Source organism: Heptranchias perlo, chromosome 28 (genome assembly GCF_035084215.1).
Source record: "Heptranchias perlo isolate sHepPer1 chromosome 28, sHepPer1.hap1, whole genome shotgun sequence".
NCBI classification, from domain to species: Eukaryota; Metazoa; Chordata; class Chondrichthyes; order Hexanchiformes; family Hexanchidae; genus Heptranchias; species Heptranchias perlo.
The window spans coordinates 23,413,079-23,485,167 of NC_090352.1; positions in this window are offsets into that span (position 1 = coordinate 23,413,079).

Below are 72,089 nucleotides of genomic sequence, written 5' to 3' on the forward strand. Positions count from 1 at the left end.
ACATGTCAGCTCATAATGATTACAGAAATAAACACTTGGAATACAATTTGGTTCACAATGCAGTTTTAGCAAAAATGCTAAATTCTAATATTGGATGTTTTTTGTATAAATTACTGGTTGGTGCAGAACACTGTATTTCACCTCCAGGACCTGATCTAGAACATAGCCTAGACTGATGTCTCTGCTCTCTAATGCTTTTAAGAGTCTTAGGCGGAACGAGATTGGACAACCTCAGTACAGTTCTTGGAGGGGACAAAGCAAAAGCACAGAACTGCACATAATTTGGCACAAACTGGAAATCTTACTCTGAGAAGTCATCAAAGTTACTGGTGTAGAAAATAGGAATGTCACCCTGGTACAGTAGCAGCTAATTCATTGAGTTTGGCGTGTAGGCACATTGTCAGAGTGGAGAGAGTCCTTGCCTTTCTTTTTGTTTTGCAGAGATTATGGGGGTGAAATTCAACCTCGGCAGGGGCACACAATGGGTGGTAGGAGATCAGCTGCCCGTAATACAACCCCACCTAATATTCCTCACTATTAACTTCAATCGAAGGAAAAATCGGGTGAGGTATATAATGTGAGTCCGATCCGCTACCACCCATTTTGCGTCACCATCTAAGTTGAATTTCACCCCTTATGTCACTACAGCCAGTCTTAAGTGAGCCACCGTGCATAAGACTTTAATGGTTTTAATATAATATTTGCCACAACGCACTGTGTTAAATTTAAATGCTCTCACCATCTCTGAAAATGTTCTCCCTAAAGCATTGACTCCTAATAGCATATGGCCATTATTGCCTATTCTACTCAAATGGGGCCCGACCATTAAAATAGTTAATGGTTCATTATGCTTCATGCTTCACTGGGCGACCAGTGGACAATAAGTGATTTACCCCACATCTAACTTGTGTTACATCTCACTGGGAGTGCCTGATGCCAACACTGGGCACCAAATGTATCTTTGCTCATTACTGGCACCTTTCAATTTAATAAATATGAACCAACACCGTTTTGGCACTGAGGGAGGGCTTTAAAGAGCTAAGTTATTTTTATTTGTGTAAATGTTGACCAACCTATTTAAACTGTAAAAAATCGATGTGATGACCAACAGTTAACTGAAGTATTTTGCCAGGTTGTGTTTAAATGATATTCAGTACTGAGTATTGCCAATAGGTGCTAATACACTCATACTTTACAGTGAACGCCAGAAGTGTAACTATGCATAAAGAGTTGGGCGGAAAGAAGAGAGCCAATTCTAAGATTTGGAGTGGGGCTGAAGAGGGGAGCCATTACCCATTTAAGAGATTTAGAGGGAGGGTCCCTCTCCCCTTATTCCTCTGCCTCGCTGGTTGTCTGCATGATGCAGGCTAGTTAGAAGAAAAAACACATTTGAATTTTGATTTTATTATACAATGATAAGTAAGGCTATAAGTGTACTATGTATTTGCTGCAATTGCTGTGTGTCGTCCACAAGAATCCATATTGTGAGGGAGATTGTGTGAAATGTATTATTGCCTCCTAAAAGCAATATAAGATATTACAAAATCCATTAACAAATTTCACAGAGACCTGCTTTCACATGAGCTAATGATAAGCTGTAGATAAGGTCAAATTTACTCCGTGTGAGGGGCCTTCGCTGTGTAGTCTAGCTTAAACAAAAGAATCAGTACATGTCCTCTGAAGATGTTGAAAGCCCTGAGGCTCGTACTTTAGTGAAAATAAACAGGATATTAGTTTTATGGAAGTTTTTAATCAGTGTGACGGGTGAATCAAAGGCTTACTTTTCTCCTCTTATTACTTTTGCAAACAATTTACTTTTCCATTTCTATAACAACAAGAATGAATAAAGGGTAATTGTCCCATGCACCTCATTCAAGCTGAAGTCTATTTTCTGGAATTGGTTTTCAGATAGATTACTCAAACTCCTTCTTGCCCAAGTATCAGAGCTGTTTCCCTCCATTCCCTTACTAATCAGTCATTTGTACAACCCTTTAAAAGATCCCACAGATTGACTGTGCTTGGTGGTGGTTTACTCTATGAAATTCCCAACTTTAAATAAAGGCTATTAATTAAATAAATAAGTCACATCCAGAATGTGTTCCCTGAGCATCTAATTGATACATGAAATTAGAAGAAAGTGGCAAAGAGTAAGAAACTTTTCAACTTCCTCCTCTCCACAATCCCCAGTCTCACCATGAATAAGAACAAACCAAACTCTCTGAGCCTCTCCTTATTTAAGCCCCAGTACGATCCCAGTTCCTCTGTTTCATCCTTATAAACCACCAGAGTAAAATGATGTCAAGTAAAGTAATTAACCCAACATGATAAGAATTCCTAGTGTTCACTTTGAGAATCACCAGATAATTTTGCTCTTTTGGGTGCCAAATTTGCCACTGATAGAATAAAATTCTCTGTCTGTTGGAATGAAGGATCTCATAAGAAATGAGTTTGTCAGCCTTAATCTAGCTCCAACAGCAAAAAAGTGCCCCTAACTCGACACTAATTGGTAATCTCACTCAGGAAAGCAACAGGATGACTAATGTGTGAAACCGAAATATGGAACAGTTGTTCAAAAAGAGGTGTAATTCTAAGATTCTATCTAAGATACAATGTTGGGACAGGCTAGAGAGAGCTTTATTTAATTTCTTACTGTGCTATGCTACATTACAACATTGACCACACTTCAAAAATTAATTAGTTGGCTATAAAGCACTTTGAGATGTCCTGGATGTCCATGGTGTCACCATGGAGATGTCCATGAAAGGCACTATATAAGTGCAATTTTTTTCTTTCTATCCATTATCTGGGAGTGCTCAATGCTAACACTGGATGACCAAAATGGAATGTGTTTCAATTCCCAGAACATCCCTCAAATTGATGAGTCAAAAGTTCATCCATTGCTTTCTAACATTCCTTGCCAATAATAAATTAACCCCAAAAATCGGCAGGGGTTCCGCTGGTCTTCTGCTGTAACTCCAGCAAGGGACTGGTAGAACGCATTGGAAAATGGGAGGGACTCAGTTGCATTCAGTTTCTGCCATATCTGGGATTTTCCATCATACCTTGTAAGGGGTGGAAAAACCATCCGCCCCTTACAAAGCAGACATCGTCGGAGGGGTGGAGCCCCTGAATCCACCTGAATCCAATTAAAACTAATTGATATAAATCACATGGATACAATTAACAGATTCCCTTCTCTCTATTAAACTTTATATATACAATGCAAACAAAAATTTCAAAAATCAAAAACTTCCATACTCTGCACAACTTATACTATTCAAAGCATTACATTGTAAGGTGACCCTTCTCCAGGACCCCATATAATTTCTTCGAACATGTACTTCTTTTAGTAAAACAATCTGACAGTTGATGGCTTGAATCCACCCATTTAATTTTAGAGATTCCTTTCTCTCCAGTGTTTGTTGCAAGCCATCAAGGTCAATCTGTAATCTTATCTCACTCACAGTTTTCGTAGAGTGTACATTATCCCATGATGAACAACTGTCTACATAGCATTCAATGGGTATTCTATCTTCAGTACTCCCATTGTACAGGACGTCACTCAAAATATTTGCCAAATAGAATCCCAAATCCACTGCGTCAACAAGAGCCAGTGTTTCAGCAGCCAGAGTACTTTTAACAACCCTTTTTATTTTCTTAGCTTCCCAAGCTAAAAGGACAACATTTCCCACTCTCACCCATAAGAAACACCATAAAACCAGCTGCACTAGAATACCCATCAGGAAGATTAGCATATTAAGCAATGCTAAAGATAACTAGTTTCATTTTCTTTGTTTCATCCAAGGATGGGAACTTAAGTACGCATTTATCTATTTTTTTTTCCCTTAATACATTCTCTACTATGGGGTGTTTTGTTGAAGTACTTAACTCCAACACAGCATCTGGTCTAGTCTGAGTGCACAGCCAGTTCAACTGACCAATCAAACTTCGTAATTGCTCTGTCTCTTCTTTTAAATATATATATCACCTTTCTGTGATGATCTAGTACGATTCACTGGGACGGGAGTAACACTCGCATGAATATGTTGCCATAAAAGCCAAAAAGATTTTTAAGATTACCTTTCCAGCAGTGGGAGAATCCACTCGAACATCTGTATCACCCAGTTTCTTTTCAAAATCCTTACCTAGCAATCTCTCTTTAGCCTTATAAGTCCCATCTGCAAGGATTTTTTCAGTACAAACCCATCTATGTGACGAAGCTGGTTGACCCTTAGCTGCTACCTCAAAATAAACTCCAATTTCTTTCCAACTATCTAACTCCCTTTGTTTTGCCCCTCTTACTTGTTTATCCTCAAGTTTATTGGCAGCCACCAAAACTTCACGATCATGAGGACTTCGACTCCTAGTTCTGTTACGTGACTGCTCTGTGGTCTTTGTTTCATTGTCTGACCTAGTCAAGCCACGTCTTCTACTTCCACTTCCATGTCTGTAGGGATTACTATTGCAAAATCTCCCTCTTTCATTCCTAGTTTGATCATTTTCTGACATGAGATTCACTTCTGGACACACTGGGCTCGATGTTTCCAGGCCTGCGGGTTTCCGGCGGGTTGGGTTTCGGGAGCGTGGTCAACACGCTCGGTGAAATTAGTGGGTTGCCCGCGCGATCGTAGCAGGCAACACACTAATAGGAATCAATTACCTGCTCCTCCGGGGTCCACGCTGCTGGTCTGCGCGTCGGGCGGGCTGCGCATGCACAGTACGATCTGTCAGCTGGAGGCTCTCCAGTTAAAGGGGCAGTCCTCCACTGACAGATGCTGCAACCAATGGAACAAATTTCAGCATGGAGCAGCCCAGGGGGAAGGCTGCTCCCAGTTTAATGATGCCTCACCCCAGGTATCATCAGATGGGGTGAGGAGGAGGGCAAAGACAGTGATCTTCCACCCAGCGGACGGGATGAAGCGGCCAGCCTCTGCCACCAAGAAGGCCTGGCTCGAGGTGGCAGAGGGGGTCACCTGCGCAACCAACATATCGCCCACCTGCATACAGTGCAGGAGGCGCTGCAATGACCTCAGTAGGTCAGCCACAGTGAGAACACGAAGTCTTTCCCCTACACTCCATCTTCCACAACACTGCCCCAACCCCACATCTCCTTCGGCACCGCCAACACTACTCTGTCACATCACCCCTCATACCCACTCAAACCCCATCCTCATCTTACCTCCACCTACTCACCTCGCCAGTACTCATCCTGCCACTAACACGCGACCCAATCCTCATACAATCTCATGGCTCTATCCCATACTCACCCTCTCGTGCATCTCCCTCACGGCCAGCCTCACTCAAACTGCCACCACCTGTGCTGCAGCCACAGGGCATGCATCACATATGTGCAGTAGGCAGCGTAAGGCAAATGTTTCGTGAGCATGAAGGGGGTGCACAAGGGTGTCGGAGGGTTTGCCATGGGTGTTACCTATATTGAATTTCAGAGCAACAAACAGCACACATTATATTGGCACCACCACTGCCATGTCTCCGCGAATCCTGTCTGTTGTGTCCAATAATGCCCGCTCCTGGGTATCACTATGAGGACCCACCACTGATGCCACCCATCGTGTTACTGCAGAGTAGGTGCAGGTGTATTTGCAGGGCTCTTCCGCGCAGACCACTGAGAGACATCGGCGGTGTAGCCGGCTGCACCCTGGAAGGATGCGGAGGAGAAGGTGTGGAGGACAGTGGTGACTTTGACAGCGACAGGTAAGCACTTGGTGCTGGGGCCAGCCAGGAGCAGCTCGGCATGAAAGAGGCTGCAGATCTCCACGACTACATGTCGAGCGAATCTGCGCCTCCCTGTGCACTGCTGCTCGGAGAGGTCCGGGGAGCTTCGCCTCGGTTGTGGACCATGTGGCGAGGGTAGTGCCCTCTGCAACGCGTCTCTCTCTGCGGTAGCCCTCCCTCCTGCTGTGCAGGTGGGCGTGCAACAACACCGTGTTCGGGGGCTCCACATCTCTGCGGCGGACGGCGTGGACTGCGAGGCTGCTGGGGCTGGTCATGCTGTTCGTCCTCCGAGGGTGTCCACGCACCACCCATCTGGCAGGTGTTGGTCTGAGGGGTTGTGCAGGGTAGGTGGGTGGTTCCTCAGACTGGGGCTGCGGTTTCGTGTCGGTCTGTCCTCTGGCTTGGCGGGGGGTGGTGGGGGGCAGGGGTTTCCCTATGTGATGCAGTGGCCTCCTGCGTGGGTGAGGGCTGTCCCCCGTGGAGTGCACCTTGGCAGCTGCCACAGGCGGCTGGCTGCAACAGGCCTGGTTGGAGAGAGACTGTTTCCCCCAATGTGTGAAACAGTCTGCGATGCAGGTAAAATCCCACACTTCCTCTTTTGACAGCTGATTCAGCTCATTAACTGACCTCAACAAGCAAGGTAAGTACTCTCAAGTGGAACCCCGCTGGCTTTAATTGCCTGCGGGATTCCCACCAGCGGGGGCCACGCACGCAACGGTTGGGATCGCGGCGCGATCCGGTCACGTGACCTCATATCAGGATTTTCGGGGCCCCCCCGCTGGAAACCCGCAGGAAACCCGACCCTAAAATCGAGCCCACTATCACTACTTGTACTCCACTTTTGTACTCTCCACTCTTTTACCCCTTTCTGTCAGTCTATGGACCTTGCTGCATGGCTAACATCCTGAACATTCAACCAAATTTTAAACCTACCAGTAGCTGTGCCTGCACGTCCCAAAATTGTCACATCATATGTCCATTCATATGTCACCAGTGTATCCACTTTGGGCAATTGTTCTGTGGATGTGATAGCTCTGCCATGTGTTTCTTAATCGCTGACATTACCACTGTCCAGTCCTTGGTCTACCTCAGTCTGTACCTCAGGAACCTTATCAAAAGAATTATGAACATCTGAGGCACAAGTTGCCTCATTTACTTCTATCAACTGCTCAGAGTATGAGATTTTATAATTAATTCTAATTAATCATGAGGAATGAACCGTAACAGTTTGATTGCCATGTTGGACAATTACTGTCTTACCATCATGATCTATTAACTTACCAGGGCCTTTCCATTCCCTGTGAACCTCTCTTTTATAGAATACCAAATCTCCTGGATTGAACTCTGTCTCATATGGTCTAATACGATGCCTCAGTGCTCTATGAATTTTCTGTAATACCTCAGCCTCAATAAAAGCCTGTCTCCCTGCATACATAACATTTAAATACTCAGAAAAAATAGCACTAATTGTCGTACCTTCTAGAGCAGGATTATCATCAAAATGAACAGAAGGTAATTTGGGACTGTGCTATAGACTAGTTGGTAAGGTCTATATCCTCCAACCATCTGAAGAGAATTCTTTGCATGAACTGCCTATGCAGTTGACAATTTACACTCTGGTCAATCATCCAAAATTTTATGCAGTATGCTATCAATCACAGCATGATTCCTTTCACAAAGGCCATTGCTAAAATGGCTCTCAGCTGCTGTATTCATAACAATTATATTCATATTCTCACACATATCTCTGAACTCTGCATTAGTGAATTCACCTCCAAAAACTTTGCTGGTGTTCCAAGTCCAGTCCCTATTCATTTTTCCATAATTTTATCTATAAAAACCTTCTTCTCCTTACTAAATACGAAATCTCATAGCCAGGTCAATAAAATGCAAGATGGAAATATTTCTGCCTTTAGATCCAGGGCAACTACCTCATTAAAGTCACATGCTAACGGAACACTTACAATAGGACGTGGGGGCGGCCATCTTTACTTCTTACAGATTTCACAGTTCTCACTAATCTCTTCTATTAGCCTTGTATACTCCTCATCAGCTACACCTGCATCTTTTAGCAGAATCTTTAAACGTTGACAAGTAGGGTGGGCAAATTGTCTATGTAACTTTAAGACAATATTTTTTCTTCTCTCTTATCCTTATCACCTGATGTCATTAATATTTGCCTAACAATGCTGATGAGAAACATCAGGTTTTATTAAGGGGATGCAAAAATGATTGCCTCATCTTGTTCCATGTCAAATTTCATTTTTGCCTTTTTCGTGGAAGGTTTACCCAAAAGCATAGGTGTCTCACTAGAGACTATATCCGTACTTATAAAATGGCTTACTCCAGCTATCTTACATTGAATTACCACACTCGAGTGACCTCAAGGTGTTGTCATCTCCAAACCTAAAACATGTAGAACTTTTATGCTCCTTAACTTTGCATCGATCCTCGCTACTTACTGAATCAAGATAACATTTTAACCAATCAACCCCGCATGCAGTTGAAGTATATGCACTAAATCCGCACAATTAAAGGAAACCATGACAAATACATTCATCACAGGATTAAAACTCCTTGTGACCAGTATAATCTGTTCACTTTAATCATTATCTTCATCTTTATCCTCTTCCTTAGAACTACTTTCTTCATGCATCGTTTTAAGGACCCTGTGTCTTCACTCTGGGCAATTTGCCTCATAATGATACTTAGAATCACATCTAAAGCATCTACTGATTTTTCTTTGGGCATTCCTGGGATTCATTTGCCTGTTATTACTGTCCCAATTTTGTCTCCTGTTGATATAACTGGATTTGCTGTACCTGCTTTGATCGCCAATTTGGTTGTCTTTAATCCTTCCCTCATAACGACACCTACATCCGGTCTCTTGAAAATTTTGAAACTGGGACTGGCGCCTGCGTTTAGTATCTGGAACATTTCAAAACTTGGTAACCATCAAATCTTTCATTCTTTGTGTCACAGCGGAAGGCTTCCATGAAGGCTAAAGGGAATGACTGTTACTCCAGGAATTTTTTTTAAGGCAGCAGAAATTTGATCCAACAGAGTCTCCTTTTCTGAGAACTGGACGCCAGTTAGGACCAGTTGCCTGTCCATTAGCACAACCTAGTAATTTAAACTCTAGTACCAATCCAGGGATTCCCAATTGGAACTTTGTCAACCTTTTGTACAATTTGTTAAAGTCCATAATATATTGTTGCATTGAATGACCGTCCATTTTCTGAAATCCAAATGCTGACCAGGCCTCTGGCACTTAACAGGTAGATTTGATCCAAAAATTCTATTAGAAAGGTAAAACCTTCATCATTATCCAAAAGATCTGCATCTATCTCAGAAAATACCTTACTTCTGATCTTACTTCGTTCAGGAAGCGACAACGCCAAGGCCATGCCTTGTTTTCTCTTTGGTAGAGTAGTAACCCGTGTCCACATATCAACCTCATTCTTCCACTGGTTATAAGGTTCAAACTCCGAGAACATCAAAGGGAAATCGTACCAACGATTTAAACATGCTTTCTGCCATTTTCCACAGTGACCATTAGGCTTTCAAGTTTTGTTTTTAAGTCCAAAAAAATTGTAGTTTCCAACCTTCACCTTTAGGCAACCATTCCTTGCTACCATGTTATAAATTGAATTGCCAGATGGTGAAGGATAGAATAATAGAGCCTGATCTTCAGTTGCTTCCAAGCCTTTATTCACAGAAATCCACATTACACCCCCCATACACCCTAGATCAGCTCTCTTATAAATAGATACAAGAGTTCTCAATTGATATGCGCCACCTGAATCCAATTAACACTAATTGATATAAATCACATGGATACAATTAACATACTGGAGGCCGTTATGCCAAGTAAGATGAGACATTCTGGTCTCCTGCAATGGAAGGCCCCCACCGGAGCATGGGTGAGCAACGTCATGGAAGCAGCCTTGACCCCCCCAAAGAAATTCCCGAATCCTTTCTTTTAAATTGAGATTGTCTCCTTACAGAGGAAGCCGATGGAAATCTGCATGGGGTCTGGGGAGGGTGCCCTGGGTAACCCACCCCCATCAAAGGCAGCCAGGCATTGGATTTTCCAATTGCATGGGGCAGACAGTCACTGGATGTGCCCACAGTGCAGCTAGTGCCCACTTGCTCTGGGCAAATTAGGTGCCCTCCCACTGACCCTGAAAACCGCAGTGGGGCCAGTTTTGGAGGGCAATGACCAAGCATGATCCTGGCGTAACCGTTGATGTAACCACCAGATTTCCAGGGCCAATATTCTTTATCTAAGTGAAGATTTTTCATAAGAACATAAGAAATAGGAGCAGGAGTAGGCCACACGGCCTCTCACGCCTGTTCTGTCATTCGATAAGATCATGGCTGATCGTCTACCTCAACTCCACTTTCCTGCCCTATCCCCATATCCCTTGATTCCCTTAGTGTCCAAATATCCATCGATCTCAGTCTTGAATATACTCAACGACTGAGCATCCACAGCCCTCTGGGGTAGAGAATTCCAAAGATTCACAACCCTCTGAATGATGACATTTTTCCTCATCTCGGTCCTAAATGGCTGACCCCTTATCTTGAGACTATGCCCCCTAGTTCTAGACTCTCCAGCCTTTCGAGTTTAGAGAGGAGGATTTTATCTGTTATTTGTAGCAAAATTAGAAACGTGAATAGAACACGTTTATGATATTGCTACAAAAAGCAGAGAGGATATCTTTCCCTGTAGTATTATTTTTGTGACAAAAATTGCAATTTCTTGTATTTATTCAGGAAATTAAGAATCACTATATTTTTGTACTGTTCCATTATGCTACTTCATAAGACAGACAATATTTGCAGAAGTTGATTGATGGAAACAATATTTGCAGTTAGAAAGTAGACAGTCTTTTAGTACTGAAAGTAATAAACATTCTTTTGCTGTTTTGAGATTTATTTCAATTGCAGAATTCATTTGGCTTGATATTTATTTTTTCCAATCGCAAACGCTATTTTGGAAAATGACATCCACTGATTGCTCATTTGAGGCTGTTGACCTGACAACTAGCGACAAACCAAACTCAGCCATTTGTTGTCAATATACTGGTGCCAGGTTTCACGAAAAACAAAAATTATTCCACAACCCCATCAGCAAATAAACTTTAAGGCTTCAGACGTTATGTCATCCATAATTTTCTTGTGTTCAAAATTGTCTGGAAAGAATGGAGCCAGATAATTAGTGCAATGCTCTATACTCATTCAGGAGTAGATGAAAGAAAGAACTTGTCTTTCATGACCTCAGGATGCCCCAAAGCACTTTACAGCCAATGAAGTACTTTTTGAAGTGTAGTCACTGCTGTAATGTAGGAAACACAGCGGCCAATTTGCACACATCAAGCTCCTACAAACAGCAATGTGATAATGACCAGATAATCTGTTTTAGTGATGTTGATTGAGGGACGAATATTGGGCAGGACGCCATGGATAAGTCCCCTGCTCTTCTTTCAAATAATGCCATGGGGTCTTTTGCGTCCACCTGAGAGGGCAAACAGTGCGTCGGTTTAACATCTCATCCAAAAGACAGCACCTCCAGACTGTGCAGCACTCCCTCAGTACTGCACTGGAGTGTCAGCCTAGATTTTTGCACTCAAGTCTCTGGAGTGGCAACTTTCCACAACCTTCTGACTCAGAGGCAGCTGACATACCTTTCTCTATTCTCTTTTGTCTGCTATCCCATGTAGGTAACGATTGCTATCGCTTTGGTATTCATAGTGATTAAGAAAAGTGTGCTTCTAGTTGCAATTTATAGTGCTTTGAAGTGATGAGATCATTGGTTTAAATACAGTAGTGATTTAATGCTGGAACAAGAAAGGAAAATTGCATGTGTATGATAATTTTCTCCATTATCCTGTCTCTAATTCAGGTATTAATCTAGTCACAGTTAACATGGTAAATACTTTTAACAACTGGATTTTGATTTACTTGGGGAAATTTGATTGCAAATCTCCTATTGGCACAAAACTGTCAGAAGTCAAGCACAAAGATATAGCCTGGGAACTGCTGTTTGTATACTATTGAGTGGAGGTGCCGGTGATGGACTGGGGTTGACAATTGTAAACAATTTTACAACACCAAGTTATAGTCTAGCAATTTTATTTTAAATTCACAAGCTTTCGGAGGCTTCCTCCTTCCTCAGGTGAACATTGAGGAAGCCTCCGAAAGCTTGTGAATTTAAAATAAAATTGCTGGACTATAACTTGGTGTTGTAAAATTGTTTACAATTATACTATTGAGGATTAACTTTGACTTTATTTGGGGGTTTTATGGGTTACAAAGACAATTTTACACACAATTTTGCTGTTTTCACTCTGTGGCCTATAACTCTCACGTGGCAGGCAAACATGAGAAAGAAACATCACTAATCCTCCTAATCAGCTGTGAACTGCGATTAGGAGGCATTTGGATTGCTGACCTCGTAATGGAAATGTAAAGCCAGATGTTTACTGAACAAAATTGCTGTAGAATAGGACATTACAGAGTGAAGGGAAACAGGTTTACTGGAAGCCTCACTGCAAGAAGTCAAAGAGAGGAGGTACACATCTTAATGGCCACTCCTTTTTGACCAGGTTTTTGGTCACCCCTTCCAATTTCTCCTTCTTTGTCTTGGTGTCTATTTTTGTCCGATTACACCTCTGTGAAGCTCCTTGGTACATTTTTCTACATTAAAGGTGCTATTTAAATGCAAGTTGTTGTTGTAGCTACAGTGTTCTCTGCAGGTAAGATTTTTTTCTCTTTTAATTTTAATTAAAAATTTCTTGGCCTATCTTAGTTTTATATAATTTTAAATTTGTTTGTCCAGACCTGCCTTCTTTGCCCAATCGATGTTGGGCAGTTTGGGCCTTTCCTCTTCTTCACCCATCTGTGGGCTCTGCCTCCCTCTTCTTCATTTAATCGGAGCTCTGCTCCCCCATTGTTGACATACTTGGGGTCTTCCTCTTCTTTGCCAGCTCAGAGGATCTGCTCAGATGCTGTTGGTGAGTCTCTGGCTTTGCTCATGCCCCTGCCAATTCCTGCTTCCTATTTATTAAAGCTCCTAAAAGAGCTAAATTTTATTTATACCTTGAGAAGTGCTTTGGGGTCAGCTGATGGAGTTATTGGGGGCCCAGTCAAAGAGGAGTGATCAAGGGGTCAACCACAGAGGGGGAATGGTAGGCTGTTACATAGGTGAATTCAAGGTGGAAAGTTTAGGAAATGAGAAGTAAGCCAGTGTAGGAACATTAAACTGTGTAATTGAACACTAGAGGGCCCACTGATGGGACTGATTACACTCCAGGGTGTCCTCTCCTGAATGTTATATCCAGAGAGAATGTTCCAGAGGGTCTGAAATAAATGCAGCTATTACATTACCACACTAACTTGAGTGTTTATCTGACATAACAGAAGGAAGCCATTCAAGGATGCAAGGGTGACAAAACATAATATAAATTAGGCGCATTCTGTGCCTTCGACATTGCCTGGGACCCAACTTTTCCTTAGGCCGGAGGCATGGAATACCAATTATTCTTTTCTATGATTTGATAATGAAAAGCGGAGGTGCATTGTCCCTTTGAATAAGGTGTCGTTGAAGACTTGCAAAAACCCTTGTGGCGGGCAAAGTGAGTTGCTAGAATGGTTGTTACTTTAGATGTTTTTTGAATAGTTTCTCTTTGCATTTGAGTTTCTTTGACACCCAGGTGCTGAGGGGGACAGAGTATGATAGGTAGGGAAGTGCGAACCCATATGGAGTACTGTGCTCGGTCTTGTGCATCAAACCTCAGGAAGGATGTATTGGCCTTGGAGGGGATAGAGCCCTAATTCACCAGAATGATACCGGGGATTAAAGAGTTCAATTATGAGGACAGGTTGCAAAAATTTAGCTTGTATTCCCTTGAGTTTAGAAGATTGAGGGGTGATCTAATTGAGGTGTTTAAAATGATAAAGGGATTTGATTGTTTCAACTTCACAGATCTACCCAATGTTATCTCATGTGGTACTTGCATTCGAGGAAAGCCTGACACCCAATGTAAGCTTTCGATGGAAACTCCATAATGCTTGTGTGATGATTTTATTGATACGGAATAAGTAAAATAAATACAATCACTTTAGCAATAATACAGAGGAATAAGCAAAACAGTATTACCTGCTCCTCTGGGTATAGATGCAACCCCTGCCTCTTCATGGTCTTCTGCCTTCAATTCACTACAATGAGTTCTATCTTTTTCCCTGTTTATATCCTGTCTCCAATGCTCTACTGGCTGACCTCCCATCTTCCACCCTCCATAAACTTGAGCTCATCCAAAACTCTGCAGCCCATATCCTAACTTGCGCCAAGTCCCCTTCACCTGTGCTCGTTGACCTACATTGGCTCCCGGTCTGGCAATGCCTCAATTTTAAAATTCTTATCCTTGTTTCCAAGTCTCTCCATGGCCACGCCCCTCCCTATCTCTTTAACCTCCTCCAGCCCCACAACCCTCCAAGATCTCTGCGCTCCTCCAGTTCTGGCCTCTTGCGCAACCCCCATTTTAATCGCTCCACCATTGGCGGCTGTGCCTTCAGCTGCCTAGGCCATAAAGTCTGGAATTCCCTCCCTAAACCTCTCTGCCTCTCTTTCCTCCTTTAGACACTCCTCAAAACCTACCTCTTGTCACCTGTCCTAATATCTCCTTATGTGAGTCGGTATCAAATTTTGTTTGATAATCGCTCCTGTGAAGTGCCTTGGGATGTTTTACTACATTAAAGGCATTATATAAATTCAAGTTGTTGTTGTAGTAGTAGTAGTAGTAGATACACAGAAACTATTTCCTCTGGCAGAGGAATCCAGTACAAGGCCATTTAGGAATGAAATCAAGAAGCACTTTTTAACTCAAAGGATAGTGGAAATCTTTAGCTCTCATCCAAAAGGCTGTGAATACTGGGTCAATTGAAATTTTCAAGACTGAGATCGATAGATTTTTGTTAGGTAAGGGTATCAAGGGGTATGGAGCGAAGGCAGGTAAATAAACAGGCTCGAGGAATGTAATGGCCTTGACTCAGGGAGCTGACCTGCAAAACTTATGTAATATTGAAGCATATTTAGAAATTTCTTATACCGAATTTCTAACAAATCGGTCAAAATCACCATTTATATATATGCACAAGTATAGATCAAGTTGGCAACAGTGGATATGATTTATCATTAAATTTAATTATGATAATAGGAATTCAGTTAGTGGAATCAAACATTCACTAATTTCCATTTCTTATCCAATTTTGTATTTCCAGTTTTTTGTGTTCTTTGGCCTAATGTATTTGCCAGCTTGCATCCCTTCTGCCGCACGGTCGCACTGGGAATAGTTGGAAGGGATGTGCACTCATCCTATTTTAATTCTTAATTCGGTACATCTTCCTATGTTTTCACCAATTAAGATCCTTTATGGCTTGTCATTGTTTCTTCATTTGTTATTAGTCTAATTAGTGTAGCTGGAGGCTCCTTTCTTGTGATCAGTAGGAACTAAGAAACTTCTGCCAGTTGTAATTTGGTTTGCCAGCTGGCTTAGTGACAGGATGATCAGTTGATCATTTTATTTTCCATCAATTCAAATTTGCCACCATGAGTCAATCCATCAATTGACAAACGTCTGGCAACACTGGTCCTGTAGTTAATTGAAGATAGCAGAGAACTCAAGAGATAGGATGTGCAGCAAATAAGCTTAAGAGCAAAGGGACTGTCTCCATCAAAAAGTTACTAGCTTGGCTTACCAATTGTGATTGGCAACATGCAACACCATGGTATCATGCTCATTACAAAGGCATGATGAAAATGGCATTGTGTCACTGACTAAAGATGCAGGACACACATACTTTAGAATAGTTCAATTGTATTGCTCAAGGAAACAACACTGCATGGCTTGTACATCACTGGTTCCTGCAGGGCTCCCTAAATGATTATTTTATTTTCCCATCAATTCAAATTTGCCACAATCAGTCACTCCATCAATCGAGAAACGTCTGGCAACATGGCCCTTGTAGTTAATTGAAGATGGCAGAGAACTCAAAAGATATGATTTGTAGCAAAAGACCTTGTTTTTGGGTTCCAGGTTGCTTGCTTGGCTTGGAGCCAACACTGGGGGGGGGGGGGGGGGGGGCGAGCACGTCCTCCTGTGTGAAGGCCAATATGTCTCATCTCACTCACCATGCCAGCCTCTGCACAAACACCAAGTCCCAGTCCAGCCTGAGGAGTGGGAACTCCCAACCTAGGGTGACCCCGCTCCTGGTTCTGTCCCCTTGCTGTCGTTTGCCAAGGGGCTGATGGAAGTTTCATTCTTTACAAGGCAACCAGGAAACTCCTGGAACTGGTCGATACCTGATGCAACCAGACTTTTCCAAGAGATTCTGCTGATCTCCCATTGCAGTTAAAATGACAGACCAGCAGAACGCCAGAGGAATTTTGGCCTCTGTATATTCAACATAAAATTGCATGTAATTGTAAATGTAGACAACATTGCTTGGGAGTCATGGTAACCAATGAAATTCTTAAAAATCTCTCGCCAGGAATTTCCTCTGGGTTCTCCCTGTTATCTGCCAAAACTTTGACGGAAACCTCAGTTTTGAGCGTAAACAGTGTTTCTGGTGAAGTTACGACGGTCAATCGGGAAAACCCCTGGCAAAATTCCTGGCATCTATTTTATGCTGTTTACACTGTTCACAATTGGGGGGTTATATTGAATAACCCCCAAAATGGGCACTGGGATCGCGGTGCATGATTAACCCGCGCCTGTTGGTTGCGATGCAGGCAGCAAGTAACATTCGTGCTGCCTGATGATTTCTAAGATTGCTGCGTGCAGCCAGCGCTACCTGCGCTGTTGAGTGGCTGCATGCAACAGCAGAGGGCCCCGATATCGGGAGTGGTTCGTACCACTTAAAGGCAGCCTGCACCGCTTAAAGGGGATGTGCACCATGGCTACAGGAAGTGCTTGAAGTCCATTGGGAAGTAAATCTGTGCTGGACTATAGTGAAGAATGGTGACGATGGGAACTCTGGAATTTTTAATTAGCAACAACTTGGCAGCTCAAAGTTTGCAGGACTCATATTTTCAAACTGAACAGAGTCTGAATGGAGATCAGAAATCGCACAAGTAAAACACAGATGCAGGTCTCGTACTTACATTTAAAATCTGTTGTTTTATTTTAAAATATTGAATAAAGGTTTCATAAAACTACATCCCACATCCTCCAATCGATATGCCAGACCTCATCAATCTGCCGATCTGAGTTTGTACCGGGCCTGCAAGAGAGCGTGCACCAAGGTTCTCGGATAATGCACTAGAGGCCTTGGTGCAAGAGGGGGACAGAAGGAGGGGCATCCTATATCCACAAGGGGGCAAGAGGCCCTCCAGAAACACTCTGAGGAGGCAGTGGGAGGCAGCAGCGGACGAGGTCAATGCCAGGAGCTTAGCACCATGAACATGCATGCAGTGCAGGAAGAATGATTTAACACGAGTTGTCGAGGTGAGTGAGGTCAAGTTTCAATTGGGACAGCCTACCAACTGCACCACTAGCCGCATCCATTGCTCCACACGTTACACCGCCATCATCCACCTACCAACAAACTCTTTCAATCAGATACTTCATCTCACCCTCACACATTACCACTGTTGCAAGCACACACCCACAACTAACAGGTCAAACAGACTAGCAGCTATTCAACCATGACAGCCACATCACCCAAAGATCTTGCAGGACACTCACCGACACACGTCCCGCCTTCTTGCAGGAGGCAGCAACTGGCAGTGGCTCCATGGAACATGAACTGGCTATTCTCTCTCAGGATGACAGCATTCCTGCCCCACCCCTGCCACTCCGCCAGTGCCCTTGTTGTTGCCTGTCAACGAGTCAGTCTACTCCTTGTAGAGTATTGAAACTTTATTATAGGAACATAGGAACAGGAGTAGGTCATTTAGCCACTCGAGCCTGTTCCGCCATTCAGTGAGATCATGGCTGATCTGTGAATAACTCCATATACCATGAGCCTTAGACTCATATCCCTTAATACCTTTGGTTAACAAAAATCTATCAATCTCAGATTTAAAATTAAAAATTGAGCTAGAATCAACTGCCATTTGCGGAAGAGAGTTCCAAACTACTACCACCCTTTGTGTGTCGAAGTGTTTTCTAACTTCACTCCTGAAAGTCCTGGCTCTAATTTTTAGTCTCTTAGTCCTAGTATTCAAGTATAGGAGACCTCCAAAAACAGGTACAAATGCATCAGCAGCCAGAAGCAATAATCCAGCAACTAACCTGTAACTCCTGCACGATCCCTTTAAATAGCACTGGTGGGGGGTCCTCCATGCCGTTTAAGACCTGTTCAGTTGTGCAAGGTTAAAACAGTGCGTTGGGTGGAGCGTGGAGTTCTAAAATAGTAGCAGTCCCTTTAAATCAGAGTTGCGCACTGATTTACACCATAATCTCCCTACTCTACATGCTGTTGGCATTCGTTAGGTGCGGCTACCTTTACCAAGATGGCATCCTGCGCACATCACGCTGGAAGTGGCTTAGGTGTCGGGGATTAGGTGTCCGCATAGCGCCTACAGAACGGGCACTACGCAGCCCAATTTAGCCTCCTTGATATTGAGGCTGTTTCTTCTAACAATTTGATTGAGGGCATTCAAACTGCCCGGGCAAATTAAATGGACAGATTAAGGGATGGCAGATGAATTTTAACATGGATAAATTACAGTAATGGACAGTACGACAAGAAATAAGCATAAACATGCCATGGTTCCTTTTTTTGTGGTAGGCTAGTGGACTGGGATTAGCCACTCTCAACCCCACCGAGATATGCCATCAATTGCTTTCCTTTATGGGGAGTGCACTACTAAACAGTCAAGGCAGCGGTTGGTGCCAAGCTGATATTCATAAAACAAACTAACAATAAAAAAAAAACTGTGAAATCAGGGGAACAAACACAGTGGGTCGTATTCTCAAGTAGATCAGTGGAAATGTAGGACTGAGCAAAGGCCAATACCACTAGAGTAGAATAACTGTTTCTTTTTAAAGGGAGAGCATCACTAATCATTTAGGGACAGTGGCCCACCTAAATTGATTTTCAACTAAACCAGTGAAGTAAAGTAACTAAATTAACAAGGATACTATGTGGTGCCCACCAGTCAGGGAGGATGTCCAGAGAGTCAGCAGGCACTGCATGTTGGTATTCAAGGGTCAGAACTCAAAACCTAGACCTGCGGTTGGAGGAATCGTATCCCCAAGCTGCACAGAATTGATCCTATTTTGAAATTGGCCAGTAGGATTGTGGAATTGTGCAGAGGCATTGCTGGAATGGACCCCAACCGATTCCTACAGGGAAAGAACATAGGCTCAAGTCGCCCACTCAGTAGCAAAACTGCGGCAGCTAGCAGTAGGCTCATTGCAGGCCTCAGCTGCCATGAGCCAAAAGCTACCTTCGTCCCAAGAAGCCCTTATTGACACCCAACAGCCAGCTTGGCTGAAACCAAGGCCTTCAGTAGATAAGTGCTGGGATTGAGATGGAGGGAAAGCAGGCCGCTACGAGGCCCCGCCTTTATTAGAAGGCTTCAGTGCTTTCCAACCAAGATATAAGTAAGTTCCTTTCAAAGGCCCAACACCATTAAAAGAAGATGGGTATGAATACCAATCATTCACTGCAAATGAAGCTGCAGTCTGAAAGGTTAACTAAAAGCATTCAACAAGTCAAAACCGGTTATATTAATCATTTATGGCTGTGAATTTCCTTGGATCTTCTCCCAATCCGCCACTGTAACTCATTTATATGTGTGCGGGGTTTCTGACACACTCTCCATGAAGTTACGGTGACAGAACAGGAGCAGCTCAGAGGAAAGTCCCAGGCTATGACTCACTGATAAGGTCATATTACGTACAACTTTGGCATCCTACCTTTAAAAGGAGATTGTTAGATTTGAGAGAATTCAGGAGAAGAGAGAGCAGAATGGCCCTGGGACCCAACACTATATAGAATGAAAAGAGCTCCGAATGAAGCCTCTTTTTATTGGAGAAGAGGAGATTGAAAGAGATTTTAGCTCTTTAAAGTGTTGAAAGATGTTATTTAACTTCAACTGTGATCACAGAAATATCGTGCATGAGTAAAATTAACAAGTCTCAAGTGGGACTCGAGATTAGAAGGTTTTTTTTCCCACGCAGTAGTGGATATGTGGACTTAAGTCTTGCAAAAGCACTTAATGCAATGTTAATGAATTCCTTGATCTGAGATGAACTGAATAATGAATAGAGGAATTAGGCAGCTGGCTGGCTAAGAATGGGATTGAAACTTATAACAATCATTTGTAGACAGATGATAAAATATTTAGAACCTTTGGAGGTTAAAAAAAATTTATCGCTAATAAAGATTAAATAAATTGTCTGTCATGAGGTGTATGCTTAATTTGGAGAAACAAAGTCTATCGTCCAAGTAAAACTTCTCACAATCTTTCCACATATCGGGGCTATGGGGAAAGAACTGAGGAGTGTGACTAATTGGATAGCTCTTTCAAAGAGCCGGCATTGGCATGATGGGCCGAACGGCCTCCTTCTATGTTGTAAGATTCTATGATTCTGTGTTTTCTCATGTTCCTGTTTATATTTCTACTTGTGACTTCACACCTCCATCTTTCAGCAATGGCCAAACAACCGACCGGAGGAATATTTTGTGGTCTATACAGGTATGCTAACCACCTCAAGGGAGCCCCTTTAGAGTCTGGTGTTTTATATGTGTATTTATAGGTTTGTTTGTGTAGTCCTGAACTTGTTAATACAATAGCAAGAAAGAAAGAAGAAAGAACTTGCATTTATATAGCAGCTTCTATGAGTTCAGGACAACCCAAAACACTTTACAGCCAATTAAGTATTTTTTAGTCACTATTGTAATGTAAGGAAGCACAGCAGCTGATTCGCACACAGTAAGAAATAGGAGCAGGAGTAGGCCATGCAGCCCCTCGAGCCTGCTCCGCCATTCAATAAAATCATGGCTGATCTTTGGCCTCAACTCCACTTTCCCGCCTGATCCCCATATCCCTTGATTCCTTTAGAGTCCAAAGATCTATCGATCTCAGTCTTGAATATACTCAATGACTGAGCATCCACAGCCCCCGGGTACAGAATTCCAAAGATTCACAACCCTCTGAGTGAAGAAATTTTTCCTCATCTCAGACCTAAATGTCTGACCCGTTATTCTGAGACTATGCCCCCTAGTTCTAGACACTCCAGCCAGGGGAAACAGCTTCCCAGCATCTACCCTATCAAGCCATCTCAGAATTTTATATGTTTCAATGAGATCACCTCTCATACTTCTAAACTCCAGCGAGTATAGGCCTATTCTACTCAACATCTCCTCATAGGACAACACTCTCAACCCAGGAATCAATCTAGTGAATCTTCGTTGCCCTGCCTCTAAGGCAAGTATATTCTTCCTTAGGTAAGGAGACCAAAACTGTACACAATACTCCAGGTGGGGTCTCACCAAAGCCCTGTACAATTGCAGCAAGACTTCCTTACTCTTGTACTCCAACCCCCTTGCAACAAAGGACAAGATGCTATCTGCCTTCCTAATTTCTTGCTGTACCTGCATGTTAACTTTCTGCGTTTCTTGTACAAGGACACCTAAATTCCTCTGAACGCCATCATTTAATAGTTTCTCACCATTTAAAAAATATTCAGTTTTTCTATTTTCCTTCCAAAGTGAATAACTTCACATTATACTCCATCTGCCACCTTCTTGCCCACTCACTCAAATTGTCTATATCCCTTTGCAGAGTCTTTGTGTCCACCTCACAACTTACCTTCCCACCTAGCTTTGTATCATCAGTAAACTTGGATACATTACTCTCGGTTCCTTCATCATAAGGACCCAGAAACAGCAAAGATAAATTACCACATAATCTGTTTTTCAGGAGTGGATTGAAGAATAAATATCAGCCAGGAGAACTCCCCTCCTCTTCTTCAAATAATGCTATGGGATCTTTTACATCCACCTGAGAGGGAAGAGGGGGCTTCGCACTTCCAACGATGGTACAGCGGTGGAGCACGAGCAGCTCCAAGGAAATTCCCAGCCTAGGTCTTTTCACTCAGGTGTCTGCAGGCATTCCCTTGTGAACATGCCATCAGGTGCAGGCAATGCAGCCGCCTCTTCCTTTCTCACTCAAACGATGCAGGAAGTGTGATAGGGGACTGTGAAATGGTAGAGAAGGAGGTGTACCTGTGAGGGGGGATAGTAAGGATGCCTTGAGCCTACTAAGGGTCTCAATAGAACAAATTTTGCTGTCGCACAGGATCTAACGTCGTCTGCCATTAGTCAGACTTGCCCTTGCATGTTTAGGTTTTTAAATTTTTTGCGTGGCAAGTTGCTGAAAGTGTGAGCTGATAACGTCGCAGTTAGGAAAACAGGGCATCAGGGACCTGAGTGAACAGGACAAGCAAATGTGTATCTCCTTAACTATTCAGATTGAAGGATTGTGAAATAGACAACGCAAGGATGAAGAAGGAAGTGTAAATATCAAATCAGGCACAGAAAGAGAAATAAAGAGACGGACAGAAAGATTGGATTAAGAAAGAGAGAAAAAAGAGACAGAAAGGAAAAGTAAAAAAAAATATTAAATTTAAAATTTTACATTTTTAAAATCTCTAATAATTAATACCTGAAGGAAGGAGACGCCACACTTGTAATAGTTAATTTTCAGTACCAGAGAGGCTGATTGATTATAATGAACAGTTATCATGGATACTAACGCTTGAACTGATAAGACTTAACTTTCTGTGGCGAGTTTAGTTTGTATCTACAGCGCAAACACAGCCATTCAATGCATTTCAATGGTGAGGCAGACAGCGAGATGCTGTTTTCGCAAAGCTAACGGCTGAGTAGCACAACTCAGATACCAACTTTTGGATATTCGCATTTAACCGTACATCTGCCCCTTGCCTGAAGTTGCTGTATCATTTGCGCATAAATAACAGCGAGCGCCATGAGCCTCATCGTTATTTTGACAGCAAAATCTGGCCCATTGATTTCTTTAGTTACACTACATGCTCTTGGATGGTTTGGAGGTGAGTTGTGCTTTCAGCAGCATCTGCTTGGGTACCCGTGCCTTCATTTACCTTGATGTGGAGATGCCGGTGATGGACTGGGGTTGACAAATGTAAACAATCTTACAACACCAAGTTATAGTCAAACAATTTTATTTGAAAATCACAAGCTTTCGGAGGCTTCCTCCTTCGTCAGATGAATGTCAGGAAATCCTTAAACGTTTCGCATTTATATTCAGACAACAATACCTGGTGATTACAGATAATCTTTCCAACTGCTCGTTGTCAAGGCAATCAAAGTGTTCAGACAGAGAGGTGTTACCTACAGGACCACCGAATATACAAACGGCCAGAACACAAAACAGAGAGCGAGAGGGAGAAACATCCGAAAGGAAGAGAAAGACAGAAAATGACCCGTTGAATTAAAAACAGATAACTTTTATTCGCTGGTGGGGTTACGTGTAGCGTGACATGAACCCAAGATCCCGGTTGAGGCCGTCCTCATGGGTGTGGAACTTGGCGATCAATTTCTGCTCGACGATTTTGCGTTGTCGTGTGTTTCGAAGGCCGTCTTGGAGTACGCTTACCCGAAGATCGGTGGCTGAATGTCCTTGACAGCTGAAGTGTTCCCCGACTGGGAGGGAACCCTCCTGTCTGGCGATTGTTGCGCGGTGTCCGTTCATCCCTTGTCGCAGTGTCTGCATGGTCTCACCAATGTACCATGCTCCGGGGCATCCTTTCCTGCAACGTATGAGGTAGACAACGTTGGCCGAGTCACAGGAGTATGAACCATGTACCTGGTGGGTAGTGTCCTCTCGTGTGATGGTGGTATCTGTGTCGATGATCTGGCATGTCTTGCAGAGGTTACCGTGGCAGGGTTGTGTGGTGTCGTGGACGCTGTTCTCCTGAAAGCTGGGTAATTTGCTGCGAACGATGGTCTATTTGAGGTTGGGTGGCTGTTTGAAGGCGAGTAGTGGAGGCGTGGGGATGGCCTTAGCGAGGTGTTCGTTGTCATCGATGACATGTTGAAGGCTGCGGAGAACATGGCGTAGTTTCTCCGCTCCGGAGAAGTACTGGACGACGAAGTCACCTCTCCTCCAAACCAAGTCGTCCAGTACTTCCCCGGAGCGGAGAAACTACGCCATGTTCTCCGCAGCCTTCAACATGTCATCGATGACAACGAACACCTCGCTAAGGCCATCCCCACGCCTCCACTACTCGCCTTCAAACAGCCACCCAACCTCAAACAGACCATCGTTCGCAGCAAATTACCCAGCTTTCAGGAGAACAGCGTCCAAGACACCACACAACCCTGCCACGGCAACCTCTGCAAGACATGCCAGATCATCGACACAGATACCACCATCACACGAGAGGACACCACCCACCAGGTACATGGTTCATACTCCTGTGACTCGGCCAATTTTGTCTACCTCATACGTTGCAGGAAAGGATGCCCCGGAGCATGGTACATTGGCGAGATCATGCAGACACTGCGACAACGGATGAACGGACACCGCGCAACAATCGCCAGACAGGAGGGTTCCCTCCCAGTCGGGGAACACTTCAGCAGTCAAGGACATTCAGCCACCGATCTTCGGGTAAGCGTACTCCAAGGCAGCCTTCGAGACACACGACAACGCAAAATCGTCGAGCAGAAATTGATAGCCAAGTTCCACACCCATGAGGACGGCCTCAACCGGGATCAACCAGCGAATAAAAGTTATCTGTTTTTAATTCAACGGGTCATTTTCTGTCTTTCTCTTCCTTTTGGATGTTTCTCCCTCTCTCTCTCTGTTTTGTGTTCTGGCCGTTTGTATATTCGGTGGTCCTGTAGGTAACACCTCTCTGTCTGAACACTTTGATTGCCTTGACAACGGGCAGTTGGAAAGATTATCTGTAATCACCAGGTATTGTTGTCTGAATATAAATGCGAAACGTTTAAGGATTTCCTGACATTCACCTGACGAAGGAGGAAGCCTCCGAAAGCTTGTGATTTTCAAATAAAATTGTTGGACTATAGCTTGGTGTTGTAAGATTGTTTACATTCATTTACCTTGGCCAGCTTAGTGAGGTCATTAAAACATTTCTGACACTGAATAACAATTTGCACTGACCACCTCCTTCCAGACTGCCTGCACCCCGTTTTTCTGGGGAATAACTCCCTGGGTGCCATGGACCCTTAGTCTTGTGGCCTTTATTTCTGCCACCGTAGCTTCTGAGAATCTTGGGGCCTTGCTCAATAAAGACCCCAGCATTGCATTGAATTGAATGTTTAAATGCAACTCCTGCTTACTCTGTTTCTCTCGTTCTCTTTCTCTCTTACCCTTCTGAGTGATCTGCTGTGCTTCTGGCCATTTCAGCTGCACCAGCCTTTTAGCTGATGCAGCCTGCCCTGATTTCCGGGCCCTCTCAGAGGGGGATATCCCATCAGGAACGGGATTCTCACTGAAATCTCACCCTGCATATTAAATGTGGCTTCCCCCCCCCCACCACAAGGAAAACATGGTATGGTGCAGGCAGGATCACGAGGATCGGCGGAATATATTACCCCACCATTTTACCGAGGATATCAGGAAAACCCAGGCCAAAATGTGGGAAGACATTTTTAAGCCATATTGCTGTTGACAATGAAATCGCACTGTGCAATATTAGTAATGGCCATGTTAACATAGTTGCAATAAATTCCTTTGTCCATTACTTTAACTCATTTACTATGAATAAGTTAAAGATATAAACACATTAACTTGCCCATTGCTAAGATCGCATGGTGTGATTTCAACTCCATTATTTTTTAATTTATTCCTGCAAAACCTCATGGGTAATTTGTGAGATCAGAGTGTTGGTATTACAAAACAATCCCTAATAATTTTGAAGGCAGAACCTGAAACATGCCAGTCCTTGGTAATTATAGGTTTCATACTCCTAAACTATTATTGATGTCTTCGAGCAATGCAAGCAATTTCCTCCAAGGCTTTGGCAATCAAACTGTCATGTGAAGGGACAATCTGATCAGGTATAGGCAGAAATACTCTTGTTAACATGATAGTCTACTTGGCAGAAAGCACAATTGCATGAAGAGCAAGATATTGAGATCCATATGGTGTGATTAAAGTGTGACATGAATCATGCAAGTTGTTTTTGGCTCAGATTATCATTTTGGCAGTAGATGTACCACTCATTTATTGAATAAGTTTTACCTGGCAGCCAAACTGATTACCAGATAAAACCATTTTCCACTGCCACTAAAGTCTTATCTCCAGAAGGGGTAGAATAGGGTAATTAGGGATAAAACAGTAGACAATTTAACATCCAATTAAATAGCATATTATTTTGGGCTAAATGGTTTGCTGCATTTCAGTCAACGGAGCTAATTAAAAAGAGATTGAAAACTTATTACTTTATTAAACAAAACAACAAATGTTTCCAACAAGCTATGTTTCCTTTCTTACCCTTTGGGACAAATTCCTCGGAGGCCAGGAAGAGTGCTCCTCTGGGGACCGGATTGAATCATTGGGTCCTCCCCTGCCCACGTCTTCCCTCTCTGTCCCCACAACGACATATGTCTGGGATATCTCCCCCCACCACTTACCTTATAACTGCGTCCATACCCTTGCAGCATTCTGACTCCCACCCCGATTTCTGACCTTACTAATATGGTGTCTCCCTAAGAGAAGGAGAACGTACAAGCAGCTGCCAATCGACAGAAATTTCCCTCAGCAATTAGCCACAATTAAACTAGTTTCTCGCAAGAAAGTATCTGAGCCAATGGCCCTGAAGGGACTGACCCGCTCCATTTTAACAGTTAAACAACACAACCGTGCTCTAAATCCAAGACTATCCCCTAGCAAAGCTAATCTTTTACAATAATAGATACCAGTATTATTTAACATTTATATGTTATTTAGCACATTATTATTCAATGATTATATTTGTGATGTCAGGATTGCTGGATTTTTGGGGAAATTATACTGCCTATATATTATAACAATAATGGCTGATTGAGCAATTGAGGAATGCTGCTTCGCCAACGATAAGGATATTTTTTGCAATTGTTTGATTTTTTTCTCCCCACTATATTAACTGTATCCTTCTTCTTACTAAGGCTGTCTTTCTAAAAATAGCCGACATTTCAACTATTCTATGATTTGTATGGTTCAGAATATGGAGAGTGTTGATGTAAAACCCACCACTGTCTGAAAAAAACCTTTCAGCTGCTGATGTACAAAAACATCTTTCACTAAACTTGCAAATTCATAACACTTACTGGTTTTCCTATGAATTCATAGACAAAATATATTAATTATGTTGCAAAGAGCCTGGATCAATTTTACATTACAGGTCTGAAATAAACGCATTTGAAACCATTACTGGGTTATTTTTGTAACCTCTGTAAATGACCACGGCTGACAGGTAATCTTTATATTAATTAATACCCGAGGCTTTTAGTATTGTGGAAGTTGGTCTAGCTTTTCCCCAGTGAATTTCTTATCACAGACATAATCACTAGCATTGATTAGAGTGTTAAATCCAATTACCACAGGAAGCATTCGTTAACATGCTGATGCTTCATGATCCTGCTCACTGTGGCATTCAATTGCCACTGTCACGAGTCCGCCATGTCGCAGTAACACGTTTAAAGCATCATGGAGGCTCCTAATAAAATGTTCAGAATACAGGAATTAGACAATGAACATATATTATTATATAATAATCATAGAATCATCGAAAATTTACAGCACAGAAGGAGGCCATTCGGCCCATCGTGTCCGCGACGGCTGAGAAACGAGCCACCCAGCCTAATCCCACTTTCCCGCATTTGGTCCCTAGCCCTGCGGACTCTTCAGATCTCGGATCATGGCTCTTCAGGTGCACATCCAGGTATTTTTTAAATGAGTTGAGGGTTTCTGCCTCTACCACCCTCTCAGGCAGTGAGTTCCAGACCCCTCCCACCCTCTGGATGGAAACATTTTTCCTCATTTCCTAATCCTTCTACCAATCACTTTAAATCTATGCCCCCTGGTTATTGACCCCTCCACTAAGAGAAATAGGTCCTTCCTAAACACTCTATCTAGGGCCCTCATAATTTTTGCACACCTCAATCAAATCACCCCTCAACCTCTTCTGTTCCAAGGAAAACAACCCCAGCCTATCCAATCTGTCATCATAGTTAAAATTCTCCAGTCCTGGCAACATCTTCATAAATCTCCTGTGCACCCTCTCTGGTGCAATTACATCCTTCCTGTAACACGGTGCCCAGAACTGTGCGCAGTTCTCAAGCTGTGGCCTAACTAGTGTTTTATACAGTTCCAGCATAACATCCCTGCTGTTATATTCTATGCCTCAGATAATAAAGGAAAGCATTCCTTATGCCTTTTTAACCTCCTTATCTATGTGTCCTGCTGCCTTCAGGGATCTGAGGACATGCACTCCAAGGTCCCTCACTTCCTCTACACCTCTCAGTATCCTCCCATTTATTGTGTATTCCCTTGCCTTGTTTGTTCTCACCAAATGCATTACCTCACACTTCTCTGGGTTGAACTCCATTTGCCACTTTTCTGCCCATCTGACCAGTCCATTAATACCTTCCTGCAGTCTACAGTTTTCCTCCTAGCTATCAACCACACGGCCTATCTTTGTGTTTTCCACAAATTTCTTAATCATGCCCCCTACGTTTAAGTCCAAATCATTAATGTATACCACAAAAAGTAAAGGACCTTGTACCAAGCCCTGCGGCACCCCACTGGAAACAGCCTTCCAGTCACACAAACACCCATCGACCATTACCCTTTGCTTCCTGCCACTCAGCCAATTTTGGATCCAATTTGCCACATTCCCTTGGATCCCATGGGCCTTTACTTTTATGACCAATCTGCCATGTATAATGTCAAATAATTGTACCTTGGAGTGATTATAAAGCTATAATCTAAGCAAGGTGTTGGGCGGGGGGGGTCAGATGATGTCACAAACAAAGACAGCAAATTATGAGAAATGTATAAGTGATACCTGAACCCATTGGTTGAATTGCTGCTGTGAAATCACATTATGACTTTTTCTTCAATACGTTTTCATAGTATTGGGTAATTTTAATGTATTTTGGAGCTACTTTTGTTCTGGCCTTGGCAGTCAGTGCAGATGTCCATTCTGTAGCAATTATGTGATATGTTCACACCACAGACACGATTATTGATCGTGACATTATAATTGTGAAAAGATTGACAACTGATCATTGAATTCTACGATTCTATGACCAGTATTTATTCCCAGTATGACCACTAATGTCTCCAGAACCAGAAATAAGATGAGTTATGCTGGTGACCATGTGGCTCATAAGGAATAGAAGTTTATGCTACACAGCCAAAACTGTTGAATTAAGCCACAGAAAGTTATGATCAAACTACACAGTGCTATGGTCAGACCACACCTTGAGTACTGTGTCTAGTTCTAGTCACTGAGACACAAAGATGACTTTCAAGTGCTGGAGGCAGTACAAGAGACAGATCCTTATAGTGTCAGGGGTCTGTGTTGTGAGGAAAGATGGAGAAACTCGAGCTTTTCAACCTGGAAAGAAGGCATCTGAAAAGTGACCTTATGTCAGGTAGTAAATGATGTGGAAATGGTAAATCTGGAATATTGGTTTAAAATTAAATTGTGAGAGAAGAACAAGGGGACACAGGCTCGAACTAGTAAAAGAAAACCATAGGACTGGTATCAGGAGGTCCAGAGTAATCAGCACTTGGAATGGACACCATGACAGACTGGTGGAGGCGGAAACCGTAAATGCATTTAAGAAACAACTGGATGCTGCACTGGGGAGGAGGCAACAGTAGGGTGCTTCTGGATTGATTAACTAGTATGGGCTGAATGCTCTTCCTTATCTGTAATTATCTTGTGAGTTCCTTGTACATGTTGTCAGCCCATTGAGGGCCAGACCCCGCTTGCCAGGTGTCTAATGATTAACTGGTATCTCTCCCCCTTTGGTTCAACTGCAAGGGTCCAGCTTCCAGCCTCCATCCACCATCACCACTCTGGGCTCTTACATATACTTCTACTTCTTTGCTTACAAATCAAACACTGTTGCATGATGAACAAAAGCCTACATTAAATAATAAAATAAACTTTATTCACACCCGGGACCGAAGAAGAGGAGTGGGAATTCCTGATCTTGTGATAGCTTTGTGAGATGAGGAACTCCCGCCTACAGCATGTAGCAGATGGAAGAGTGCTGACATGAAATAGGAGGAGGGGGAAGAAATACCACACGAACCAGGGGAGGTAACGCGTGCCAGTGTGAACTAGAAGGAGGGATGTGAGTGGAGTGCAAGTCTGAACTGGGGAGATTGGGGCAGGAAAAGATTGCTAGTGTGAACTGAGGTAGAAGGATGAGAATAGTTTCACATGGAGATCACATGGTGTTGGGTGGGGAGTGTATATATTGTGATACACGATTCTGTGGGACAGGCTGGATGGACCAGAGGATCTTTTCCTGTCCATCATTGTTTGTAAATTTGTTGTTTGTTTCAGTGATTTTGTGCTGTCAACTTTTTTTTCAAACTGCTCATCGGCTTTTGCTCGATATTTCTAGGTTGGCATGTATGTGCTTTGGGAGTAATCTGGCATTCATTCTCAGTATACGATCATGGAATTACCATTTCGTATAAGGATTTATTTTTATGTTCAATATTTGCACAAAAGTACAAGAAGTTAGATCTCCAGTTACAAAAGAACAACATCCTGTAACAACTTATCCAGGTAGCACCAAACCTTTCATTTAGATTCAAAATACCCAATCAGAGAACTAGATATTTGGACGTGCAAATCTAAACCATCCAATTGGAAGTTCATACACTTGCCAACCATGTTACCCTTTTACAAGATATGCTACAATGAAGGCTCCATTTTTCTCTGGTGGGCAATGAGTAAATCTATTTTGCTACATTCACAAGCACAAATGTATGTCACAGATGTTTGATTACACCCCTTGGGTATAACCAGCTGCTATCACCACCATGTAGAACTTCCTGCCTAGATTTCATAATCAAATTGTAGATGCAAATAAATAGCCAACCTGCAAAATTTTGGCCAATTCAGCAGATTTGTTTTTTGTGCCACCTGTGGGAAAGTTTAATGAAATTGTTACCTAATTGTTCCATACTTTGTTAATTCTGGTCAACAAAACTATATCATGTCTTGAAACCAATCCTTATTCATCCCATCAAACACCTCTAAAACTAATCTAATGCATCTGTGGTCCAGATGTTTTTGACTATTATTTTATGAATTGTGGCACACTTTTTTGCTGACTCAACTTCACAGGCTGATTAGCAAACTAACAATCTTCACGACATTGTGGGCATCCCTTTGATTGAAATGGCCATTTTGCGAGGTCAAAACTAATGTAATGTTTTCTAAGCTAATGTGAGGAACTAATTGATATGCAACAATAGCTTAAAAACACTAAGAAAGAAAGAATTTTCATTTGCAGAGGACCTTTCACAACCTTAGAACATCCCAAAACGCTTCATAGCCAAAAAGTTACTTTTGATATCTCATCGCTGTTGTTTTCTAGGCAAACGTGGCAGCCAATTTAAGCAAAGTAAGGTCCCTCAATCAGCATTGAGATGAATGAATGGCTGATCTGTATTGTTGGTATTGGCTGAGGCTGTATGTCGACCAGGACACTGGGAGGACTCCCTGCATTTCTTCAAAAAAGTTCCAATATTAACAACAACTAGGGCCTAGACAGCTGAAGGCAAGGCCACCAATGGTGGGGCGAAGGAAATCAGGCTTGCAGAAGAGGCCAGAATTGGAGGACCACAGAGTTCTTGGAGGGTTGTAGGGCTGGAGGAGGTTAAAGAGATAAGGAGGGGCGAGGAAATGGAGCGATTTGAACACAAGGATTTTGAGTTTTAAATTTGAGGTGTTACTGGACCGGGAGCCAATGTAGGTCAATAAGTACAGGGCTGGTGGGTGAACGAGATTTGGTGCGAGTTAGGATATGGGCAGCAGAGTTTTAGTTGAGCTCAAGTTTACGGAGGGTGAAAGGTGGGAGGCTGGCCAGGAGAGCATTGGAATAGTCGAGTTTCAGGTAACAAAAGCATAGATGAGGGTATCAGCAGCAGATCAGCTGAGGCAGGGGTGGAGACGGGCGATGCTATGAAGGTGAATGTAGGCGGTCTTAGTGATGAAGAGGATATGGGGTCAGAAGCTCAGCTAAAGGTCAAATGGGTGGCCGAGGTTGCAAACAGACTGGTTCAGCCTCAGGTGGTGGCCAGGAGGGGGATGGAATCAGTGCCTGTCCCAACTTCTGCAAGAGTACATCACTGGCGCCCAGCTCAATCAGCCCTTGTAAGGCAAAGCAACCCCACAGCTATTCTGCCTGAGAATCTCCAGGGCCCATCGGGGACAAATATAAAACCTATTTTTGTAGTCTACAGCTCCAAAATAAGACTTTCTGCCTCCAGATCCCCTCTGGGATCAATTATCTAGTAAAGGTTTGGGGACTTTCAGAAGGCATCAAAATGACTCACACCACGGGCCCGATTTTACCAGGGGTGCGGGTTCTCGGCAGGTGGTCATTCGGGCGCTTGAAAAACGCGCCGTCCGAATTGAGTGCGTCCCGCGCGCGATCGCGGGATAATTGAGGCAATTAGCCGGCAGTTACGGGTTCTCCGCTTCTCAGCTGCGTGCCGGCGGGCTGCGCATGCGCAGTGACGTCTGAGCGATGGTGGAGCTCTATTTAAAGGGGCAGTCCACCAAAGCCCCTCCAGCCACAACCAAGAGTCCAGGCAACATGGAGGAAGGCAGGGGTAAGGCTGCTCCCCGATTTACGGACCACGCCCTCCAGGTGCTGCTGGACGGGGTAAGGAGGAGGAGGGAGACACTGTTCCCGAGTGATGGAAGGAGGTGCCCTGGCTCCGCCACCAAGAAGGCATGGGAGGAAGTGGCATCGGAGGTCACCAGCAGGGGCAACACCACCCGAACCTGGATGCAGTGTCGGAAGAGATTCAATGACTTCACCAGGTCCGGGAAAGTGAGTACACTAACGCACTCTGCCTCACTCCGTCTTCCACATCACCTCAAACACCTCACAACCCCATCTCCACTGACAGCACAGCGCTCCCGCACCAATCCTCACAGCCACCCAACTATCATCCTCACAGTGCCTGCACGTACCCACCGTCCCTGTCCCCACTCGACCACTACCACACACCCCAATCCCCATACAATGGGATGGCCATGTGGCACACGCATCCTCCCATCCATCTGCCACACGCTCAACCCACTCACACCAATGCTTGAAGCGTCTCACAATGCAATCATCACTCAATAACGTTTTTGTGTTTTGCCCTCACAGGAGAAGAGTTGCAAGAACGCCCGGGAAAGGGCCCGCACCGGAGGGGGCCCGCCACACGAGGTGGCTCTGACAGACGCCGAGGTGGAGGCGTTGGAGATCAGCCACACGCTACATTGCCTGTCCGTGGCAGATGGCGAGGCTGGGTCTGGCGAAACGGCCGGTAAGGGAAAGCTGACATTCAGCACTCATGATCGCGAATGATCTTAGCATCACATGGCATATGCCGCACCGCCACATTTGGTCACATGCCCGATGTTGCCCTCTGTTCTCTTGCAGGGCCGTCTGCGAGCGCCGTATCCGTTGAGGGCGATTCCTCAGAGGACATGCCGGTCTCTGAGGGTGCATCGTCACACATGAGCCAAGCATGCACCAGCGCAGATACACACACCTCGGTGGGTCCCCCCCCCTCAGTTAGTTGGGATTGCACATGGTGAGTCACCGCGCACACGTGAGCATGAGCAGACCCTGGTGGCAGGGTCAGCCGCGGAGGGTCCGCGTCGGTGGGAGCACTCTTCTCCAGGCTCTGCTCAGCCGGACCCAGATGCTGAACCCAGGGGGCCACCAGTCAAAAGGAGAGTCGTCGAGGGGCACCAGCACATTGCCGAGGTACTGGGAGAGGTGCCACGCGCACTCTCCACAATCGCACGGAGGATGGGGGAGTCCAACTCCTGCATGAGGGGAATGGTGGCACAGGTGCAGGAGGGTATCGCCGAGATAGTGTCGCAGGGACGTGAAGGCATCTCTGAGATAGTGTCGCGGGTAGGTGCGGGAATGTCTGCGGTGGAGGACAGGCTAGCCTCCCTCGAGCGTCACGCACAGCTCAACAATGAGTCCATCCAGGCCCTCACAACGGCTGTTCGGATTCAGGGTGAGCAACATTCTGCCGCCATAAACAGGTTGACAGATACATTGGAGGTGGCCTTGCAAGGTCTCACACACGTCATCCAAACGGCCGTTCAGCAGGGTGGAAGGGGTGATGTGGGCCTAGGCCATGAGAGGGAAGATGGTGAACGGGGACATGGAAGTGTGGACGCTACTCAAGGTGCCCCCACGTCTCACCTGTTGCCCCCCTCGCAACCAGTGCCCGCAATAGTCCCTCCTCTCCAGGTGGCCGAGTCTGCCTCTGCACAAGTGCAGGAGGAGCAGTCTGTGGAGGTGCCCTCACGGGCACCGAAACCCAGGGGGCGTCGGCCCAAAGCATCTACCCGGTCAGGGCACGAACAGGAGCAACCTGCCACCACCTCTGCTGGAGCCACAGGGGTAGCACCACGTAGGGGTTCCAGAAAAAGAAAACCCAAGGTTCTGTGAACACACAGGGATTGCACCAGGGTGTTTGACGATTTGTTATCTTTTTATTTCTAGTCCTTGATTGGCACCACACAATAAACGCAATTTTTCTCACCAATGCTGCCACCTCTTGTCCATTATTCTGCGGCTTGTGCAATAGGTCCCTTCCGTGCGCCTCATCATGACGACGAACACCCGGTCCCACCCATTGGGCATAATACAATGGGTGCAGGAGTACAGGCACCACTCTTCTGTGGAGGGAGCCTGTATGGACCCTCGTCTGTGCACGTGATGATATGTGAACGCCTCACACAGTGTGATGTTAGGAGAACCGTTGGCATATGAGTGCCTCCCTGGCCTGACGAGCACGCAGGTGAGCCGGTGTTCGGCCCATGGATCGTTCCTCCTCCTCTCGCTCATACTCCTCCTCTTCCTCCTCCTCCTCCTCCTCCTCATCGTCGTCCTCAATGTGGGTGGCGGGTGTGCATGGGGCCTCCTCCAGCGGCACCCCTCTCTGTTGTGCCATGTTGTGCAGGGCACAGCAGACAACTATAATGCGTCCCACCTGAAGCGCATCCTGAGCAGCCCTATAGCCTGCTCAATTGTAGACCTGGTAGCAATGTGGCTGTCATTATATCGACGCTGCGGCTCGGTAATGGGGTTCCTCAGAGGTGTCATAAGCCACGTGTGCAGGGGATATCCCTTGTCGCCGAGGAGCCAGCCGTTGCCGGTGTTGGGTGCGTGGAATAGGGGCGGGACGGTGGACTCCCTGAGGACGAAGGCATCGTGGCAGCTGCCAGGGTATCTGGCGCACACGTGTAGGAATCTCTGGCGGTGGTCACAAATGAGCTAGACGTTCATGGAGTGATACCCCTTCCTGTTGATGAACAGCCCTGGCTCATGTGGAGGTGCCCGTATTGCTATGTGGGTGCAATCGATTACACCCTGCACCCGTGGGAAGCCAGCCACAGCATGGAATCCAACCGCCCTCTCCGTCTGGCTGCGCTCATCCATGGCGAAGTTGATGTAGTTCGAGGCCCTGCGGAACAACCCATCGAAGACCTGCCTTATGCACTTGTGTGCAGACGACTGAGAGACCCCGGTGATGTCCCCTGTGGCACCCTGGAAGGATCCGGAGACGAAGAAGTTGAGGGCAGTGGTAACTTTGACGGCAATGGGTAAGAAGATGCTGCTTGGTGCATCCGGGAGCAGCTCGTCATTAAGGAGGCTGCAGATGTCGGCGACTACCTGGCGAGTGACTCTGAGCCTACGTATGCACTGCTGCTCAGAGAGGTCCATGAAGCTGAGCCTCAGTCTGTAGACCCTTTGCGGAGCGTAGTGCCTCCTGCGACGCATCTCTCTCTGCGGTTGCCCTCCATCCTGCTGTGCAGGTGGATGTGCCACAGCACCGTGTTGTGGGGATCCACGTCTCTGAGGCGGACGGCGTGGACTGCGAGGCTGCTGAGGCTGGTCATGCTGTTCATCCTCCGAGGATGTCAACGCAGCACCCATCTGGCAGGTGTAGGTCTGAGGGGTTGTGCACGGTAGAAAAGTGTGTCCTCGCACAGGGGTTGCGGTTCCACGCCGGTGAATCTTCTTTCTTGGAGGAGGGTGGTGGAGGGCAAGTGTTGCCCAATGTTACGGAGTGTCCTCCTGCGTTGGTGAAGGCTCTCCCCCCCACAACTGTGGAATGCACCTTGGCAGCTGCCACAGGCTGCTGGCTGCAACACGTCCGTTGGGAGAGAGAGTGTTTCCCCCAGTATGGGAAACAGTCTCAGTTCAACGTAAAATCCCACACTTGGTAAAAAAACAGCTCAATCAGGTCAGTTAATGACCTGAAATAGCTACATAAATACTCTCAAGTGGAACCCCGCTGGCTTTAAGTGCCTGCGGGATTCCCACCTGCGGGGTCTGCGCGCGCACGCTGGCGCGTCGGCGTGGAACCCGGAAGTGGGCGGGATCGAGGCGGGATCCGGTCGGGGTCGTCCGTTTGCCGATTTTTGAGGCCCCCCCGCCGAGAACGCACCCGAGAGCGGGTGCTAAAATCGGGCCCCACATCTCAGCTTGTGTGAGTTCTGATGAGGGTTTTCAAGGGTTTAATGGGTGGTATGTCCCAGAGAAGCCTGGAAACTCCCCCCAACATGACCCCTTGACGTGGAGGTGTGGTGTGGGCAGAAGGTCCACCCAAGGCCCCACACCTGAATTTAAAGGGGCAGAATTCAATGGGCAGAATGCCAATGTAATTGGGTTCCATCCCAAATTCTGCCTCCCCCCCTCCCCAGAGCAGAAATCAAGTTTTCAACCCTGTTCAGCCCCAGGAATTTCAGGGCCAATATGTTCTAACATGACTAGTAACAAACTTAAAATCATGTTTTTCTCTTTCGAGACCAAAATCTTGATTTTACTGCTACGTCCTTTTGGACAGAGATTTCAATGAGATGCATTGTGCCATAAGGAACATCATGGAAACATTCTCAAGATGCAGTTTGGTTTTCATTACAGATAAGAGATTCCTATACAATATACTCCTTGGAAAATACTTTTTCATGGGGCACTGTATGAGATTACTATGGATCTCGTTCAAATGTAATTCTCTTTCCTGAGGAATAGCTACATGTTTTCAAAGATCAGGGGAACAGAACCAAACTGGTGCTAATGCTGCTTCTGGTCTTGGTCCAGAGAGAAAGATCTGGCCATGCCAGAGTAAGGGAGAATTTGCTTAATTTTGTAAATTTAACAGGCTACTACAACTGGCTTGAGTGCACCTTCAGAAATATGGCAGATTGTATTTCAACTCTGTACCTCAATTAAACCTCTCAGGAGCTTTGAAAGTCTAAATTAGTCTATGCCTGCCTGTTGAATACTATGCAGATTGCTGTGATTTTTGTCAATATTCTCAGTTTATGGAAACCATCAAGGAGATTAGTAAACACCTCTTTAGGGATGTCCAGAGACTTTGGAGCCTGTATAGGTTTACACTGAGTAGCTCCTCTACTGAATGGGTCAAAAACACTTGTACTGAAATCAAACAAACCACCATCACAGCCTTCCTCTGCCACTGCCCACCTCTGTAATCTGAAGAACCTCTATCATCATGCTGGAGTCCAGCTCGTCCTCCTCAGAACAGCTTTCCCCTAGGCCCCTACTCTACAGGATCTGTGTCCAGAGTGAACAGCAGCTGCACAGTCTCACCAACCTGCACCCTGATCCAATTTTCTAGGCAGTGTGTAGTTCAGTGTAAGTCGCTGCAGCCGATTTGGAGGGATGTACAATAGACTGAGTTAGGCAAACAAATTTCAAATTAAATGTATAAAGAAAGATTAATTGCACCCTCACAAAGAACAAGAGTGCATTAAATTTACATTTAAATTGTTGATTTTAAAAAGAAAAACACATACATCTCTTTGGCAAGAAACCCAATAGAAATGCTCTTTCAGGTGGGATTAAAAAAAAAGACGAAACTACCAATCCTTGAATGCACAGCAGGTCTGTAAGCAGCTGAATAAAAGACAGATTAATGTTTCTGGTCGAGGCCCTCCATCAGAACAGAGAAAATAAAACCTTCACAGTTCTGGCAAAGGGTTTCTACCTGAAACATGAATCTGTCTTTTCTCTTTTCAGATGTTGACAGGCCCGCTGTGCATTTCTACTTTTATTCTGCCATTTTAAGTACACTTTACAAAAGTATTGCAGAGTTGCCTCAACAGCCATCTTAAAAACTTTAATAATTGAAAGGCAGCTGAAAGAATCTGTGTGCTGGAAAACTCTGGGCAGGTTATGATTATGTAATATTCATAAATATAGAAATTATATCAAATTTAAGAAAATAGTAAACTTTATATCATACAGTAGTCAGCAAGTAAGAATTTGACTATGAAACATAAGTACCTATGGCTCCAATAGTTTGGCTTTTACTGATTATTACTAGTGCAATAAAGATGTTAAAGTGTTACCTTGGTAGCAGCTTCAATTCACAAGCCCAAATTATCAGAAGGTAGAATTCTGTATCGATTCAAAACTAGTGTTTTTATACACATCACCCTCCCAATACACCATTGTTAGATTATAAACCAGCACTAAAGGATGCATGGGCCATGAGTCCCACTTGCAATATGAAAAACAAACATCGATGGCAGGAGTTCACAGGACATATATCACTGAAACAAGCTGCCAGTCTGTGAGGAAGCTTGCATGTGTCCTAGTTCCATCATTTCCAACAGCTGAATGGAATTTACATACCTCTACATGGCTGTGTGCTCTCATTATTCCTTCAATACTTATTTATGTTCTGATCCTTGGAGCCAAACAATAGCACCTGTTGGATAGGGATTTTTTTTAACAGCATGCCCTTCAGTCTAAATATGGAAACCGGTGCTGCAAAACACATTAAATCCTCCTGAAACATTCACCCACGACTCCCGAGATGCATTTAAACCCAGCCACCCACACTGAGCAATTTTCCACAGCACGACCATGGGTACACATTAACCAATCAATTAAAGCATTAAATAAAAGGCACAACCCCATTGTGAGAGTCTAGACCACTACATTAACCACACAAAACACCTGGATAAAAAAAAACCAGACAGGCAGTGAAACAAATGCACAATTTTACCTTGATGTTCAACACAAATCACCTCAGATTGATCCTGCTCCATCTGCAAAAAAGGTTCTTGCCGCATTTAAATGTTCTGCTTTCCACAAAACCCAGTAACTGGTACGATCTCTGTTCATTGAACTCAAGCCATTGGGATTACTTGAACGTAAGGACTTCTTTTGCCCATTAACTAGTGGAGTTATTCAACCTTGATTCCAACCTCACCATGTAACTTATGACTTTCAGTAGCATTGTCACTATTTAAACATTTGGAATGATTGGAGCAGTGACTTTGCCATTGAATGTCACAGTTTTACTTTGAATTTACAAAGTGCATGTCTGTTCACTTGACTTTATCTGGAAGACTTAGTTCCTTCCCTTGCTGCATAACCTAAACCTACAAAAGTCACACTCAGATTCAAGGAAGGAACAGCAGGAAAAAAAGGGTTAGTATGTTAGCTATGTATTAACTGTGAGGTTTTTTTGTCTTCTAAGTTTTTATAATTTCTTTTTCAAACCTGCATTGATACTCCTGAATTTATGCCATTTGTTCTTAAACTGCATCAGAGAATCATAGAGATTTTTTGATTCAGAGAGAGGCTGTTCAGCGCACAGTACTTGTGATGGTGCGAGCTCCACCAACTTTCACACATTCATTCATTTCTCACATTGCACTTTTAAAACGCAGAAGGCAGTATTAGAAAGACATTATCGCCTCAGTGGGGAACTGCTGTTTTGCCACACTGGCAGCGAGGGCAAGTTTATGCTGCAGCGTATGTTACATATACTGCAGCATCAACCTTTTCATGTATGATATTTCTTCTTAAAACTAAGATATTGATTGCAGCAGATAAGACCTGAGATACAATGATGTCATGGCTTTGCTGCCCCCTCTTGCAGTTATAAATCAAGTAAAATATCTTGGTAATACTGACCCTTTAAAACCTAAGTTTAATTTATTGAACTTTGACTTTGTTTTTAAATTGAGATGTTATTAGGAGTAGAAATTTAAAGGTGCTGTTACATTGTTCTTTTAAGGCAATGCAAGAAAGTGGCAGAATAACTTAGGAACCAGGTCAACAATCTGACTTCTGAGTGCACTAAAGAAATGAGACGATCTCACATCAGTTTGACATTGCAACAGGTGTAATATAATTCCAGTCCAATGCAAAACAGCATATTAAAAGTGGTCTCTTCAACCTTGTGTGAGCCTTACAACTTTATTTCTCAATGCTTTTAATGGTAATGGGGAATTATGGTCCCAGACATGGGCTCATAAAATTCAAAATGAGCTGTCCTGGGGTTTCAGCTGTTCAACGTGTCCAAGCATGACCCGTAGTGCACTTTTGTCACTGTCTTCAGTGCGCTCCGTAGCTAAGTGTTCCTGGTAGTATAACTCCTGTCTGCCTTGCAGAGGGTCATACTCTACAGCTACTTGTCTGAGACCATGGGGTGAATTCCTGCTGCAGTTCTGCCACTCGTTCACTGAAACTTCAGCGGATGAGCCGCGGAAACCCTGAAAAAATGGCGTAAATAATTTGGCTGCCAAATTACAACAGTCAAATGGAAGCAACCACGTGGAAATTCATGCCCCGTATCTGTGGTATTATCTGCAGCTTAAGTAAGAGTATTAGATGGGTGAAAATCTTGGCTCAGTTGTGGCACTCTCACCTCTCAGTCACAAGTCCCACTCCAGCAACTTGAGCAGATAGTCTAGGCTGACACTTCAGTGCAGTACTGAGGGAGTGCTGCAGTGTTGGTGGTGCTCTCTTTCAGATGACATATTAAACCAAGGTCCAATCTGCTCTCTGAGGTGGACATAAAACATTCATGGCATTATTTGCAGAAAAGTGGGGGTGTTTACCTGGTGTCCTGGCTAAAATTTATATCTCACCCAACACCACTAAACAGATTAGTTGGTCAGTTATCTCATTGCTACTTGTGGGCAAATTAACAGCTGCCTTTATTACAACAATGAGTATACTTCAAAACTACTTCATTGGCTGTGAAGTGCCTTGGTGCATCCTGAGGGTATGAAAAGTGCTATATAAATGCAGGATCTTTCTTTATTCCCCTTTGTGGGAAAGACCTGGTTTTGAGACCAGTGGCATATTTAAGTGGGGAAAATCCACCCCCAAAGAGTTTAAAAACATACCATACGATTTCTTTCTGGGACACAATGTAAACTATATAATATTCTGTATGTCGTATACATGTATCTGAATGTGTTTTACAGAGGGATAAAGAACTAAAAAAAAACTATAAAGCATTATGTTTTTAGTATTGTATAAATGTACTTAAATCATTACTACCTTGTGACAAGTACAATATGGTTCGTGAGGTGAGAAAGTGTGAAATATTTTGCTTAGTTCTTGTATTTCAAGCTTTATTGAAATTGTAAATTTTTATCTGGAGATAGGCCAAACGCATCATTACAATCCTTGATATTACTGTTAGTATTAGTTTTATTGCCAGCTGTGAATTATAAGGATATGGTTGTGCCCTGAAAACATGTCCATTGAGAACTGAGTTGATGTCTAAACTTAGTGTACTTAAGAACCTTTAATACACATTGGCAATGGGAAACTTCAAGTATTCAGACTGCTTTTGAACTCAGGTCTCAAAGATGAATAGTATTCCAGCTCACAGCTTTGTTAAATATGATTCAAGAGAACAATCTTCACTGTTCATTGTAATTAAAGATAATTTTCTCACAATCTTCATTTAATTGTATCACTGCAGGCATATTTAATACATTTAAACTAATTAGCATATGTAATTGTTGTATATGACAGGTGCTAATTTACTTCACCATTGTAATCAAGTAACAATAGGCCTTTGGCAAAGGTCCTGAATTTATTGGGAATTGTACAACTGGCGGAGGGAGCTTGGCTATGAGATAAAGTTGAAATATCGCATGGAGGAAAGATTTTTTTTTATTCGTTCGCGGGATGTGGGCGTCGCTGGTGAGGCCAGCATTTATTGCCCATCCCTAATTGCCCTCGAGAAGGTGGTGGTGAGCCGCCTTCTTGAACCGCTGCAGTCCGTGTGGTGACGGTTCTCCCACAGTGTTGTTAGGAAGGGAGTTCCAGGATTTTGACCCAGCGACGATGAAGGAACGGCGATATATTTCCAAGTCGGGATGGTGTGTGACTTGGAGGGGAACATGCAGGTGGTGTTGTTCCCATGCGCCTGCTGCTCTTGTCCTTCTAGGTGGTAGAGGTCGCGGGTTTGGGAGGTGCTGTCGAAGAAGCCTTGGCGAGTTGCTGCAGTGCATCCTGTGGATGGTACACACTGCAGCCACAGTGCGCCGGTGGTGAAGGGAGTGAATGTTTAGGGTGGTGGATGGGGTGCCAATCAAGCGGGCTGCTTTACCTTGGATGGTGTCGAGCTTCTTGAGTGTTGTTGGAGCTGCACTCATCCAGGCAAGTGGAGAGTATTCCATCACACTCCTGACTTGTGCCTTGTAGATGGTGGAAAGGCTTTGGGGAGTCAGGAGGTGAGTCACTCGCTGCAGAACACCCAACCTCTGACCTGCTCTCGTAGCCACAGTATTTATATGGCTGGTCCAGTTCAGTTTCTGGTCAATGTTGACCCCCAGGATGTTGATGGTGGGGGATTCGGCGATGGTAATGCCGTTGAATGTCAAGGGGAGGTGGTTAGACTTTCTCTTGTTGGAGATGGTCATTGCCTGGCACTTATCTGGCGCGAATGTTACTTGCCACTTATGAGCCCAAGCCTGGATGTTGTCCAGGTCTTGCTGCATGCGGGCTCGGACTGCTTCATTATCTGAGGGGTTGCGAATGGAACTGAACACTGTGCAGTCATCAGCGAACATCCCCATTTCTGACCTTATGATGGAGGGAAGGTCATTGATGAAGCAGCTGAAGATGGTTGGGCCTCTGTGCGTTAGGTTTTGGTGAAATCGTAAAGTGTGTCCAGGGGAAATCATCCCCTGTAGTATGGTAACACCACATTGGGAGCTGCCTTTGACTTCTCATTTCAGGACGGTGTGGTATCACTGCAATTCATGCCACCAGCCCATATGGTACAACACTTACACCCATCCTGCTGCACCCTTACTGTAGTTTCACTCTGTTACCACAATAAGAGCCATCTGCTTTCTTCCACAACACTAGTATACTTTTCCGTCCACAACTTTGAATAAGAGCTTGCATTTATATAACTTACGCTCAGGATGTCGCAAAGCGCTTCATAGCCAATTAATTAATTTAGTTGATTGTAGGCAAACGCAGCAGCCAATTTGTGCACAGCAAGGTCCCATAAACAGCGATGAGATAAACCAATCTGCTTCTTGGTGGTGTTGGTCAAAGAACAATGTTATCTGGGATACGAGGAGAACTCTTCTTTGAACAGTGGCATGGGGTCTTTTCCGTCCGCCTGGGCCTTGGATTAATGTCTCATCCAAAAAGCTGGACCTCTGATAAAGCAGAATTTCTTTAGTACTGCACTGAAGTGCCAGCATAGATTAAGTGCTCAAGTAAACACTATGGGCATCATTTTAGCACCCACTATCGGGTGCGTTCCTGGCGGGGGGGCTCCGAAAATCAGAGAATCCCGGAGCGGGTCGGGAGCCCGGCTCCAACCCGCCCACTTCCAGGTTCCCCACTGATGCGCCGGCGTGCGCGCGCAGCCCCCGCATGTGGGAATCCCGCAGGCAATTAAAGCCAGCGGGGTTCCACTTGAAGGTATTTATTTTGCTTGTTCAGGTCATTAACTGACCTGATCAAGGGAATATTTCAGGAGGGGTGGGATTTTATAGCAAACTGGGACTGTTTCCCATACTGGGGGAAACACTCCCAGTTCAAATGGACCTGTTGCAGCCATCAGCCTGTGGCAGCTGCAAAGGTCCATTTGACAGGTGTGGGGGGAGACCCTCACTCATTGCAGGAGGCCACTCTGTCACTTTGGACAAAGTTTGGCCTCCACCACCCTCCTCCTAACAATCAAAGTCACCAACTTGCACACTTACCCCGGGGTCCAGAGACATGTACCTACCTTGCAGACCCCCTCAAACGTACATCTTCCGGATGGGGACCGCCGTAGCTGCAGTCATGACCTCCTCGGAGGGAGACCAGCATCACCAGCCTCGCCATCCACGCCGTCCACCTCTGACACGTGGAGCTCCACAACACAGTGCTGTGACACATCCACCTGTACAGCAGGAGGGAGAGCTACCACAGAGAGAGATGCGTCGCAGAGGGCACTAACCTTGCCACAGGGTCCACAGACCGAGGCTCAGCTTCTTGGACCTCTCTGAGCAGCAGTGCACACGGAGGCTCAGAGTCACTCAAAATGTAGTCGTGGACATCTGCAGCCTCCTTCATGCCGAGCTGCTCCTGGCTGGCCCGAGCACCATCTTCTTACCTGTCGCTGTCAAAGTCACCACTGCCCTCAACAACTTCTCCTTCGCATCCTTCCAGGGTGCCACCAGGGACATCGCCGATGTCTCTCAGTCGTCTGCGCAAAAGAGCCCTGCAAATACACCTACACCCACTCTGCAGTGACACAATGGGTGGCATCAGTTGTGGGTCTTCATAGTGATTCTCAGGAAAGGGCATTATTGCACAAACCAGACAGGATTCGCAAAGACGTGGCAGTAGTGGTGCCAATATAATATGTTATGTGAGTTGGTCAGAAATTCAATATAAGTAACAACCATGACAAACCCTCAAATACTCTTGTGCATCCCCTTCATACTCACGACACGTTTGCCTTACGCTGCCTACTGCACGTATGTGATGCATGCCCTGTGGCTGCAGCACAGGTAGTGGCAGGTTGAGTGAGGCTGACTGTGAAAGAGATGCATGGGAGGGTGAGTATGAGATCGAGCCATGAGATTGTATGAGGATTGGGTTGAGTGGTAGTGGCGGGATGAGTACTGGCGAGGTGAGTAAGTGCAGGTAAGATGAGGATGAGCTTTGAGTGGGTATGAGGGGTGATGTGACAGAGTAGTGTTGCCAGTGCAGAAGGAGATGTGGGGTGGGGGCAGTGATGTGGTAGACGGAGTGTAGGGGAATGAGTAAGTGTACTCACTTTGGCTGACCTACTGAGGTCATTGGAGCGCCTCCTGCATTGTATGCATGTGGGCGATATGTTGGTGGTGCAGGTGACCTCCTCTGCCACCTCGAGCCAGGCCTTCCTGGTGGCAGAGGCAGGCCGCTTCCTCCCGCCCGCCGGAGGGAAGATCTCTGTCCTCCCCCTCCTCCTCACCCCGTGTATTGATACCTGGAGTGAGGCATCATTAAACTGGGAGCAGCCTTCCCCCTGGGCTGCTCCATGCTGTAATATTTTCTATTTGTTGCAGCATCTGTCAGTGGAGGACTGCCCCTTTAAATAGAGCTCCTCCAGCTGATAGATCTTACTGCGCATGCGCAGCCCGCCCGACACGCAGATCAGCAGTGGGGAACCCGGAAGACAAGGTAAGTAGATCCAATTGGGCTGCGATCGCGCGGGTGGCAGACTAATTTCACCGGGCGCGTTACCCACGCGCCCGATAGCCCCCCCAATGCGAACCCGCAGCCCTGGTAACATCGAGCCCTTGAACTCACAGCTATCTAACTCAAGACTGCTACCACTGGCCCAAGCTGACTCTTGGATAAAAAAGTTTTTATCCAGTCAGTAACTCCAACATAACCTACATATAATGTTCAAATCTTTATTTGAAACATTATGAGGTCGCTTTTAACTGTTCGCGCCAGGCAAGAGATGGGCAGCAGCGGGTTGGTTGCTCGTTTATGCCCGACCCAATTTCAATGGAAAGGAAAATCGGGTGGGGGGTTGGGTAGGGTGTAAAACCCACCGCCGCCCATTTCCTGCCCGGTGGGAACAATTAAAATGGACCCTTATGATTCTGCACTTTCATTTTTTTTTAAAACGCAAGGCTGCCAAATTCCGTGCTACCATACAAGCTGGTGACTCCTTCTGCCCCTCGAAACCCTGGACATTCACATTCAAATACTAGCTGAAGAAAGCGTCCTCTCCCCACCCCGTCCCCTCCCGCAAAACTAAAAGAAAGATAAACCACCAAAGCTATTTTAAATCAGACCTGCATGATGTGCTGCCTGTGGTCGCAAATAAGCTGGACATTCATGGAGTGGAATCCTTATCTATTGAGAAAGATACCAGGCTGGAGCTGGAGAGCACGCAAGACAATGTGGGCGCAGTCAATGGCACCTTGGACCCTGGAGAAGCCTGCAATGCGGGCAAAGCCTAGTGCTCTCTCACCCTGCTTTGCTCTGTCTAGTGGGAATGTGATGTAGGTGTTCCTCCTGATGTAGAGGGCCTTGGTGACCTACCTTATATGGCGGTGCAAAGCAAACTGCGATATGTCACTTGTTTCAGCCTGGAACGAGCCTGTGAGGTAAAAGTTAAGGGCCACGCGACCTTGACAGCCACAGGCAGTGCTGTCCGTGCTCTGGTTTGAAGCTCCAGTTGTGGCTGCAGTAGGTGACATGGCTCTTTGACATGGCCTCCTTTGTGAAGTGCAGGGGCATGACACATTGCTTCTCGGTGAAGTTATGAGAAGTCCTCTCTCTAAAGACCCAGTGTGGGTATGGTCTCCTGCACAGTACCCTCCTCCACCCTCTTCTCTCAGCTGCTCCTGTTCCCTCCTGTTTTCTTCAACGCTCCTCCTCGTCCTCCAGCCCCAAAGATAGACGTACAAGACCACTCATGACTGCAATAAAACTGTTTCCAAATCCAAAGCAGAAAAAAGCAGTCCAGCACTTTCACAAAGTTGTTCCCAGAATTAACTGTGGAACGGATGCTTTTGTTGGTTTAGAGTGGCTTCTGATAAAATGCCCATGGATGTTAAATAATTGGGGCAGGAGTTTCCGCGCCCAAAAGTTGTACAGGCTCAATTTACACTGAGAATCGCTGTGCTTCCGCTGAAATGCATTAACATAATCACGTTCGTAAAATCTGCCATGGATCAGTGTAATTCGGCAGCTCAATATAATGTAATCGTTTATTTATTTTTCAATAAAAAATATTCATTGATGTATTTAAGAGATGTATTTAAGTGGTAACCTGGTGAAGTTTTATTAATACAGCTGGAAATAGGTTCATCGTTAAAAATAAGGATTTTTAATAAGGTTGTCCAGTCCTCCACCTGTGAGTAACCTGATTTAAAATCACTGAATATGACAAAAAAACAGTACTGAAGCTTTTCCTACTTTCATTGATGGGGGTGGGGGGCATGGCCAGTTTTGTGGACGGGGCTAGTTTCAGCTTTTTTTTTAGCCAGTGCAAAACCTCGCGGAAACTCGACTTACGCCAGGCACAAATTACACCCGGCGGGATTCAAAATTCCTCTATTTCTGCGCTGATTCGGCCGGATTGCGCTGGAAAAGCCAACACAATCAAACGGAAACTCTGGGCCTTGAAGCTTAATTTTCAAAGCTGCCATCTATGATGGATTATTTAATGGTTCTTTCTTGCTGGTAGCTATTTCTGCAAGCTGTGGAGGATTATAAAATCTGATCTGGGATACTAAAGGCACCAGTTTCCAGTTGTTTACCTTCTTCCTGTGGTTATTGGAGGCTAATAAGGGTTGATTGAATTTCTCCTGCAACTTTGAGGTGGCTATTGTCCTTGGATGGAACCCATCTCACAGATCACTCAAAGAGCTCGATTTTATAATGGTGACGGGTTGGCAGCAATGGGGGGGTGAAGGTGCGTGTGGCAAACCCGCATGAACAAAACTTACCGTTTCCGATGCGATTGCATGTTGATTGATGATGATTAACTTCCTCTCCGGGTTTCGTGCTCGGCAGCCAGCCTGATTGACAGGCTGCCTGCCGTCAGGAGCTGTAACGCGAGGTGGGGGAGGGGCGAGAAAGAGAGAGAGCCAGACGTCATCCGGCGCTGGAACAGAAGACCGGGGGTGGGGAGAATGGAAGATCCGGCACTGGACTGGAAGACTGGGGGGAGAGGGGAAGTTCGGGGGAGGAGAGGGGAAGATCAGAGTGGGGGAGAGGGGAAGATCGAGGGAAGATAGCGGGGGTGAAGAGGGGGACATCGGGGGAAGATCAGGGGGGTGAAGAGGGGGACAACGGGGGGGTGAAGAGTTGGACATCAGGGGGGAGACATCGGACATCGGAGCAGGGTGCAAAGGTAGGTTCATTTAGTGTTTTCAATTCCTTCCATGGTTTTTAATTTAATTTATTTAGTTTCTTGTTCCCTGATCCGGCCCTTTACATCTGGTTTCACCAGGCGTGATTCAGAGGCGGTGGGCAAGCCACCCAGGTAAGTTAAAAATCATTCTAATCACTTACTCTGTCACGGGGAAAGTGCCTTAAGCACCTCAATGAGATACATTTGGCTCTTCAACTGTCATCCTGCCGGCTTTAATTGCCGGAGGGACTTCCGTTTTCGGATTGCCCGCATGCACACAGGTGGGTCCCTGGGAAACTCGGAAGTCGGGTTGGAACTGGCTTCCGAACCCGAACGGGATTTCCGCGATTTTCTGAGCCCCCCCCGGCCCCGATGCACCTGCAATTGCCTCCTAAAATCACCCCCAAAGTGTTTGGAACAGATCAGTGAATTTCCCAAGAAGGAGTCAAGCCATTCTATTCAATTACAAGTATCTTGTGGAGGGTTTTACAGTACGTGTTTGTTTGGCAGCTGTAATTGTATGGGCAAGTGCTGTTATAGAAATCATAGAAAGCTACATACGGAAGGAGGCCATTCGGCCCATTATGTATTCAATCTTGTGAATATCTGCCTAAATGTAGTTATGAGAAATTTTGTTTTTAGTGTCCTTTGTTCAAAGGAATTAGAAGCTATATCTTAGGCAGTATTGCAGTAAGACTATGGTCATTATCAAGCTACCATGAGTACAAGAATAGTCAGAGGAGGTCATAGTAGCACAAACCCACTTAGAAAATAACGGATCCCATTTCTCCAGGGGTAGTTTTGTACTGCGAGTTAGCGCAAGGGAAGCGCCTTTGTTATTTTTGACATTTTGCAGAGATTACTAAAGTCTGCAATTGTTGTAAGTATACTATTTGTATCAGTGTAATGTTCAATAGATTTGTCAGGTGGATTATAGCTGAGCCATGGTCTGAGGGTATATTCTTTTGCCTATCAAAGAAAAGGAGATCACCCGGCAGCACATTATAGATTTTTGTAAATTGGAGTTTGGAGTTAAGGGATCTCTGTTTGACCCCTGGGCCTCACGACATCTACCCAGACATTAGGCAGATAAAGGCATTCTCTGGTTTGTAGGGGGATGTGAGGTTCACTTACAAGCATGACCAATGGTACAGAACCTAAGAAAAATATTCACTGTAAAACCCCAAAATATAAAACTGTTTTAGAAGAAGAATATTGCAATGGTAGGTGTACTCAGTGGATTATATTGGTTTTGGGAACTTAGTGGCTTGTTCTACCACTGACATTCAAAACAAACTTGTATCTATATAGCATCTTTCAGGTCCTCACGATGTTCTACAGTACTTTACAAGCATTGGATTACTTTTTAAGTGCAGTCACAGCGAATTTACATACAGCAAAGACCCACAAATAGCAAATGAATGAATGACCAGATAATCTGCTTCTTGCTGTTGGTTGAGGATGGAATGTTGATTCAGACAACAGAAAAGCTCTCTGCTCTTTTCCCAACAGTGCTATAGGATCTTTTACATACACCTGAGCAAGCAAACAGAATCTCTGTTTGCTATCTCATTTGAAAGATGACATCTCTGACAATGTAGCCCTCCCTCAGTACTACATAATAGGATGTGAACCTACAACCTTTTGACACAAAAGTGAGAGTATTATCAAGTCAGCCAAGCTGATAAAGCCCATCCCCCTTCAGCTATTGGCACATAGTATTGCAAAATAAGTAGATGTAGGCAGATGTAGGCAGTACAAAGTAGCTTAATAACAGTGGTGACAACCTGGAACAATTTATAACTGAATGGTACTATCTGGTCGTTATCACATTGCTGTTGTGGGATTGTGCTGCGTGCAATATGGCCGCTGCGATTCCTACATTACAACAATGACTACACTTCAGAAGTACTTCATTAGCTGTAACGTACTTTGGGATGTCCTGAGGTTATGAAAGATGCTATTTAAATGCAAGTCTTTCTTTCTTTACTTCAAACACTAGCTCATGCCTAGTTCAGATAAATTCTTTCAGTTGTTTATAGGCTTTGCATTTTGGAGTTTCAATGGTAGATATTTACCTTGGGTTCAGTGTCATATTCTACTTCAATAAATAGACCTCACATGCCCCACGAATCGAAGTGTGCCTTTACCTGCCCAATATCCTGCCCAATATCCAGCTAAATGGAATGAGATCTCAGGATTGAGCACAAAGCCCTTCATTGGAGGAAAAATTGAGTAATTGAGTTTTCTGAGCTTAATTTCTGATCTGTGCTCTCAGTAATTGAGGCTCCCAACCATTAACACAAAAGTCAGTAAATTAGTCCTTTTAGCTTTTCTCTCCCTCATTTTCTGCTTCAATTTTTCTCTTCTTACCTTGTCTTGTTTGTTCGACCTTCAGGTGCTTCTTGACTCTCCACTGCACCATACCCTGTGTGGCATTCATGACTGATCTGGTTGCCCTCTGGGCTAGTTGGCAGATGATGCTAACACCAACTCAGGCAATCAGATGCATAACATAGAGTGGCCGCTGGCTGCTAGTCACAGGGATGCCTATTATAGCAATGGCAAATTAATGGAGAAACTGTTTCACCTACCAGGGAAACTGCAGGGTAAAGTATACCTCGTAATTTTTTCCAGCCCATATTGGAAGCTGGATAAATAAATTGCATTTAAAACTATACCACCCCACAATTATACTTTCTAGTTTTAAGGTTTAATATCTACATGTGAGCCCCGAGATTTTGTGAGTCGGTGGGATGCATCTTTTTTGCATCAGGTCACAGGAGCCTGCCCCACCACGGACGCAAAGAGGGTGCCCACTTATCCCATACGGTTGGAAACTCTGGTGCTTGGCCACCATTGTGGGGGTGGAGGTGGGGAGGGGGAGTGGTGCCTAGATCCCCCTCCCCCTCTGGAGAACCCTACAGCCCCCGCCTCAGTTTGCTGTGTAAGGGAGACGATAGTAACATTTTTGAAATAAATTTTTTAAAATTCATCTTCGGGGGTCCAGGCTGCTTCCCTGGCGGGCACAACCCCCAGTGGGGTCCACTTCTGCCCTTTTGGAGACCAGTGCGCCTCAACTCACTAGGTGCACCTGCCTCCAGTGTTACGTTGGGTTACCTGTGGGCCAAGTAAGTGGGAGCTCCCACTGCCTCTAACCCTCGGATGTTGGGCCTGCTCTGCTCAGGTTTTACAGCGTAACCAGCGGCCGCCAACTAACAGATTTTTTTCCCTAATTTTATGCTCATGTGGAGCTAGGAGGAGCAGGAGTGCTCCCCCCAGCCCCACAGCACTCCTAAGGGATGCTGCCAGCCCACACTTATTCCCCTCCCATTCTCCTCTCTGAGGGGCAGCTGCCGGCGAGGCAGCTGGCCCAAATTGGAAATATTCAAACCGGCAAGCTGACTCTGGAGGTGCGACAGGTAGGGCAGCTTGCCGGTAATATTGAAATGAGGCCCGCAGACCAATTTCAGGAGATCCTCGGGTTGGCCTCTACGCCTGTTTTGAGCCTATTCTCGGGGGCTAACCAATTTCTCGCCCATAGCCTTTTGGATGAAACGGTAAATAGTGGCCCCGTCTACCTGCTTAGATGGATGGAAAAGGAGAGCAAAGTGCTCTTCTGGTGTCCTGACCAATATTTCTCTATCAATCAACACTATACCACTATCACAAAAATCTGGCTATTCATTCATTTATTGCCTTTGGGACCTTGCTGTGTGCAAATTGGTTAATATATTTGCTTACATAACAACAATGATGGCACTTTTAAAGTAATCCTTTAGTTGTAAAGCAATTTCGGACTCCCTGAGGAAGTGATAAGGCTTTTCACAACTTAAGGTTTCTCTTACTGATTTTTTTAACAAATATTTTATTTTGGAGTCCCAAGTTTTCAATTATTTTCCAAAGCCAAAAATTGTCTGTGTGCATCTGTGTGTCTATGTTTGTATGTCTGAGTGTAGCCATAGGTACTTAACATTCTGCTCACTGAAATTAAATTAATATTTCATTGCTACTCTGCATCAATCCATTTGGAATTCAGAACATTGTGGTTTTTAAAAAAAATTATCATTGCAGTCCTGAATTTTCCCACACACAAAAGATTATGGTTTGATTCAGTCAATACAAATCCTATAATGGCATTGAAAAAAATTGATATGGCTCAAAATAATTAGATATTCTTTGAAATATAAAAGGATCCTGCATAATTAATATCCATGTAGGAAATGTCATGTTGAAATATTAAATTATCATGACCCTCATGTGTAAATGTTGCAGCAATGATTTAACCTACTAAAATCTTCATTTGCATTTTTCCACTGCATCACACAAAATGGAAAGGTTAGAATGTATAATTTTACACTAAATATAACCATAATTGATAGCTTTTTTTCCTTTTTAATTATTTTGGTTTTATATAATTTATTAATAAAAAACTAATGCTAATCCATGTTTAATTCTAATATGAATATTTAAGAATACAATGTTGGTAAAGAAATGATCATTTAAATCTGTTTAAACCAACCCAGTGTAAATCCTCGCTTTGATGCCCCTGAAGGTAAAGCTCCCATTAAGCTTTGTCTTTGGGTTCCCTGGTTCTTATTAATGGTTTTTGGTATTTTCTGAATTGTATTCGATGGTGAACTAGACTGAGTGTGCACAATATCCTCCATTACCACAGCAACTACAAAGTGCTTCCCCCTCCGCCAAGAGAGATAGTTAGATTTTTCACCCATTGACTACGAACAGGCTGAAATATAGTCCATTATGTTGCATTCATTTTTCATGTCTAGCAGAATTAAGACCTTTTGAATCATTCATATCTATTTGCACTTTGCAAAGTTCTGTTTTTTGGAGAAAAACAAGAACACTATTATACTTTTGGTTCAGGTGTGGTAATGTGGTGGTTATGGTACTGGTCTATCATTGACCTTGGGAATTTCCTTGAGGTCTCTCCTGATCAGCTGTCATAATTAGTTTTTCTAATTAGCCACTGAAGAGAGAGGGCCTCCGAGGCAAAGTGGATCTTATCTTAAGGTTCTTCCCATAAGGAAAACTATAATTACATCAAAGAATGTGGTGAAGTTCTAGTAAAGTTCTGTGAATACATAACGGAACCTTTCATGACAAATGTATGCTGTACTCTTTGAATTGCACATTTCCCTGTAATTTCCCTCAAATGATAATCTGTAAAAGTATGAACAACTGTGCAGAGAATGAGGAAACCAAAAGTGGGGCAAAATGCATAGAATTTTTCACCTAATTGTGATAAAAATGAGATTTGGTGCTTTGGAAGTTAAGGGCTCATCCTTTCACTATGAGGCATAGATCCTCTCCAGATAGATGGGGTGAAAATGTCCTTCATTTGATGGCTGAGAATCTTAATTGAAGTGATTTTGAGCAGCCTGAATCTGATTCTGTACGAACCAGACAGCGGTAAAAGTAGCTATATTACAGTACTTAGTGACATTGTTTGGTAAACCTTAGGTAGAGAAGCTGATGGTACAGAGAACAGAAACAGGAATTGGTCCAATACCCTTTTAAATGCTTGAATGAAGTCAAGATTTACTGTACTGGATGTCAATCTGTTCCACAAGTCAATGGTGCAGTTATTCTTTATAATAAGCTTAACTTGTGACTTCTTCAGTTAACAATAATGTCCTGTGGGACTTATATATTCGTTTTGCATGAATATCCAATTTATTAGTTCTTTTCATATTTCTAAAAGTTGAAACATATCCCCTATAAGCCTTTGTTTCCAATGAGAATAAATTTGATTTCTCAGCTTCTCTTCATAGCTCAATGATATGGGTACAATGAGGAACTAATTACATTTGTGCACGCTATCATCTTGGATAACCATTTACAAGAAAGTAAACTCTGATGAGAATGGAAAATTCAAATCTTGATATTTCTACTCATCAAAGAGTTCATATAAGAATGTCTCAACTTTAATTTAATTGGGAGCTGAATATTGCATTATTTATACTAATAAAGTTTCCAGGAAATGCTGCATAAGAAAACACTATAAAAATATGGTGTCAGACAGAAAGGTGTCACCTTTTTAGGTGACACCTTTCTGTCTGCTCACTGTGATTGCCTTGGCAACGGGCAGTAATCACCAGGCATTGTTCTGGGATTTTAAAATGCGAAGGATTCGAAAATGTCATTTCCATACCATTCACCTGACGAAGGAGGAAGCCTCCGAAAGCTTGTGGAATTAAAAATAAATTTGTTGGACTATAACTTGGTGTTGTAAAATTGTTTACAACTATAAAAATATTCATATAATGTAGGACTGCAGATAGAAAATCGTCACAAAGATTGGCCCAATCACTCCTATCACGTGATTAATTCGATCTTTGCACTTCTGAGCCTCAATTAGCTGAATAAATGATCGATGAAGTCATTTTCGGCCACTTAAAAGCTAACTTTTTGAATTTGGCTCCGATCTCCAAAATGGACGGTGGGATTCAGGAAGCTGAGAAAGAAAAGGAAGTTGCGGATTTTAACTTAATCTATTTTAACAAAACATTAATTAAGCAGGCTAATTAGGATCCAGTGCTTATTTTAGGACCCAAAAGCCCCTTTCAATGGATCTGGTGTCCTATTCACCAGTTCGAAATCACACAAATTCTCTAGGCCTCCTCTGGTCCCTACAAGGAAACCTAGGGCTGCTCCGCCCTGCGCTTCCCACCACTCCCCCCAACGCACGTACTTGGCTGACAGTAATCATTCCTGTGGGTCCTCAGCAGTGAACCTCACCCCGCTCCTGCCCACATAATTGCATCGGGTTCGGGTGGGACTCACTCCTTCAGTTCCGTAATGAGGCCTGGGAATTAAAACGGGCCAGGCCTCATGCAGGTGAGTGAGGGGGCAAGCCTGCCACTAAACCCGCCGACCCCAGGCTCGCCTCCTACCCCGGGTTAAGATTGGGGCTAATTTTTCCAATATGATCAGAAAAACCTCCAGCAATTTGAGGTTTCACGCATGAATTCAAACTCACGGGCAGGACTGTCAGTGCGGTTTCCCACAGTTTGGGTGTACAGAGGATTTGTATCGAATGCAGTTGCATTATGACATCATTTAATCTTAAGCACTTGTATGTGAAAAAAAAGATTTGCATTTATATAGCACCTTTCACGATCTCAGGATATCCCAAAGTGCTTTATAGCCAATTAAATACTTTTTTGAAGTGTAGTCACTGTTGTAATGTAGGAAACATGGCAGCCAATTTGCGCACAGCAAACTCTCACCAACAGCAATGAGATAATGACCAGACAATCTGTTTTACTGATATTGGTTGAGGGATAAATATTGGCCAGGACACCAGGGAGAACTCCCCTGCTCTTTTATCAAAATTGTGCGATGGGATCTTTTACATCCACTTGAGAGGACAGACTGGGCTTCAGTTTAAGATCACATCCGAAAGGCAGCACCTCCAACAGTTCTGCACTCCCTCAGTACTACATTATAGTGTCATCCTAAATTTTGTGCTTAGGTCCCTTAACTGGGACTTTGAACCCACAACCTTCTGCCTCAGAGGCAAGAGTGCTACCAACTGAACCATGCTGACATTAATGTGCATAAATGCGGTACGTCACGATGCTGACATCAGAAGTGAGCAAACACCCAAGCTTGTGGAAGTTACTTCAGAATCACGGAGAAAATCAAATCTCTGAATGGGAGTTTAATTGTGCTTTTGAAACCACTGAAAACTCAAAGATGAACCAGTCTCATGCACAGTGTAATTGCACCCTATGGGTTAAAAGGAATAAATGGTGAGATTCCCTTGTTAAGTAAAATTCTATCAACATTTCTTGTTTGATGAAATTCAACTCTTTTTCACATGTCAATCTGACAATGAGGTTATCTACAAAGCATTACATGTGTCTGATTAATATTTCAATTTGTCATAACATTGTATTTTCCATCATTAATACTGTATATATACAAGTCTAGATTATAACTTATTGCATCTACATTTATACCATTAATGTCTGAGAAATGTATTAATTATCCTTTATTCGCATCTTATATCTAGGCCCCTTGGGCATAAAAATAAAATCCAAAATGTTTCCTTGAGCAACAAGAAAGAAACGAAAATGAAATCGACTTTAAAACTGACGAGTTTCTTTCCACAGCTGATGCATTAACCATTAAAAATGAAAAGATGGATCCTTTTAAATTGAAGTAATAATGATAAAAAATTGTTGTGAAATGCTTCGCTTGGCACAAATATAAAAACTCAAACAAATTGATTTTATCCTCACCTTGAAATTACACAAATAATAGGACCACAGCTTTCATATCATTGCAGTAAATGAAATTGTAGCTATAAATTTAACTGATTTGATTCCTATAAAATAAGATGGCATTAAGGGATTCTTTTTTTTAAGTAGAATTAACCTAATGTCAAGGTCATAGGTTTCTTATGGGGAACACACGTCATAATTACAGTGTTCCAGTTCTAGTGAAGCTGGACATACAATTATTGCTCAGTCTATTGTATATGAACATTCGCTGAATTCTGTTCAGTACTCAAACTTGTGCTTTTTATGCAAAAATAGTAAAGACTGCGTGATATTGTAATATTATTATCACCCATCTGTGAAATTTATAACCTCGTCTCACCATTTGAAAGAAAAGTGGGTAATAACCATAACTCTTGACTCTGGCATATAAACTGAATCATAGAATCATACAGCACAGGAGGCCATTCAGTCCATCGGGCCTGTGCCTGCTCTTTGAAAGAGTCCCACTCCTCTGCTCCCCACATTCCCCTGAAATGTTGTTTTCACATAATGGTAAGTTTAATATGCAAAAGGTTAGGACCTCTATCTTCTGCAACCAACCTGACATATTGGTGAGTGACGGCATGTTGCATTCCTCCCCACACAAATGTTACACATGTCTGGACTGGCCAGTTATCCAAAAAACATGGGGCAGTGCCATTCTAGTAATGTGTGCAGAGGTATGCAGATCTGAACTGACTATGACATCAAATCATTGTCTCCCAAGTAAATTGGATATATGTCCCCTTGCGCAACTGTCATTTTCATCACTCGCTCTGATGAACACAAAAACATTTTCTTTACGTCTTGCATTTTTCACCCTCTTAACAACAGTGCCACTTCTCTGCATCCCACTGATACCGAAGAACATGAGTGCCTTTGTGAGCACATACCAGCTATAAATGCAGCTGTGGTACATACTGCTTTGCTTATTGCATACGTCTACCAGCAGATCACTGCACTGAGCAATAGAATTCATTCACCGAGCGATAACTCAAAGTGAATGGTATCTTCTACTTTTCTATATTGTGTATTCTGTTCATACTACATGTCCAATATTACATTTTTGTTTCGGTATCAGATTACGGGCGATAAAACTGCAGCCATGCATTTATAGTACGTCTACACCATAAGTACTGGTTTGACACTGATACCCACTGAGATTGATGTGGGACTGGCAGACCTGAGTAATATTGCCATCCCAGGACACTGGGAAAAGGGGCGATTCTGTGCAGGCATAACAATAGCATCAGAATGCCAGCTGATTTTTAACATTAGCAGTGCCATCAGCCTTCTGCTAGCGGTAAAAATATTTAAAATGTGATTTTAAAAGTTGCCAAGCTGTTCAATAGTCTACCTGGGAACATTTTAAACTTTGCTGCACACTGCCTGCAGTTATGAAGCCAAAAGTGGTATGAGAATACCTCCTGGAATTACTTTGTATTCGAATCCCACTTCACAGTTTGCTATGATAAGAAGTCAAAACTGTATAATATAATTGGCCTATTATTAATCATCAGCAATAATTTCATCTCGGGCAGCTGTCTTTCTTGAAGTGAGAAAGATGTCAGAAAAAAAAAATCAGCCATTAAATTGATAGTTTTCAGCTTTTAAAACTCCCGTGCCCTTGTTACCTCCAGTGTCGACTATTCCAATACTCTCCTGGCCTCCCAACTTGCACCCTCCATAAACTTGAGCTCATCCAAAACTCTGCTGCCCGTGTCGTAACTCGCACTACGTCCCGTTCACCCATCACCCCTGTGCTCGCTGATCTACACTGGCTCACATTCTGGGAACGCCTCGATTTTAAAATTCTCACCCTTGTTTTCAAATCCCTCCAGGGCCTCGCCCCTCCCTATCTCTGTAACCTCCTCCAGCCCTACAGTTCTCTGAGATCTCTGTGTTCCTCCAATTCTGGCCTCTTGCGCATCTCCAATTTTAATCGTTCCACCATTGGTGGCCGTACGTCCAGCTGCCTAGACCCTAAGCTCTGGAATTCCCTCCCTAAACCTGTACGTCTCTCTACCTCTCTCTCTTCCTTTTGGACTCTCCTTAAAACCTACTTCTTTGACCAAGTCACCTGTCCTAATATCTCCTTATGTGGCTTGATGTCAAATTTTGTTTGATAACGCTCCTGTGAAATGCCTTGGGACATTTTACCATGTTAATGGCGCTATAGGAATGCAAGTTGTTGTTGTTGTATCATTATAGAACTATTTACTGGAGTTATTTACTACAATTAAGGTAATCAGTGAAGGCTAAATAATCCATTTTGCTTTATTTTAAAATCAACTGTTCTTTAAATAATTAATTTTATTGACCTGATCTCACGACAAGCACAGGATTCTAATCAGCTCAGTGCTGCAACAGGTTTGCATTTTTCATTAGGTATATAAAACCGCTGAAAAAATGGATCCTGCTGTTTGAAATGCATTCTAGCATTCCTACCGGACAAAAAGTCCTTAGCCAAACCGTCTTTATGGTGTGTAGGTCCTTTTAATAGTCAGAAAAATGACTGCTGCAACCTTTAAAAGAATTTAACACAAATAATTTGCTTTTAAGCAAAACTCTTTGGAAACCCCATTATCATTTCCCCATTGCTCCTTGCTGGTGTATGGTTACAAGTGCCCTCTGGTACCTCACCCAATGGTCATTATTCACTTGCAACTGCTTTAAGAAAAGAAAAGTGCTTTCATTTATATAGCCCCTTTCACCTCCTCAGGATGTCCCTTTACAACCATTGAAGTACTTTTGAAGGAAACATGGCAGCCAATTTTTACACAGCAAGCTTCCACAAACAGTAATGAAATAAATGACCAGATCATCTCTTGGTTGAAGGATAAATGTTATCCAGGACAACTCCCCTGGGATCTTTTACATCCACCTGAGCAGGCAGATGGGGGTTTGGTTTAACACAGTCAGAAAGATGTCACCACCAACACTGCAGCACTCCCTCAGTACCACACTGAAATGTCAACCTGGAGTAGGACTTGAACCCATAACCTTCATAACACAGTGAGCGAGAGTGCTACCAACTGAGCCACAGCTGACACCTAAAAGAAGTGATTTTTGGGCTGGATAATTATAACAGAAAACAGAGGTCAAACAAACAGAACCAGATTTGACCAATAATAACAAATCAAGTGGCAATTATACAGTAAATTAGCTTATTCAATTAAAAAAGCTTCTTTTTTCCCCAAGATTTCATCCAATTTTAATAATTGTTATAATTTTCCATAATTAAGTGCAGAAATTTTACTTATAGTGAACAATTCTTTAAAAATCTCTTTTAGGGTGTCTGTTTTACACATACCTCGTACCTGGATTGAATGGCATGAATTCAGCAGCCCCGACATATACTGCCAGCTGTGTATTGCTTCCTAGTCAGAGAAAGCAGAGCTCCATTTAAGACATCCAAACAAATATCCAAGATCAGAACTTCATCCCTCTGCTAACACCAAAAAGATTAAAAGAGAAGTTTAAGGCTCTTTAGAACTTTTCAAACTTTGCTTGACACTGGTTGTCATGTCGGAGTCAGTGAAAAACCACATTGCTCCGAGACCAATGACACAAAGTGGTCTTTTTAGCTTTCTGGGCAACTTCACAATTGAGGACAAAGCCACGTTACATCAATGTAAAATATGTACTATAACTGGCGTATTGCTTAACAGATCAAGGAGAGCCCTATATTAATGTGAACGTAAAAGAGATCAGATGATATAAATTTAAGCAAAGTTTCTGGTTTTTGCAAAATGTTTATTTCTACATTGTCATACATTGCCAAGCTGCTATACAAAAGTGCTTTGTACAAAAATAAATTCTGTTGATACAAAAGGATAAATGCAATGTTCATCGTCTTCTTACAGGAACTGTAACCTTCAGCATGTTAAACTTATTAAAATACCAATGTTAGAACCATTTCACATATTCAGATATTTCTTCATTTTTTCCTATTTCTAACCATTTTCACATAAAAATATACAGTAACAATCCAAAATATTTCTGTCTTCCTGGGCCACAAAAGTTGATTTTCCATTAATCTAATTACTGTGAAAGCACAGAGATCAATGTCATGTTTTCTTTCATGATGAGATATGAACACATTAAGTGTGATAATAAGAGAGCTTTATTCAAGCATTTCCCCATTACTGGTTTACTCCCTTTCTCTTCTGAAGGCAGTGGTCTTGTCATGTACAGGTCCATGGCCCCAGCAGTCCTTTAATACCTCAGCCAAGTGGCCATTACCCAGGGTGAACCTATTCGATTGACAGGGGGTATCAGTGCTGAATCCAATCCTATTCTCATCTCATATGACACAAACACTTTCCAGCAGAGATCACTCGATAGCAATAAGGAGTGAGAACCTTGGCCAGTTTCCCCCTCCTTAGAGGTACTGAGATCAATTATAACACACCTATTGCCGCTCTGACTGAGGTCAGGTACCTTAGCACAGAACAGGGATTTTTATTAAGAAATCAGAGTTGGGGTGAAATTGCATTGGGGTAGATCTAGACTTTGTGCAATAGTGTAAAATGGTGATAGCGAGTCGGCAGCCCGTTTTACATCTCTCCCGATTTTTATTACCATTGACTCCAATCGGAAGAGATGTAAAACAGAGCTGCCGACTTGCTATCACCCATTTTACACAATTGCACAGTCAAGATCTACCCCATTGTGTGATATTAATACACAAAGGAGTTGGTGAATCTGTATTGAAATTCTTCTGTAAAACTAAAAGCAAAATATTGCAGATGCTAGAAATCTGAAATAAAAACGGAAAATGCTGAATATACAGCAGGTCAGGCTGGCTCCCTCCACAGATGTAAGGAGTCTTACAACACCAGGTTATAGTCCAACAGCTTTATTGGAATCACAAGCTTTCGGAGCTCCGAAAGCTTGTGATTCCAATAAAGCTGTTGGAATATAACCTGGTGTTGTAAGACTCCTTACATTTGTCCACCCCAGTCCATCACCGGCATCTCCACATCATCCCTCCACAGAAGCTGCCTAACATGCTGAGTGTTTCCAGCATTTTGTGTTATTACTTGAAATTCTTCAGTCCTTTTTTTTAAATCGAAAGCGTTAATAAACCTGTTTAAAATAGAGGTGGCAGTCAGGTGCTATAATTTAAAGTAAATGAGTTAATGCCTCTGTTAAAACAGCAGACAAAGAAATTTTATAGGGACATGTTAACATATCTGTGTACTAATAACACAAAGCACAGTAAAATCCCAGTTGAGATTGGTCAATGGATCATAACTTATTAATTGTGAAACAAAAAAGTGTGATATTAGCACCTATCTTTCACCGCTTCTGATATGTATGCTTTGTTACCATGGTCCCAAAAGATTGTCTTCAGTGACATATCCAGAGATGCATGACAAGAAATATACATGAAGATGTAGTGCAATCTGATCTCTTCTGCACCCTACCACCTCACTGACTGAGGATGGTTCAACTTGATTGTGGAAATCTTGATTATTTCATGATGTTATGATCTCATGCAGAATTCAATCACAGGCCGTTTGTGTGTGGTGGAGACAACATTTGATTAAAGAGAAATGTGACATTATCTAGAATTGAAATTGGGAATTTTTAACAGTACAAACTAAACAGGGGTAAAGAACACTATGTATTGTCTAGTCAAGTTATGGAGAGACTAAATGACTCTGTCTTTGGTCTTGACCTTTAGTTTTCCATCATTTCCAAATTTCCAAAATCAGACATCAGAATTTTTAAGACACTGATATAATGTAATTGTCGCAAAACTAATGGAAGCAATTTACTACATCACTGAATATGGTTTACATGACCATTCTTAATTGATCCCAGTAATGTTTACATCTAACTAAAATGGTGGTGGTCTCACCAGAAGCGGGAATGGGTCGGTTGGTAAATGGTGCACTGCCATTTTCAGCCAACTAAAGCCCTGTTCCCATCAGGTGGAGGCCATAAGAATTGGTCCCCATAAGTTTAAGATTGATGCTAAAACAAAACCACTTTGCAGCAAGTGTAAATTGGGTGCCAAGGCCTCAAGTGACTCCCAAGAAAAATGGAGTGAAACTCCCTCTCCAGGGAATCTCACTCAGTTTGGTTCTTGTGTCAGGTCAAGCCAAACCACTTTGCACTGAATGCACCCTGAAATAGGTAAAAAGCCACCTCACATGCCTATGGGCCAGCCGGTGTACTCTAAATGCTCAGTCCACACTAACAATTAATGAAAAACATTTTTTCAAACACATAAATTATAATTAAAAAATCAGTCATGATATAAATTGACTACTCAATGGGTAAGTGGAATACTTACTCATAACTCTCATTTGTGAGTGTTTCCTTACTCAGGGGTTATGAATGAGATTCTATCTACTCGTGGAATGGCCGGTATTTGTTTTATTGGGCACTATGGCGCTTATGTTCATATACAGTCACACAGATGAGTGTTTGACTCATAAAAATATTTTTTTTAAAGAATTATTACGAAATGCAAAAAGGAGCTGTTAGCTGCATATTGCTTGTTTCACACGTGTAGCGTTTTGTTAGGATTTAAGGAATTACTTTTAACACCCATTGAATAGATTTACATTGTTTTAATAATTTATAACTTAAGGATTTCCAACAGTTTCTCCCACTCTTTTCAATCAGAAGAACTCTTAAAATTAAAGTCATGTTTACTTCACGCTCTCATCTCTGGAGTGAATCTGAGGTTGAGTACGCTGTAGAAAAAACCTTCACTGGTTTTAATTCAAGAAAGAAAATTCATCCCTCCTTGCAGTTTACTTTCCACCAATTACCTCCCCTTTTCTCCTCTCCTCTATTCTCCTCTTGTGATTGACTCCTACTGGGGTATAGGTCCATAGACACCATTGGCCCTCTGGTACTTTGGCCAACTGGCCAGTCTTCATGCGTGAGCCTGGACATAGAAGGAGCTTCTACTCTGGGTTTCTCCCATTGGCTTTCTTCCACTAAGAAACCAGCAAGATGACAGAAAACTGTATTCACCATACTAAAGCTCCTCTACATTTACCAGGAATTCAGATTTAGCCACGTAAGTAGTCTCAGTGAAATGGTTCTCATTTTGATGGATTAATGTGAAAAGCTTGCAATCTTTTTTAAACACTATATTAAAGGTGTCACTTTCCTAGTACGAGCCAGCAGGGGAGGGGAGGGGGAACTACTGCCACTGAATATTGGAAAATCACAGGCAGAGTCCTCAGAACATTATCCCCGTAATATTAACCGGGACTTCTGAACCTAGAGAATTCAAATGCAAGAGTAAAGTAGCAGAACAGAAAATTAAGAAGTGCCGAACAGATATAAACTATTGCAGTGCAGCATTAGCCTTACAAGGAATGTTTTAACAAATGGGACTTGATCCTCAAAGACTCTGCATTGACAAAATGTAGCATTACGCTGGTAAGGGTGCGCCAAAGCTGGATTGTATTACGTAATTATTGTGTATAGGTCACACCTTTTGAAAAAAAAAATAAAGTTTGGGAATGTAGCCCTATAGATGAGTTCATAATTAGTTTCTGTTTCTGGGGGAGAGGTTCAGGTTTGGAGTATATGTAACGTTGGTATATATATTAGACAATATAATTTGTGTAATTGTGACTGCTTCCTTCATTTAACAGCCTTGGTAAAGATTGGAACTGTAATCCTGCTGAAAGCAAAGTTTTCAGGGCAACAAAACAGGGCACATTTTGCTGCTTATTAAAAAAATACTGTGCCATCTCTTAAATAGGTGGAACACAAAAGATAAACAGAAATACCTGACTTAAGGTAGCAGCCATACAATCACCTCCATGCTAATGCCAGTACTAATGTGCTATTGGCAGCAAATTGCAAAATAGGTTAGATTTCATGACCTCAAGAGGGCACAAAATTGTGCTTGTGAAAATTATTACCCAGTCCCTCCATAAAATGCCTTTGAAAAGAGCCACATAAACCATGATGATCTTGAATTTGCTTTATACGATACCAATGTATCCATGCTTAATGTGTTTATATGAGATTCCTTTGTCTGTTATTTATAAGATGGCATTAGCTAATTTATTTGGAATCAGTTAAGGCCTCTGTTACACAGAATTTCACACAAATGTAAAATAGGCACATACCAGTCAAGCACACATCTAAGGTTCACAGTTGATTAGGTTGCTGATGCTCTCACTTTCAGGCATCCATTTCATTCCCCGGAGGGGCCTACTCAAACTGCATTGGAGATCTTTCTGGTGTTTGGCATTATAAGCAATGAAGAAGACAGTGTGAGCTCACCATTGCAGCTCTATTTTTTTCTCATGTCTGAGCTGTGAAAACAAGTGAAAACTTACTCTGTTTCTATTTTGGCCTGTTGCTTAGATAGAAAACAATGTCCATACGCAGTCACATGCCATCCTAATCCTAGGATTACTCATTCACTCAACTATATAGACAACAAAGGAGAGGATGACAAAAGGCAATATGGGAAAGTTAGGAAAGTAGTCAAAAAAACAATTAGGAAAGCAAAGAGAAACTACAAAATTAAATTATCAAGGAATATAAAAAGAAATAACAAAGTATTCTACAGACACTTAAATAACAAAAGAAAAATCAGTTTAGGGAAAGGGCCACTAAGGGATAGACATGATAAACTCACAGGGAATGACAGGGAAATGGCAGAAATATTAAATAATTACTTTTCCTCAGTACTTACCAGGGACACTAACATGTTGGGCATGACATTAGAAAAAGAGATCATTTAAGATAGAAAGGGATGAGATAATTGATAAACTAAACAAACTTAGAGAGGATAAGACCCCTAGTCCGGATGGATTGCATCCACGCATATTAAAAGAAGTTAGGGAAGAGATTGCAGAGGCACTATTACATATTTAAAAAAATTATTAGAAAAGGGAATTGTGCCAAAAGACTGGCGAACAGCTAATGTTATTCCTATATTTAAAAAGGGAGATAGAACAAGACCAGGGAGCTATAGACCAGTTAGCTTAACATTAGTGGTAGGAAAGATAATGGAATCTTTACTCAAAGATGTAATAGAAAAACATCTAGAAACCAAAAATATAATGAAGAATATTCAGCACAGATTTCATATGGGAAGGTCATGCTTGACCAACCTTATTGAATTCTTTGAAGAAGTAACAGAAAGGGTAGATAAGGGTGACATAGCAGATGTAATGCATTTGGATTTTCAAAAGGCCTTCGATAAGGTACCGCATAGTATACTCGTGACTAAGGTCAGAGCATGTGGAGTCAGAGGACAAGTAGTGGAATGGATACCAAGCTGGCTACAAAACAGAAAACAGAGAGTAGAGGTTAAAGATAGTTACTCAGACTGGCAAAAGGTGGGAAGTGGTGTTCCACAAGGATCAGTGCTGGGACCACTGTTGTTCATGATTTACAAAAAGATTTGGACTCGGGAATCGGAAGTACAATTTCAAAATTTGCGGAAGACACCAAATTGGGGGATGTAGTTAATACTGAGGAGGACTGCGACAAAATACAGGACAATATTAATATTCTTGCAGAATGGACATGTAATTGGCAAATGAATTTCAATAAAGATGAGTGGTACATTTTGGTAGGAAGAATAAGGAAGCCACATTCCTTGGAAAATATGAGTCTAAATGGGATAGAGGAGCAGAAGGATCTGGGAGGACAGATACACAAATCACTAAAAGTAGCGACGCAGGTTAATAAAGCCTTAACAGAAAAAAGGAAACAAAGCACTGGGGTTCATTTCTAAAGGGATAGAATTGAAAAGCAGGGAAGTTATGTTAAACTTGTATAGAACCTTGGTTAGATCACACGTGGAGTACGATGAACAGTTCTGGTCTCCACATTATAAAAAAGATATAGAGGCACTGGAGAAGGTGCGAAAAATATTTACTAGGATGATAGCAGAGCTGAGACATTCTACCTATCAGGAAAGATTGAACAGGCTGGGGCCTTTTCTCTAGAAAAGAGAAGGCTCAGTGGCGACCTGATAGAGGTCTTTAAGATTATGAAAGGGTTTGATAGGGTAGATGTAGAGAAAATGTTTGCGGGGTAGACCAGAACTGGGGGTCATAAATATAAGATAGTCACTAATAAATCCAATTGGGAATTCAGGAGAAACTTCTTTACCCAGGGAGTGCTTAGAATGTGGAACTTGCTACCACAAGGAAGCGGCTAGGATAGATTCATTTAAGGGGAAGCTAGATAAATATATGAGGGAGAAAGGAACAGAAGGGTATGTTGATGGTCTTAGATGAAGAAGAGTAGGAGGAGGCTCGTGTGGAGCATAAGCACCAGCCTGGACCTGTTGGGCCGAATGGCCTGTTTCTGTGCTGTACATTCTATGTAATTCTATGTAATGGTATAAATTCACAGCAAAACATGTTATTTAGATATCTGAGTGGGGGGAACTAATTCACAAATGAATCGGTGGAAACCAATGGAATGAAAATCCTGCTGGTTCTATGATGGATGGACCATCCAGTCTACCAGATTACCGCCCAGGTGGTGAAGGTGAGATGAAATGATATCCCAATGGTGAGACGAGATGATATCATCGCGCTGATTCTCTATTGTACACTGACACAATTTGAAAGGCACGGACTGCTGGGTGTTTCCTCTAGGATACAGCTCTGATTAGTGACTGGCACCTATCAGTCTTGCGTTCATCTTGTCTGTATCTTTGAGATCTGCCTGACTGGACCCTCCCCAACCACTTCTAAGTAGACACTGAAATGAAATAAGAGAAAGATGGGTCGAATACCAGACAATGTCAGGTCCCACTGCAATATATTAGGCTACAGTAACTAATGGTTGAGTTATCCAAGATGGGATCACAGCATTACATAGTACTTACTCTAATTCAACAAGAGAAAATCAGTGTGGTATCTATGACACTTAATGCTTTTAGTATTAATATTGCCTTAATTTGTTTATTCTTTGTGGTGAGGGGATAACTTTTGATGAGCCACCCTCAGTTCTTTCCCTTTGTAGTTGGCCGTTCTTATTTTTTATTTAGCTCTTAGTGTCATTCCACCTATGGTAGGTACCTTGCTCTTGCAGACCGGGAGGTGTGAGAAACATCATTAGCTTGGCAACTAATCTGCTCCCATAACTGCTTTTTCTGTTGAAATCATTTGGATGAGTGCCTCCATACAGACTCCCATTTCTTCTAGATACTGTTAATTTTCACCTGTCCTTGGTCTCTACAGAGATATTCACCAAATATCTGCTAATGGTACAGCAGTTAGCTGTATAATTTTAACAAATTAATTGCTGCACAAATGCAACAACGATAGTGACTAGGGACAGTGACGTTGCTTTATAGTACCTGAGCTCCACTTACATCATATTTGCACACAGTTAATTTTGCAGCATGCATCACATTAGCTGTGGTGCGAATTTGACTTGTTGTTCAAATGGGAATGATGTAATCTTGCCATATAAATCCTGTCGCAACATACTTAAGTAGCCATTACATCAGCAGAACACTATTGTGTGAGAGCCAAGCTCCACGGCTGAAGCAGCAAAATAATTTAAACGAAGATCATTATCAGCCTCCATTAATAGTGGCATAAATACAAAACTGTAACTACAGCAGCATTGCTTAGTCTCTGCAAGCGGTCTTGTCTGCTAGAGTAGCTTTCATTATTTCAAGGTGTGCTGTTGCGTATTAAAAATATAAACAATTGTCACACAAAAAGGATTTTTTTTTGTGTGGTTCAGAAATCTTTCCTTAACTAGGATCGGTCTGTGTTAAAATATTCAGGTAGTCATACGTGCCCAGGTGCTGATGAAGAAACAATAAAGTACTGTTGATACTGTTTGATGTATTGCATGAAAGGGAGGTTGTCTGGCCCTATCATATCTATAAAGACTCAAACATCCTAATGTGGGTGTGTTTGTTGTTGCTTAGGATCTAAAATCCCCTCTATTTCCTTTATAGTTACCACTGGTTGTTACAACTGCAGTAAAGAGAGCAAATAACCTGTTTCCAGACCTTCACCAATGGTGCTCCATGTCTGGTGCTGGAAGATGCACAAAAGCAGCTCAAGGGCGACTCCCTGTAAGAACATCATGGACATTCAAAAGACAGCTAGATGCTACAATAGAGGAGCTCAGGTACTATGGGGGTAAGTTTCAATGGGCCGAATAGACTTTTCTCATCTTTGACTTTTGCTATGATCCTAATTTTTTTCTTCTAAGGGATTAGGAATTTAACAAAGTGCAGGTGTTGACCTATTACCTGACCTGGTCCTGCCCATATTAATTATGGAATTAAAAATTGTTATATTCACGATAGTTAATGGCAATGCCAGAGGATAAAATCTTACACCAAAGCTATCAAATGGCAATCATAGATAATCAATGTGTGGATTGGAACAGGCTAACATAAGACTTGAAACTGTTAGCTGTAATAACAAATGCATGGGTTACTTTCCTATTCACATAGACCATATTCTTAACCACTTAACAATGAATTTTAAAAACATTAAATCTTATAAATTATATATTCAATATCATCATATGAAGGCATAATGCTTTTGTATAAATTTGTCTGTCTGCTGCTTTAGTGGAGGAGTCACCCTTATTTTAAGTGGACCAATGCCTTTGTTAAAATAGCAAATAGACAATTTGATCTAAGTGTGTTAAGAGTTATTGTACAAACACTTAATGTACTTCTAATTCTTCTTTGCTATTTTAACAGTAACATTTATCCAACCAAAACAAACAAGTTAACACCTCTGTTAAAATATCAGAGAGAGCAACTTAATATTACTGCAGTAATTGTTCATACAGTACACTACATTGTTGACAGTAATTTTTCTGTCATTATGTCAAAATGATATACAAGCGCCACATGAAAAGACAAGTGCCAATAATGTTTATGAATCTGCAGTTTTTAAGAACATAAGAAATAGGAGCAGGAGCAGGCCATATGGCCCCTCGAGTCTGCTCCATTCAATAAGATCATGGCTGATCTTCAATCTCAACTCGACTTTCCCGCCCGATCCCCATATCCCTTGATTCCCCTAGAGTCCAAAAATCTATCTATCTCAGTCTTGAATATACTCAACAACTCAGCATCCACAGCCCTATAGGGTAGAGAATTCCAAAGATTCACAACTCTCTGAGTGAAGAAATTCCTCCTCATCTCTGTCTTAAATGGCCGACCCCTTATCCTGAGACTAGTTCCAGACACTTCAGCATCTACCTTGTCAAGCCCCCTCAGAATCTTATATGTTTCAATGAGAACACCTCTCATTCTTCTAAACTCCAGAGAATGTAGGCCCATTCTACTCAATCTCTCCTCACAGGACAAGCCTCTCATCCCAGGAATCAATCTAGTGAACCTTCGTTGCGCCGCCTCTAAGGCAAGTATATCCTTCCTTAGATAAGGTGATCAAAACTGTACACAGTACTCCAGGTGTGGTCTCATCAAAGCCCTGTACAATTGTAGCAAGACTTCCTTATTGTTGTACTCCAACCCCCTTGCAACAAAGGACAAGATGCTATTTGCCTTTCTAATTGCTTGCTGTACCTGCATGTTAACTTTCTGTGTTTCTTGTATGAGGACACTCAAATCTCTCTGAACACCAACATTCAATAGTGTCTCACCATTTAAAAAATGTTCTGTTTTTCTATTCTTCCTACCAAAATGAATAACCTCACATTTCCCCACATTATACCCCATCTGCCACCTTCTTGCCCACTCACTTAACCTGTCTATATCCCTTTGCAAACTCTTTGTGTCCTCCTCACAGTTTTCTTTCCCACCTAGCTTTGTATCATCAGCAAACTTGGACATATTACACTCGGTCCCCTCATTAATATGACTTTTTCAACATTTAAACGAACTTCTTGAATGGAAACACAGATTTAGTCCAGACTGCTTCAGTATTCTAAAGTATATATTCTGTGAGTTATTGAAATTGACAAATAAATTTACTGTCTGCTTCAAGTCATAACACACATAGAAAAGAATAACAGAAACCTGTAGGTGACGGAAGTGATAGGCCCTGAAATTCTGCGGGGATTTCTCTCAGTCTCCTGCCGTAACTCTGGTGGGCAGACTGGGCAGGCCCCATGGAATTTCAGGGTTGTGGTCTAACTAATGGATTTGGAGGACATCATGAACTATGAAAGCAAAAATGGGTGGGCTGTGACCAACATTTGCATCTGAGGGAAGATTGCTGCCTTGAAATCACTCCCACGTACCCAGTATCTTTTTATAATATAAAATATCCTGTAGAGTTTGTGAGGAAGTGGGAGTTCTTTTAATGTCATTTCATTTTTTGCTGGCAGACATTCTCCAGACAGGCATCAATGAACACAATGCTCTGTGGTTGTTCAATACTGAAAGATCAATAACTGACGTAATCATTGCAAGTTTATCAAGTGATAATCTGCAGTTGATCACTAGGAAATAAGTCAGAATATCTGATTTTTCTTTAAATCGGTAAACCGAGGTGAAGAGCTGAGGCCTATACAGCAGGACATCACCAAGGTAGAGAGGAAGAGGAGAGAAAATGAGAGAATCAAAGAAGCAGTAGTTAGGCATGGACAAGCTTGGGTTTCAAAAACCTTTTCGGAAAGAAGGAAAACTGAAGGAGGAAAGGAGCTCCATTGAGGTCCTGAGAAAGGAATGACTGAATACAAGCCGACCGTGCAATTAGAATCATAGAATCATAGAAGTTTACAACATGGAAACAGGCCCTTCGGCCTAACATGTCCATGTCGCCCAGTTTATACCACTAAGCTAGTCCCAATTGCCTGCACTTGGCCCATATCCCTCTATACCCATCTTACCCATGTAACTGCCCAAATGCTTTTTAAAAGACAAAATTGTACCCGCCTCTACTACTGCCTCTGGCAGCTCGTTCCAGACACTCACCACCCTTTGAGTGAAAAAATTGCCCCTCTGGACCCTTTTGTATCTCTCCCCTCTCACCTTAAATCTATGCCCCCTCGTTATAGACTCCCCTACCTTTGGGAAAAGATTTTGACTATCTACCTTATCTATGCCCCTCATTATTTTATAGACTTCTATAAGATCACCCCTAAACCTCCTACTCTCCAGGGAAAAAAGTCTCAGTCTATCCAACCTCTCCCTATAAGTAAAACCATCAAGTCCCGGTATCATCCTAGTAAATCTTTTCTGCACTCTTTCTAGTTTAATAATATCCTTTCTATAATAGGGTGACCAGAACTGTACACAGTATTCCAAGTGTGGCCTTACTAATGTCTTGTACAACTGCAACAAGACACCCCAACTCCTGTATTCAATGTTCTGACCAATGAAACCAAGCATTAATCTTGATCTTAACACCGTAATGATGCAGAGAAGAGAAAGAACAGGTAGGATGCCATATTTGGAGGTCAGGAGGAACAAGAAAGGAATGTTCAGGAGAGCAACAATTGCAATGGTATCCATGTTAGGGAGAGAGAACAAAAAAGGCTGTGGTGGAGAGATTAAGTTTGGAGGCTAGAAGTATGAGAAGGATCACCTATCAGATGAAAAACATGCAGTAAATTGCAGGCAATGTAAATATTACAGTAAATCAACTTGTCTCTTCCACACTACTACTGGCTATCAGTATAATATCCTAAAAAATAAAATTCCA